Genomic DNA, 63523 nt, shown 5'->3' on the forward strand with positions numbered 1-63523 from the left:
GAATACCTACGACCCTGCCGCCTTTGCGAGGGAGCGACTTACCAGCCGCCGACGGAAAACATATACTGTACCAATTAAAATAAAACCGTCATTGAAAAGGATACAAGCCTATGCTGCCTCTCCTTCCATAGAATCCACCTTGTCACCATCGCCAGCACTAGTAACTCACTCTTCCAGTCAGGTGCCCTTACCCAACCCCTTACATCTGGTGTCAGAAGTGGGATCAGAAGATCAGTCCATCTGTACCCGCGAGATGGACGCCCTAATCCAGCATATCATCAAGGGCCAAGAGAAACTGGAATGGGCGGTGGAAAGGCAACTAACTTCAGCCCAGGCCGACAGAGACTTGTTTAAATCAACAATCTCCGCCCAGCTAGAGAGCCTGAAGAGTGGGCCGCCCCCTGCGTTGACCCCTACGAGCGAACCAAGGATCCATAGTCCACACCCCTCAGGTATTGCCCTACAGAAATATCTGCCGGGGGAAGACCCCGATGCGTTTCTGATGAATTTTGAAAGGGCAGCGAGGGCGTTGGGATGGCCCGAAGAAAAATGGCCCTTTTTTCTGGCCCCCTTGCTAACAGGGGAAGCCCAGTCTGCATACCAGGCCGCGAATCCCTTGGGGAACACACCCTATGTGTAAAAGGGGTGATATTGGATCACTTGGGTCTGGACCAGGAAGCCTACCGCGTTAAATTCAGGAAAGAGCGAGGCCTCCCGGGGGAAAACCCTAAGACCCTGTTCTACCGTCTCAAGATGGCCGCAGACAAGTGGCTCACCCCGGAGACCTGTACCAAAGAGGAAATCCTACACAAGGTGTACTTAGAACAGTTTATGGAAGCCCTCCCCTATGCCTCACAAAGGTGGCTGAGGCAACATTCAGGACTGGGGATAGACCAGGCCATCAACATGGCCGCCAACTTCGCTAGGGCCCAACCCAAGGCCCTCCCGTGGGACCACGAGAAAACCCTGAAACAACCCATGGCCGTGAAGACGGAGAAGAAACCCAAAACCGGTGGGGACTACGGACGGATGAAAACACCGGGGCCGATAGCCCCCATGATGAGAGGACCGCAGTGTTACGAGTGCGGTGAGTGGGGTCACATCGCTAGGCTGTGTCCCCGGATAAGAAGACCCCCCCCTGAGGAACCTATGGAGGTCGGGTACCTGCCACGAACGGTGCTCTATTCATCAGAGTTGGGCTCCTCCTTTTATGTGAGTATGTGGATGAATGGCATGCGAATAAGGGCCCTGTTAGACTCTGGGTGTAGACAGTCGGTAGTGCAGAAACATCTGGTCCCTCCTAGGCAGTACATCCCCGACTCATTAGTCCACATTAGGTGCGTTCACGGTGATGTCAAGCCCTACCCCCTTGCCGCCATCACCCTCACCCCCAAGGGGAAAGCCCCCTGCACAGTAAGGGTGGGAGTAGTGGACACCCTCCCCGAAGATGCGATTGTGGGAGTAGACAACCCCAAATTCCTCTCTATGTTCAGGGACTCTCTTAACCGCTCCCCGGGTTCAGGGACTACCCCCCTTTCTCATTACCTTGCTCCCGAGCCGTGGACCACTGACCACAGTTTCCGCTACGCACAGGCCGAAGACAGGTCACTGTTTAATGCATGGGAAAGCGCGCACTCATCCCAAAGCACATCCAGCCCAGAGTACCCGACTTTCCGTATACGGAACGGTCTTCTGTACAGGCATCCCCGGGAGGACTGCCAACCCCAGTTGGTCGTACCCCGATCCTTCCGGGAACAAGTACTTTTTTATGCCCACACCCACCTCACCGCAGGGCATGCCGGTAAGGAAAAAACCACCGAGACCATCCTGAGATATTTTTTTGGGCCGGGCATATACAAAGAGGTCCAAGACTACTGCGCCCACTGCGAGGTGTGTCAACGAAAGAACACCAACCGGCCGAGTGCCGCTCCCCTAAGACCATTGCCCATCATTGGCACTCCCTTCGAGCGAGTGGGCATGGACTTAATAGGGCCCCTGCCCAAAACCGCAAAAGGACACATATACGCTTTAGTCATAGTGGATTACGCCACTAGGTTCGTAGAGGTGTTTCCCCTACGGGCCCCTACCACAGCAGCCATTTCCGACCGATTCGTGGAACTATTTGCTAGAGTGGGTTTCCCGAAGGAGGTGCTGACAGATCAAGGGACTCCTTTTACCTCCAAGCTCATGAGGGAAGTATGCAAGACCTTGAACATAAAACACCTGAAAACGTCGGTTTATCACCCGCAGACGGACGGGCTGGTGGAGCGATATAACCAGTCCCTGAAGAATGTTCTGAAGAAAATGATGACAGCAGAAGGACCGGAATGGGATCGCCTGCTGCCCCTGGCCCTTTACGTTTTAAGGTCTCAAAAACAGAGTAGTCTGGGGTGCTCTTCGTTTGAACTTTTGTATGGAAGACACCCCAGGACCTTACTGGAGATCACGAAAGACCTATGGGAAGCCGAGGAAATACAGGAACAACAATCCGTCCACGATTACACCAGGCACCTCAAGAGCCGGCTGGGGAAACTACGAGGTCTCGCCACCTCGAATCTCGAACAGAAACAACAAGAGCAGAAAAAGAACTATGATCGTGGAAAGAGATTGAGACGGATCGCGGTGGGGAAATGGGCGCTGGTCCTGATACCCTCCACAACTGGGAAAACCAAGGGGGAGTGGCAGGGTCCCTACAGAGTAGTAGAAGCTATCGGAGATACCACGTACCGATTACAAATGACCCCCAGGAAGTCCCAGAGCTACCACATCAACATGCTGAAGGAGTGGTTGGGACCGGCTCCCCGGGGCGTACTCCATGCCGGTACTTCGACCATACCCCAACTGGTGGTAAATCCCATATTGACGAGGGAGGAGGAAGGCTCGTTGCGCCAAGCCCTGCAGTCCTATTCGGACATATTTTCGGACCTCCCCAGTAAAACGACACTGGTGGAACATCACATTAATACCGAATCCGGGAAGACCGTAAAACAGAGACCCTACAGGATCCCCGAGGCGCGAAGAACAGCGGTGAAAAAGGAAGTCCAAGACATGATGGACTTAGGTGTGATCAGACCTTCGACCAGTGAGTGGTCCTCGCCCATTGTCATGATACCCAAACCTGATGGGACGAAGAGGTTTTGTATGGACTTTCGGGCGTTGAACGCCATATCCACCTTTGACACCTACCCCATACCAAGGGTGGACGAACTGATTGAGAAGATCGGGGACGCCGTCTTCATAACCACCCTGGACCTCACGAAGGGGTATTGGCAGGTGCCGCTCCGTGAGGAAGACCGGAAGAAGACCGCGTTTGTAACAGATCAGGGTTTGTATGAGTTCACCGTCCTACCCTTCGGCCTCCACGGGGCCCCCGCCACCTTCCAGCGCCTGATGAACCAAGTCCTAAGGCCTCACCTTCGCTACAGTTCAGCCTACTTGGATGACATCGTGATTTTCAGTAGAAGTTGGGAGGAACACCTGGAACATCTAAGGTCCGTACTATCGGCGCTACAGAAAGCAGTCTAGAGTTGCTTTCACCAAGGTGAATTATCTGGGGTACGTGCTAGGAGACGGCCACATAGCCCCCCAAGAAGCCAAAGTAAAGGCCATTTCAGAGGTAACCTATCCAACCACCAAAAGAGAGCTGAGGGCGTTTCTAGGCCTTATCGGGTACTATAGACGATTCATCCCCAACTTCGCCGAGGTGGCCGCCCCGCTTACCGATTTGCTCCGAAAGGACGTCCGTCCCAGGGACCTTGTCTCTCCTTCCCCTGCGGCTCGACAGGCCTTCAACTTGCTCAAGCTTTCCATGACCATGGCCCCCCTATTGATATCCCCGAACTTCGAGAAACCATTTGCTTTGGCCACGGATGCCTCGAACACCGGAGTGGGAGCGGTGTTGTCACAAACGGGGTCCGACGGGAGGGAACATCCGGTGGTGTACATCAGCCGTAAGCTGTACCCAAGGGAAACCCGATATTCCACCATAGAACGGGAATGTCTCGCCATCAAGTGGGCGGTAGAGAAGTTAAGGTATTACCTTGAGGGCCGGCCATTCATCCTTCATACTAACCACGCCCCACTCCGTTGGATGCACCAACAGGGTAGCCACAATCCTAGGGTCCTGAGATGGTTCCTCTCCCTCCAGCCCTATGCATTCAAGGTGATCCACAGAAAAGGGTCAGACAATGGCAATGCGGACTTTTTGTCAAGGGTGCATCCTCTCCCCGATCGGGAGAGTCCAGGGGGGGAGGTGTGTCACGGGGTGGGTGTGCCAGACCCCGAGGCAGGTGATCGGAATAACCTATGGTGGGCAGCCGCCCCTGACTTACGTGCCTCCCTTGCCTCCATGCAGCCCCGGGACTGTCCTGACCCTGATGAGTGGATAAAGGGCGATCCGGAGTACTGGTGGCCAACGAACCAGGAGACGGAACACGTCTCCTTTAAGGACTGGGAGACCGGCGCGGTAGCCCCGCCCCCTTCCGGGAAAGCGACGACGTCAAAAGCACAGAGCGAGGAAGAAGAGGCGGACAACGGGAGCCCCGAGTGGAGTGGACGAGAGGTGCCTTCCAGACGTTGCCCCGGAGGAGAGGAATCACGGACGTGCCCAGCAGTCGACTTCCTGACGAGCCCACAAGAAGAGACCTCGAGGAGCCCAGGAGAAGAAAGACAGCGGCCAGGAGAGCCGAGGAGAAACGAACCGCCCCGCCACACGCCCACGGGAGGTGTGTGGCTCCAACAGGTACGGGGTCGTATGGCGGGTTGGTTGGGACAACGTACCCTGCCCCCATCTGATTAAGAGCCCCGCACGTGTGCCCGTACTCCTGCATTCCCCCTCCCCAGCCCTCACGAGCACCTTCTAGGCACTTACAAACCGTAAGTTGAAAAGACACTTGTGCACTGGTTTCCCTCACCCCCGGTCCCTGTGAAACGTTCGCTATCAGCACCTAACTTCCGGTTTCCATTCCTTCCTCGGTACTACTGGAGCCGACTGCGGGAGAAGACCGGACCCCCGGCCCTGACATCCTGGATACTTCCCGGAATACCTACGACCCTGCCGCCTTTGCGAGGGAGCGACTTACCAGCCGCCGACGGAAAACATATACTGTACCAATTAAAATAAAACCGTCATTGAAAAGGATACAGGCCTATGCTGCCTCTCCTTCCATAGAATCCACCTTGTCACCATCGCCAGCACTAGTAACTCACTCTTCCAGTCAGGTGCCCTTACCCAACCCCTTACAACAAGATAACACAATTTATCTAAATCTCATCCTAGCCTACGATTAACTTTGTTTCTGAAATTATGGTTATAGTTAACTGTGAGTTTCCAAATTAGAAGCCATTGTTTTACAGAGCATATAAATGTGGTTTTACTAACAGTTACAAAGCTTTGGGATGATGTATTGGGTATGATATGAATATTGTTTTTAAATAAAATTTGTAATTATTGTAATGAAATATTATATTTAGTATATTTTAAATATGGTTTGCATAAAACAGTGTTCAGTGTTAAGATAGTGGAGTATACACAAATAGCAGGGTGAATTTTTGGTTTATCCTATACAAGATACATAGAGGTGGATGGTATGAATGGCAAAGAGTGAGTGACACAAAAGTGATTCTTTTTTCGTTTTAATCTATTTTTGAACCTATCCCTTTTCATTAGAAGGGTACCTCTCCCAAATTGGTGAGTTCTGTGGGCGTCCACAGCCTCAAATAAGCCCTCGAGCAAACCGCCTTTTAATCCTTCATGGCGCTACACAAAGAATTCAGTCTCCCATCTCATTAGGCTTGGCGGTATTTGCAGTTACGCTATTGCCTCACCCATCGCCTAGGCAAGCAGCGCCGGGTTCTCTACCCCTCTCCTGTAGTCTCCTAGCTTAGAGCGTGGAGTCGCTTCTGGAAGGAGATATCTGGTTTCTATATCCTCTTGAGTTTACATCTCCTGAACAACCTCAGTATCAAATGGAAAACCAGACTTTCAAAATAGAGGACTGGGTGGACCTATTGGAGGCGCTGAACTGTGCGACCCGGGAGATATGGTTAAAGTTTTGTTTCCTTAAGTCATTACATGACTGGCACTGGACTCCTGTAAAACTACAGGCAGCAGGCATGCTAGCTCATGTAGATGGCGGTGTTGCGCAAACAACCTTTACGACCTGGTTGATACCATCTGTAATCGCCCCACTATATGATCTTTTTGGGAGGCGGTTGGCGCCACACTGAGTGAGATCCTACTAGTCATTACCCCCTTGTCCCGTCCCCTGATTTTCTACATGACCTCATGCTCTCTCCAGCCCCTTCCTGCCTTCAAAGCCACCTACTGCATATGGTGCTCTCCAAAGCAAAGATCTGCATTCTTTGTCACTGGTGCTCAACTCCCCACCACACCCCCCATGACGAATGGCTATCGGCAATGTATCAGACTGCCTCCTATTAACAAGTCATATACAACTTGCAGGACAAGACAGAGACATTTCTCCTTATCTGGGCACCTTTTCTCCGGGATGATGCCTGCTAGACCCTACTTGAGAATGCTCTTGACTCCTCATGAGGAGGCAAGATATTATACTGCGCTGTTGCTGCCCCGTGACATTGCCCTGGTCATGGCCCTTGACGGTATCAACCCACTTTTCACTCTTCACCCTCGCTTTCTCCACCCCTGCCTTTCCCTCTGCTTTTCATTATTCTATTTACTTTCCCTCTTCTTCCTTTTCTCCCACCCGTCCTCCTGATCCCCCTGCCCCATGGGCACACGCTTATAGGTGTGGGCTCCCTATTTGTTTGTTTCTTCTTTCTCTTTTCGTTTTTTGTCATATTCTGTTGTTTTATTCACAGCTACCTGTACCCCGTGTTAGACCTGGCACCATTGGCGTGGGTCTCCCTTACATTTTTGCTGTTGCCTCATGTGTTTTTGCTGGTATTAGATTGTTTGGGCACTGTGCCACTGCTACTCAGTGCCACAGTGCGAGTGCTCCCTATTGTAAATTGATGTATTAATCAGTGGTTCCATGTTTGGCTATTTGGTTTACTTGTCAGACCCTAGTCTAGTGCACGGAGTGTGCCCAAGGCATGTAAATCCAAATGCTGCTGGTGGGCATGCAGCACTGGTTGTGCCACCCACAGACGCAGCCTTGTAAAATGTGTTTAAGGTCTGCCACTGCAGAGCCTGTGTGCAGTCTGGTACTGTCACACTGACTGGGCAAGTGCACCCACTTGCCACTCCCTAAACCTTCCCTTTTCTTCATATCAGTCACCCCAATGGTAGGCCCAAGGGCAGGGTGCATTGTACATATAAGATAGGACAAGCCCTGATGTGTGTGGCATGTCCTGATAGTGAATTACAGCCTTTTTCGTTGTTCACTATTGCAAGGCTACCTGTTCTCCATAGGCCAGAATAGGCTGTTAGATTATTACATGTTTACAATCCTAACTGTCTCAGAGAACATGGTAGAAATTCGAGTTTAGTATGCCTGAACTCAGAATGGTGAAATACATCTTTTTGTGAAGTTGATTTTAACATTCTGTGTTTGAAAATACCACTTTTAGAAAGTAGGTATTTGCTTGTCCAACCATTCAGACCTGCCTCTGCTAGGTTGTTTATTCCTTTGTCTGGTTTTGTGAGTGACAGGGCTTGGGGATTCCAAGAGACAGGATGAGTCACCAAGTGGTGAATAGAGAGATCTGCATCTAGATGGAAGGGAGGACTTGCACTTGAACCTTGAATAGGGCTATGCCTGCCTTCCACAATGCTGGCTCCACCACCTGGGGAGTGGCTGATGTCTCTGCCCTGCACACTGAAAGAAGAGAAGGAGTCCAGTAAACGTAGTGCTCCATGACTGTACTTGCCTTCCACAGTGCTGGCTTCACCTGCACTGAGAAAGGAAAGGAGAAGTCTGGTAAACAGAGTGCTTCAGAACTGGTTTGGACTGGGCAAAGGCCCCTCTCCGCTCAGAGAACAAAGGATTTTGGGGTATAAATATTGGGACCCTGATCCCATGAAATTAGATCACTTTTGCACTACAAGAAGAAACCTTTACTGAGGAAGGGAACCTGAAGAAACTGAGGAGAGACTATTCCCAAGCTGATGTGCTGCTTGGGGGATTGGCCAGCAGTGGTTGCCTTACTGCCAAAGGAAGGACCTTCAACTTGTGAAGGATCTCCAAGGGCTAGGAAAAGAGATTGCTTCCTGCTGAAGTCTCAGGGACAACAGACTTCACCCCCAGCTCCCCAGAGTTCTTTTGGAAGTGCCTGCTGCTGTTTTGGGCCTTCTGACGAACTGCGTGTCGCAAGGAGCTGGAAGCGCAACTCAACGAGAAGAAGTGTGTCGCCATCGCTGTGCCTGCCGTCGCAACTCCGAAGGAGGGTGTCGCCGCTGGAACTGTCGCACTGCATCGCATTGGAGAGAAGTGCGCCGCAACGAAGAGGAAGCGCGTCGCCGTCGCTGCTGCTGACATTGCAATTCCAAAGGAGGGTGTCACCGCTGTAGCTGTCGCATTGCACCGCATCAAGAAAAGAATCTCGCAACGAGATCGGAGCGTGTTGCTGTCGCTGTTCCTGCCATCGCAACTCCAAGGGAGGGTGACGACGCTGGAACTGTCTCACTACATCGCATAGAAGAGGAGCACCTCGCATCCACGAGAAGCGCGCCGCCGTCAGAGCTGCTGCCACCGCATCGTGGTTGTCGCTGCTGTAGTTGTCGCATTAAGCGGAAGCTTCACGCATCGTGGGAGAAGACTATCGCCGCTGGAGCTGCTGCCGTCGCGTCGTCAGGGTGTCGGCGCTGCAGTCCACGCATCGAACCGAGAACTTATCGCATCCCCGAGAAGCGTGCCGCATCTGAAAGAACTTGTATCAACAAGGGGGAAGCAGGAAAAATAGGACAATTTTTAACGGGGTCCAATGTATGTGTCCCAGAAAGTACCAACAACAAAGAATCTACAGAGTTCCCCGGGAAGAGTCAACTAAATGACTAACGTTAACCTCTCTCTCATTGAGTTTCACAGAAAAAGTGAATGTTGTGAACCCTTTACGGAATTTGGGGATGCCTCACACAGGTCACCGGTTGGACGACTATTGTCATCCCACCCGGCGATCGTCCAGCGTCATCATCGGTATCCTGCCCCTGCGACAGACTGGCGGTGCAATGCCTGTCGGGCAGCAACGGATGCTGCACTTTGGCGGGGTTCTTTTATTCCTTAGCCAAAGGGTGTGTGAGTGTGAGGGGCCTAAAAAAGTGCAATAGTGAGCGTGAGTGTGGTCTAAAAAAAGTCAGTAGAGTCCATGGGGCAAAAAAATTTTAATGGTATGGCTCACTGCTTTATTAAAAGGAACGATAAGGGGTATTGAGGCGAGACAATTAAAGTAATCGGGCCTCATTCAACCCTTAGTGAACGTGTGGTCAACATGTTTCTTGCCACTAAGGCAATTCATCAGGACCAAAAAGAAGCTCATATAATTGCTATAGATCCCTCAGTGGTCAGAGGAATCAAGTATACGACCTGATGTGTGTCGTAGGGACAATCCTTCGTCCAGTCCCTCCCCAGAACCGTGATCCCAGGGTCGGAAAGCCCTCACGCTGACCTGGTGGGGCCAGAACCGGGTGAACGGAACCTGTTAGTTGCTGGCAGAGGGCGTCTAGTCACCTACCCCTCCCACATCGGTATTACCGCAGGACAGCCGGTGGAGCCGCGAAGAGCCGCTGCCTCAGATGAGACCTCTTAGGATGTCCTGAACGATAAAATATCTTATCCTGATGGCACCTTCATGGACTGGGAGTTTAAAATATCGGTGTTGTACGACATTGCCAAGGTAAGCAAAGACTTACACCTGGACGGCTGGCTCTTGCAGCAGGCATTGAAACCTCAGACATTATTTCTTTATTACTCTGTCAAACGTGCGATGATGTTTAGGGCTCCCCATTTATGTCAATTCATTCAAAACGTTTCTTCCATCACCTCTTCTCTCTGTTTCTTTCCTGTTGTTTGGGCTGCATCTCTCAGATTCCGCACTACTCCCTAGCCGACCGCAGGTGTCCCTGTTTGCGTGGAGGGAGACAGCATCTGAAAGAACTTCACGTCTTTATTTCTTTGCACCTGAACTTTGCCGCATGTCCTTCGCTGCGACATTGCTTGTCGTGGAAGCGCAACTCAACCTAAGGTACATTGACGCAAAGTGTCGCATCTAAGAACTGAACTGAACTAAGCTAAAATCTACCATCTTAAAGTAACAGTATTGTGTATTTTTGTTATTTATGGTCTTGTGGTAACTCTATATAAAGTATACTTCTTTTTTATATAAAACCTCGTGTGGTGTCCATCTGTAGTGTTGTCACTGGGTTACTGTATGTGGTCACAAATGCTTAACACACCGCCTCTGAGATAAGCCTGTCTGCTCGTGCCAAGCTACCAAGGGGGTGTGCAGGGGTTATTTTAGGAGTGTAATCCCCTTATCCTTACTAGAGGCATGGGTCCGTATTTGTCACAAGTACCTACCTGTGCCAACTAGAGACCCCCAAATCTAACACCTGCCAATCATCAAGTTCACAAATATGGACCCACGCATCATCCTTCGTATTACTTTTCCTTGATTTCCAAGAGACCCTGCTTTATGGGGCCACCACATGCTATATATTTAGTGCTATATCTAATTTTGCACTGTGCACATTTCATGTGTAAAGTATTGTTTCACACCCCACTCTCCTATCCAGTTTTGTCCCCAGCTTTTAATAAATAATTGTGAAGCTAAAAATATATATTCTTGCAACGCCCTATATATTTTTTTATGTAATAAGCATTTTGGTATTATTCCTGCAAACAATATGCTTTCCTACTTTTAAGACAGGCTCCTTTTTAGGTCGAGGCTACCGTCCCACAGCGAAGCAGTGGGGGGCGGAGCCGAAGATTTAATGACTTCAACAGAGTGGGGCTTTATCCTGCCTCTCTCTTCCATTGGCTAGCTTCGTAAATGGAGGCTAGCCATTGGAAGAGATGTGTGTCAATTACTATTTTCCCCGCCTTGATGCGATCTGTGGGCGTTTCTGTCTCTTTTTTTAAGTCCCACCCCCCACACCCTCCCTCTCGCCGAGGTCCCATACTCTTTTCCCCAGCTTGATGCGATCCGTGGGCGTTGCGTCTGTGTCTGTGCCTGTCTCTCGCCTTCAATTCTTTCTGAAGCTGCTCGGCTCCGCTCGCCCCCCTTCCCTCTGCCCGCAGCCCTCCTCCGTCCTGCTCTCGCTCCCTCTACCCGCAGCCCTCCTCCGTCCTGCTCTCGCCCCCACTGCCCCCTCTGCCCACAGCCCTCCTCCGTCCTGCTCTCGCCCCCCCTTCCCTCTGCCCGCATCCCTCCTCTGTCCCGCTCTCGCATTTTTTTTGCTTCACTCTTTTTTTGCAAAAAGCTTGCCTCTGACCCACTGGTGCGCGCGCGGCGCTGGCCACGAGTGGGTGGAGGACAGAGGTATTTCAGCCTTCCGAGAGTTAACAAACCAAGTCATTAGTATGCGGATGGCAGAGGGGGTGTGTGCCGGGGAAAGGTTGGTGCACTCGCCTCATGGGCTCGGTCTAATCAGAGCCACTTTCATTTGCACCCTCCTGACGCCCCCCCAGCAGATGGGGCTCAGTGCAGCTGCTGGCTCATTTGGTTTAAGGATGCGGCTGCTGCGTCGCGGCTGGTTGGGTTGGAAACCGGCGCGTGCCTATTCAGGTCCACTCCTTCAGCAGCCGTTTGGTAAATTCCTTGCCACTTGATATGGTAATACTCTGCCGTGAAGGCTTTATACCTTCTCCCTGCTTGTGGCTGCTGAGCTGCCGCTGTTCACTAGTTGCAGATAACCTGCTTGCCTTGTCTGCGTCATTAGAGCAGGGGGAAGAGAAGCAGATAGGAGGTGTTTGGGCCACCTGGGAGGAAAGTACGTTTGTGCGTGTCTGTTTCATAGGAAATTTGAGTCATCTGGTAACCTTTAAATTACTGTTGGTATGGATTCCACATCGCCAGGGTATATCATGGGGACAGGTTTGGACTTTAACTTGCTGATGCATTCTGGGAGTTACCGTCTCGGTTCACTTTCACCGAATCCGTTGCAGTAAAATATTCGATTGCACTTGGCTATAACAAAGTCGACAACTGCAAACGTTATGCCTTAATAATATTTGGTAATGGATTTACACCATACAAATTGGGAGCACAGGTTGTCCATGTAAGTGAACCAAGCGTAGTTTTACTCTTTCCATTCTGGTACTTGCACAGTGCTTGCACTAGGACTGCAGTAGTACAGGTACCCCGCACCCCCCCACTCCCCCACCACCCCCTCCAAAATATATGTGTCACTTTATTGCACTGCATTCTAACAGGAATTTCACACCTACAACAAACAGAACGCAAAAACGGACTACTAGAACGCAAAAACGGAACAGGCTTAAATAAGCAACACATAGATGCCATAGGACAACTGAAGTACTACGTATACAGATAATGAACAGTAAAATGCAAATACAATGCGTACCTACGACGTAATGGTGGTTTGGTTTCGTCCCCCCCCATCCGGTGCATTACATACATTCTAATGTAACATCGTCGAACTATTTATAGATAAATAAAAGTTCATGAAAGATCTGGGCCTATTAGCTACAGTGTAAACAGCGTCCTTTATTTGTACCCAGCTACCTTAAAAAAACAAGCATTTGCAATGCAATAGAGCTCGCATTTACACGAGTTCAAACTATTGGCATTGTAAATGACAATGCCTTTTATTTATGTTTTAAAAACGAAAATAAAAATAAAAAGGCATTGTCATTTACAATGCCAATAGCTCAAACTTGCGTAAATGCGAGACCTATTGCATTGCAAATGCTAGTTTATGTTGTTTTTTACTCTAGTTGTTGCCTCTATTGATGCTTTAATTACTTACACCCATGACTGTACTACTCTCCACCACTCACTCTAGGCAACTCCAGTCTATGCCATGCCAAACTACTCTATGCCACTCCACTCTACTCTGTGCTACTCATACTCTATGCCACTGCACTGATATAATGCCACTGTATGCCACTCCACTCTAAGCCTCTGTACTCTACACTACTCCACCCTTTTCCACACCACTCTACTCTAAACCAATCTACTCTATGCCACTATACTCCAAGCCAATCTATGCCACTCCACTCTACCCGACTCCATTCCACAGAATGCCACTCTACAGTACTGTACACCACTCCACTTTAAGCAACTTTACTTTACGCAACTCCATTTTACTTTACGCCACTCCTGTCCAAGACACACTACCCTCCACTCTCCTCTACACCACTCTACTCTGCACCACACCACTAACTTTTGCTGAACAGCAGCCACTCGCTACTGTACAATGTGGCTGAAAGATTTTGGAAAAGCCAATACGTCTCACATAAGCGAGACCTATTAGCCTTGAGTAGTTATGCAAATGGAACAGCACGGCATGGCACATTTTCATTCTACGTTTGTTCTTTGTATTATTTTCTAGATGTTCTAGTGCCATGTTTATTTTTGTATTGAATTCATGTTCTGGAATTGAGGAGTGGCTGAGGACTCAACTGTAACTTTAGTGAGCTGCAGTTGAGAACCAGAACTGACCAACCCGTCCAAGTCGTGGGCAACATTACTGAGAAAACAAAGCTACAATTTAAAATTCAGCTTCATCTGGGTGTTCTTCCTCATTATATATTGATGAATGGACACCAAGCTCATGTTGTTGCCCACCGACAGGGAGATTTTGCCACTCTTCTCCATTTGTGGCATCAGAGACCCTGGGATTCTTGGTTCAGTGTCTCCGGCTGGCCTGACAGACTTCGGATTGAAAAGAGGCTGGTGGCCTCCTCAGCCTGATTTGCCTGGGGTGCCCCTTTATAGATGAATTTGGGGTTACAGGGTGCACCTGTTTCCAGGGCTCCATTCGAGCTCCAGCTGGATTACACGAGCTGTACGTTAAGCCCCTCCTTGGAGGCTCCTGACATGTTCACATTCTGTGAGACGGACTATGTCAGCAAAACATCAGTCTCAAATTCAAAGACCAGTGACATATCTATGTTGGATCATCATCACGTTTGCGGCCATTTTGTATGTGCAATAATCGGATCCAATTATCTTGCATGTTCACTCGTGATTGCATTTGGCAGCCATCTTGGAAATATATCTTGCCACCTACACCCAGGCAAACTGCACTAGAAGACATCTCATGGACCCCTTGTAATCAGTTGACTATAGCCACACCTGGTCACATGCATGGCCTCCCCTTTACCAATGAGCTCCCGCAGGTGGTTACCACAGCGAACCAATTAACTGCCGCAATTCATGAACGCGAGCAGGACGTCTCAGTGCTTGACCCGATCATTAACCTATTGGATTATGACATGACATTGGCAGAAAGGAAGGTGTTGGGCAAAGGCTTGTCTTTTGTCCCTACTACTAAACTGGACTCCTTCACCATCAACCAGGAGATACAGAAATTCTTCCGTAAGATCAGACTGAAATACTACTTCAGTAAAAATGTGTACAACCCTCTGCTCATTGCGACGCCTTTCAGACCGACATCCACCTTTACAGCTGGAGCGTTCCTAATGAGCCAAAGGATATTGGCCTTCGAACATATCGTTCTCCAAGAAACAATGGAGCTGTTGGAGGAGCAGAAGTACATAAGACATAATATCAGTAAAGAAGAGAAGCTGGCATTGAACACCCTACACCAGAGCATTACCATCATTATCAAAGCTGCCGACAAGAGTGGAGCGGTGGTGGTTCAGAATACTGTTGACTATGTAGACGAAATTGAACAACAACTGGGAGTGAGAGAAAGCTATCTTCCCACGCCTAGAGATCAGATTATTGATTGAGAAGCTGACTGAGGAGGGACTCAAAGAAGGTTTTTTGAGTATACCCGAGAAAGATTTCTTGAATAACAAAGAACCAAGAATTCCCACAATATATACCCTCCCCAAGGTGCAAAAACGGTTGGAGAAACCACCTGGGAGGCCGATCGTTTCTGGCTGTGGTTCTGTTCTAGAATCCCTCAACAAATTCATTGATCATTTTTTGCAACCCACTCTACTCTGGGTGACAGAGAATAAATCGTATGTGTGAGACACGATGCACATTATTCAATTTCAGGAGGGCCAAGCTTTTGACTCCAAAACCCAACTACTCGTGACACTTGATGTTTCCTCTCTATATACGTCTGGCCAAGGCACTTGATGTGGTAAGTTCTACCATGGCTAAACGCCCAAGACCACACTGGATTCAAACAGACTTCTTCATTACCATGCCAGAAATTGCCATGAAAAAAAACTATTTCATATTTAGAAACCAGTACTATTTCCAATGCAAAGGTGTGGCAATGGGTGCCACTTATGCTCCAAGACTGGCTAACATCTTTATGGACAACTATGAGGAGGAACACCTTTACAGTGACAACAACCCATTCATTTACTCTATAGCAGTATGGAAACCACTACATAGATGATGTGGTGATGATTTGGACTTGTACAGAAGAAGAACTCAGTGGCTCAATTGCAGAAAACAAGATATCCAGTTCACCATGAACTTCAACAGTGAAGCCATTGACTTCCTGGACCTCACATTCCGAGTGGATGAAGGTCTACTGTACTGTGAACTATATCGCAAACTGGCAAAAAGGAATACACTCCTCAAATATGAGTCACATCATCCCCGCAATCTGAGAGATAATTTGCCATACGGGCAATACCTGCGACTGAGGAATTGTTCACGCAGGGAGGACTTCTTCAAGGAAACAGACAACCTTACCAAACGACTAAGAGGGCGTGGATACCCAACGGGACTGCTCAAGCGAGCAAGGAAGCGAGCATTGTAATGTCCCAGGGAGCAACTTTTACAGCCCAAGGAGAAAAAGACTGGAACAGAGAACATTGTCTGTGTCACCACGTTCAACTCAAAGAGCAATGACATAATAAAGATCATCAAGAAGTACTGGAATCTGGTGGCAAATGACCTCAAAACCACTGAGTATCCCCTTTTTGCCTTCAAAAGGGGCAGAAATATCAGAGACAATGTGGTCATGGCCTACCTTGAACCGCCAAAGCCACCTGGTTTGAGGAGCCAACTGGGACTTCCACCGATAATTGGACACCACAAATGTGGCTCTTGCAAAGCTTGTCCACTCACTATTGAAGGGGCCACTTTCACACACAATGATCGAGTACAAAAGCTGACAGTGTTCACTAACTGCAACAGCATCAATGTAGTGTATATCATTAAATGTCCGTGCAATACACTCTATGTAGGACAAACCACGCAAAAGGTGAAAACGCGCATTCTCCAGCATATGAGTAGAATCAGGTGCAAATTTCATACGTCAATGAGATAACAACAATAGCCCACCATGGGTATTCTTTGTCCGGTGTAGGTGACTGGCCTCACATCCATGGGGCGCAGTTCTTCCTGTACTTTTGTCATGAATTTTTCTTCCCACACCTGCCTTTGAACAATCGTGATGGGGGCTCCTGAGTCTGCTATTATGTCAATCTGTACCCCACCGATGTGCATGTTGAGCTTTGGTTTGTCTGACTCCTTGCATCCCACATCCAGGATCTGGACGTCGATGTAGAGGACCTCCACGAGGTATTCCTCCTCTGCCTGCGTTTCTTCTTCTAGATCCCCTTGGTCAATGTATTTGACGGTGGCACCCTTGGGTTTCCGACGGCACACCTTCTCATAATGACCAAACACGCCACAGAACGCACACTTCGCCCTAAACGCTGGACATGCTTTGTCGTTGCTCAGGTGTGATGTGCTTCTACATCTATAGCAGCTTGGTCTTCCTCCCCTTCCTGACTTTGTGGTAGCTCCCGTTGTCTGTTGGCCTCTCCCGATGTCTTGGTTCCTGGGTGGTTCCCGTTGCCTGGGTTTGTCTCCTTTGCTGTGCATCATGACTTTACAGACCGTTTGCGTGCCTCCCGTGTCCTTCCGGGCTGCTTGTGCACATCGTTTGGACATCTCTGCCTTCTTCACTAAGGCCCAGACCTCCTTAAGGGGAGCGTCGCCGTTCACCCATAGTTTCTCTTGAATGTGCGTGCTCGACGTGTGCATTATGATTTGATCCCTTACCAGATCGTCGTGGGGGGTACCGAATTTACACGTGAGTGCCAGCTTCTGCAGGGCCGCCACGTACTCATCGACGGTCTCTCCGCTTTCCTGTTTTCTCTGGAAAAAATTTTATCTGTCTATGGCCACACATACCACAGGCCTGTAGTGCGCATCCAGGTCCTCTATGGCATGTCTGAATACATCCGTATCTGTCGCATCCCGTGGACTTTTGACAATGGTGTCGAACACTCTCAGCCCTTCAGGTCCCAGATTATGGAGTAGTATCTTCCTTCTTCTCGGGCCAGTGTACGCGGTCTCACTTTCGTCCTCCAGTGCCTCCAGGTAATTTAGGAAATATCGCTTCCAATCCTCCCAAGGCATCGTGGGTTCTCCCCTTTTTGGAAGAAAAGGCACCATGTGGGTGAGGGAAGTGGACGGCGTCGCCATCCTTTCGTTGCCCCTTGGTCCTGCCTGGGCGGGAACAGTAGGGTTGGGCGGGCTGCCAGGTGCTTGCTTGGCGTCTCCGTCCTCCCCTTTGTTCTCCCCGCTGTCTGCGCCTTCTGCAGCCCCTTCAGTTGCTGGGTCCGCTTGTAGTCTACCTCTGTTCACCTTGCTAGGCCCCTTACCCCGCTCCTGCTGATACGCCAGCGTGCGGTGGCTGGGGGGGCGGGTGCTGGACAGTGTTTCCTCCCCTTACCGCTTATGGTGCGGGGCCTGCCGCGTTGCTCCAGTTCTGCGCGCTGTGCGCACTCGTCCCACGCATTTCCCTTGGGGCCGCCCCGTCGCTGGGTGGAAGCCCTTGTGTCGTAACCGGTGTAGTGTAGAACCCTTTGGTAATACGGGGCGTGGCCGACACCATTGCGTGTTATTCCGATGGCCCTCAGATCGCCCTCTGCCGCGCTCCAGGTTATGCACTTGAAGGCTCCGGTGCAGGTGTGTTCCGAATGCCTTTTTTTTTTCGTTTTGGTTATTGCAGGCTCTGATCCCGCCTCGTCGCCATTGTAGGAACCCTCTTCGCACCTAAGATTACTCAGAGCCAAGGAGTAGTTTGTTATGTACTTTAATCCCCGGAGTGCCGGGACTACGTGACTCTCACTACGAGCCCGGCTCACGCCACACAAAATGGCCGCCTTCCGGTTCCGGCTCACCTCTTCCGGTTCCGGCTCTGGTTGGAACAACTAGAGCGTCACCACAAGTGTCATTCATAAGTACACTGAAACCATGGAAATGTCGCACATAAGCATTTTGAAAACTTGGTAGCTATGCGCAGGGCCGGCGCTAGGCATGGGCAGTATGGGCAGCTGCCCAGGGCCTCGCGCTCAGGTCAAAAACATAGGGCCACCACATAGGGCCTCCATTCTACATGAAAGGCTTCATTAAATACAGGCCATCTGCTCCTGCGGGGCCCCCTCCCCTCCGATCACGGCAATTTTACATTTTGCTAATGAGGTGCTAAACCTCAGCAGTTGTAAAGGCGTGGTGCAGTCCTGGGATTACGGGCATGGGGGATGGAAAGAATGGCATGGGGTCTTGGGACAGCAGGGGAGACTATTGTGTGTGAGCAGGTCAAGGGTAGGGCTGTGTCTGTTGAAAAGGTGCCATTTGCGTTTCCACGCAACAAATGGCCCTTTTGTTTTCAGGATCGGCTGAACAGTAAGTAATAGGTGTGGAGCGGCGGCACAGTAGAGGAGGGAGAAGCCGTGGCTGGGCAATGTTTATTGGCACCTCTCGCTTCTAAGTCAGGGGAGGTGGCCCGGCCCCTTTCCCGGTGCTTCGATGCGCTGGATCAGGGCCCAAGTGTGGGGCCCCCTTCTCTTGGCCTCACATCCCTTATCCAGCGCTGTGAGCCCCAGGGTGGCAGAGGCCCCTCTCTTGTGCCATGCAGCAATGGATCAGACCGTAAGGCCCAAGTGTGGGCCCCCCTGCCCTGGGACATACAGTCATTATTCAGAACTGTGAGGCCCAGGGTAGGGCCCCCACCCCATCTCCTGAACTTCGTAGCACTGAAGTATGGCTCTGAAGCCCATGGGATGAAACACTTTCCCCTGGGCTTTGTGTGCATCGAGCAGCTTAATAGAACTGAGAACTGAGTAAGTAGGTTAGATTCCCAGCGTCTGCTGCACATCCTGTGATCGTGGGCATATCACTATTTCCACATGCCCCTAAAAAATGAAAATATCATTTTGTAATGTAACTGGTGATCATGTACAGCTCTCTACTGCCTTAGAGCTGAGTTCACATCATATAAAACTGCAAATCCCCTCACGTTATGGACTGTGAGTCATGCGTGACTTTACTGCCACAGACCATGTAACACAGCAGAGTTTTACCCTTGTGGGTGCATTTGCTGTGTTGGCAGTCCAGAGAATTTTCACATGCTCTGGAAATAGGGGTGAGTGGGGTGCTACAGCACCCCCTAAATAACCCTGCTGTTGTTCCAAAATTAAAGGAGCAATGAAGATGCTTTTGAATTATTGCTTTTATGTTGTCCCATTTGTTGTGTGTGTTGACATCTGGGTCTGTGGTGTACCCTGCCTTAAGGAGATAAGTGGATGGGAGCGTGTGGAGTGAAAGTGTGAAGATAAAATATATCAATAGAGGAGAAATGGGAAGACTTCTAACGTGGGACAGTATGTGATCTAGAGACAAGACGTTGGACGGAGGCTAAGAGAGGAAATCAAAGGGGATAATTGAGAGAAGTGAATAACAGCAACACACTGACTGTGGGGAAACAGTGTGCCTAGACCAGGAGGAGGCAAGGAAAAGTGTAAAGAAATAAGGTACATGCCGTATAGAAGGCAAAGAAGGATATAGGTGATGGAAGTAGGAGTGCGGCGGGGGGTGGGGGGTCAACTGCAGAACCCCCATCTTTAAAATGCTGGAGTTTGGAAGGTGAATGAGCAATAAAGATGGCTGTAAATTTCAAAGACAGACATCAAATGTCAGGGGATGTGTTCTGACAAATTGCTGCTTATTCTTTTAACATATAGATTGTTTTATTTTCTTTGTGTGCAAACTGAGAGGACTTTACAAATTGATCTATGTGACAATCTTGCTGATGTAAAAGGAAAGGCTATAGGATGTCATTTTTTTCGGGCAAGAACAGGCTGGCTTGGATGTTGGTTGTATGTCACCAAGGGGCCACCTGCCAAATTTCCCTGGTCCATGCAAGATGTGCTACTACAGCCCACGTTTTTATTTTGATTTTTGGTACTTGTAGTTGTGTTTACGTCATTTTAAAGCAAGACAACGAGCCCCAGAAATCAAAGAAAAAACCTGGACTGGAACACCACATCATGCATGGGCCTGGGAAAAATGGCAGCTATGAGGGCAGGGAAAAGGTTCATGGGTGTTAGGAGAAAGCATCTTAAGAGCTTTGAGGGTTGTACAAAATAATTCACGATCGACTACCAGGGAGTCCTCTGGGCCATAGCCACATGAAGTTTAACCATTAACTCAGTCTGGGAAATGCTGGTTTGCTTCACTATATTTTTGTGGGGCAGGTCTCCCGTTGATCTAGGACAGCTTCTTTGCAGGGGTTTTTATAATATGTACATATTTCCATTAGAGCTTTGACCTGTAAAGGACATCAATACAGAGCAATAGGCCCTTCTTTCAAAGTCAGATTTTAATTATTATGTGGCATGAAATCCAGAGGGACCTGAAAGCCCTGACCCTGGGTTTATGCTGTTTACTTTGGTTTTGTACAGCCCTTCGTGTTACTGAATGCCTGGGCTCATAAAATTGAACTCACACTTACCAATTGTAGATCCCTGTACCATCATAAGTTTCCGCTACTAACACTAATGGATGATGAACAACTGGGTGTCTTGTTCCTAACAGAAATGTGGCTACATGATATCTCTAGACTAGACATCCCCAGGGATATTATGTATGTAGGAAAAACTGAGTGCACAAAAGCTGTGGGGGTATCACTATCATGCTAAAAGACACACATAGATGTATATTTTCATTCCTTGTCCATCCCAGACTCTGAGAATTTCTCTTTTACTATAAACTTGTCACCCACTGCTTCCTTCTCAGGATTATTCATGTATAGTCCTCCAGGTCCATGTACTAAGTTTGCAGAAGCCTTACCTGAGATAGTAGCTAGCATTCCCATCGAAAAACCAAATGTACACTTTTCTAGGGGATCTCAACGTTCATGTGCATATAATCAACAACCCTACGGTGTCAGGCAGCTTACATGACCTACGCTGTCCGCAGCTCACTCAAAGAGTAGCAGGTCCCACCCATGACAAAGGACATCTTCTACATCCAGTGTTTAGAAATGACACTAATGTAAAAATTGTAAACCTATGTACGATGACTATGCCCTGATCTCATTCACACTGGAGGGTATCCCATCCCCTTTGGAAAATAAGACATGGGAAGCTCCTCCGCTATGGGGGAGGAGCACCGACCCCTGAAATAAAATTAAAATGACAATAACCCAGCGTTTATTATAGTTTTATTTTGTTTACATGAGTCTGGGGACCGGGGCCAGGGGGGCCAAGGGGAGTGGTGTGCACTATTTTTATTTATTTATCTTTTTTAATGTAACAAGATGTTAAACACATCTTACATTACAGTTGTTAAAAACATGACCAAGGATTATTACAGTGAGTCATAGGGTAGCCTTTGCTAATCAACTTCTGGCCTCAACATTATTCGCACTCACATAATCTTGTAGTACTTTCAGAGTGGTGTGCACTGTTATCAGTGAGCAGGACTATTTGACTGGCTGTCTCAGGCCAGCCAAACTACATGAGCATTAATGAGCTCTGCACCCTAGCTGCTTTGCTGGGTTTGAGACAGCAAAGCACAGGCTCCCAGTCCCCCTGGGAGCGCAAATCATCATTGCTCAGGCCTATCCTGAAGCTGCTCCCCTGGGTGAGAGCAGCTTCAGGATTGGGTGCAGGAGAGTCTGGGAGAAGCTGCCTGCAGTGGAGGTCTGAGTGTAGCAAAAGATGGCGATGTGGTGGGCAGCAGGTAAGTTCTTTGTTTTATCCTTTTTTTATTGTTTGTTGTCTCTCCCCCTGGCCCTTCCCCTCTACTCTGACACCAGCCGCTACTGCAATAAGAACATAATCAGCCTATGACGACGCTGGTCAAAACTCAATAAAGAAATATGAATGAACTCCATAGCCTCAAAAGAGCCGGCCATAGGTAAACATCCCTCAGCAGCAAATTCCATAATTGAAGACTGGATTAAGGTCTCACTAAATGAAATGATTCCTATCACTATTATAAAGAATGGAAATAAATAGAAATCAGCACCTTTCTTCACCGCCCACCTGGTCCCCCTAAAAAAACCTAAAACTCTCCTACCTGATGACTTTCGGACATTTCCATCAGGAAATTAAAAAGGCACAGGCAGCATACTACAAAGCTGTAATGATGAATATAGTCAATGTCCTGAGGGAACTTTTCTGTAGTGTTAAGTCACTCACTACTCCAAAAGATAAAAATACGCTACCTACCCCTACAGTATCACCCTGCAACAAACTTGCAGTGTACTTCCAAGATAAAGTTGATGTTATCTACAGTAACCTACAACAGACAAAAAGCCTTGTCTATTCAGCCGGAGACACATGTTCTACATGAGGAGATGACATGTATCTCAAACACCCCCCTACTACAGGGGAGTCACTCTCAGCAATATTTAGCAAAGTTGAATCGGGATCCCCTGTGTACATGGCACCACCTCACATTCTGCTACAAGGAGCACAAGATATTCTCACGACACTTCTTGATCTCCATTTATCCCTTTCCACTGGAGTAGTTCCCTGAACCTGGAAACAAGCAGTGGTTAAACCTCTGCTAACAAAACCCAACCTTGAACCCTCATGTCCCGGGAACTACAGACCTATCTCCTTGCTTCCAGCCATGGGGAAGCTACTACAAAAACATACTAATCAAAACCTCTCCCTGTTCCAGCAGGAGAACTCTCTTCTTTACTCAACTCAGACTGGTTTCCCTCCACAACATAGCATGGAAACCACATTATTAGCAATAACAGAGAAGCTGAAAATATTACTGTACAAAGCAGGTTCCCTACCATTATCCTTCTCTACCTGTGGATAGCATTCAACAACGTTGACCACAAGACTCTGGTACTCAGGATGAGTGAAAAAGGAATAGAAAATGATGCGATGACCTGACTTTCCTCGTTCCTAAAAGAAAAGTCCTTTCAAATTTGCGATCCTCCCTACTATTCAGATGTCTTCCCTTTGAAGTGTGGGGTTCCGCAGGGCTTTGCATTGAGACCTACACCTTTCCACATTTATTTAAGTCCATTGGAAGACATTGTCAAGGAATTTTAGGTGTTGATGGTCTCCTTTGCTGACGACCCCCAACTGGCAGTCTCCCTTTACCCAGGAACAAGTTTACAACAACAACTAGCCCCTTTTCTAGAGAAAGTTGCATGATGGATGGCTAACTGCGCACTTAAATTGAAGGGAAATAAAGCCAAGCTGCTGATTTTAAGAAACAAGCCAACACCACAAACAACCCTTGGATGGCTAGAGTGTCTGGGGGCACTGCCAATCTCTCTTCCTCCCCCATTACGATCATAGGTATGTGGTTGGATAGCGCTCTATCTATGGAGGCCCAAGTAAAAATGTTTACAGCATCTTGCTTTGGCCTTATCAGAACCCTATAGAAAATCCTAAACCTCCTACCAAAACAATCTAGGAGAATAGTGGTCCAGTGCTGATTCTTCCCTGCTTGGACTATGGAAATTCCCTGTATATGGGCTCAGCCAAATATATCACCAAGAGACTCCAGTTAGTCCAAAGTGTGGCAGCAAGGACTATCCTCAAGCTTCCCAAACATACCTCAGCAAAAATTGCACTGGCTTCCAGTGGAGGAAAGGGTAGAATTCAAGGCACTTTACTTCGCACATAGGGGAATGAACTATAGTGGACCCTCCTCGATAGTGGCTCTTCTGGTACCTTACACTCCTAGCAGTACCTCAACATCCTCCAATGCTTGATTGCTGAAGGTCCAAAGGATCAGATTGGGGGGCGGGGGGGGCGTGTATCCTTCTTGCATTTGACCCCCAAGCTTTGGAATGCTATGCCCGCTGAGCTCAGAAACTAAATGAACAAGACCCGATTAAAAAAAATGCTTAAAACATGGCTTTACTCTCACTTGCTCTAGACATGTACCGCCTCAGAATCCTGCTAGTTTACACGGTGATCAACTCACGTAGCACTGGGAAGCCCTCAGGCGGCTATGTGCTTTATAAATCTGCATAGAATAAATCTACATAGCATAACTTGAGGAGCACTGTTACAGGGTGGAAGTGAAGAAATTCATAGCCAAGGAGCTCATTGGCAAGGCGCCAACAAACATTGTCGCACCGAGGGCCACCAGCACTGACGCCGGCACTGGATGTCGCAAATTAGAGGGGCCTCACATCTTCCCTTTCGCCCAGGGCCCCAAAAGTCCTAGGACCGGCCCTGGCTATGCGGAGTGGGTGGCTGAGGACTCAACTGTAACTTTGGCGAGTTGCAATTGAGACCCTGAGCTGACCAGTCAGTCTAGGACGTTGGCAACATTACTGAGGAAATAAAGCTACCATTTATGTTTCAGCTTTCACTGCGAGTTATTTCTCACTACACTTTTGCCAATGCTTGTTTCTACATCTTCCTCTATCAGTTTCACAGTTATGCCTTTTTTTCTGCAAAAGTTTGGAACGCAATCTATACTATTGCCGCTTGATGGCGATATGACTTCACGAATGAAAAGAATACGCACCTTAATTAAAATCGTTAACTTTTCTAAACATCTTCGCACAATCAATATGTACCATTGCTTACACGTCAGCCATGCTTGAAACGTTAACACCATCACGTCTCCAGAAAAAGAAACAAAATTGAATGTGCACGAATTATTTTTGCAATGCACACACTCCAATGTCGATTACATTAAAAATACCACCGAATTCAGTAAAGATAAGATCCGGTAGTTTAGGTATTGGGTTTGTCGAACACTGACCTTTTAAGCGTTCTATCTAAAAATAGAAAAGCAGTTGTCATTGACAAACTGAAAGAAAAAAAACGCCAAGCGTGTTCTCGTTTCAATGTACGAGATCACGCTTTCCTTTCCTAAAATGGCCGCCACACTCGTGGCGCTTCTCTTTCTGAAATACGTTCTAATTTTACCAACGAGCTGTCACTCTAGAATTTAGTGAGAGTCGCCTGTAACTCGATGAACGCGAGCGTAACAGAAATAACAGAGCGCTGTAGCGTGAGTTAATACATTTCAGTATGACCTCTAAACGTACACATTAAGTTCACATCACTACAAACATACCTACTTCATTGTTGAAGGCGGAGACAACCGTCAACGGGCTCCGCCTTTCCCTAAAAATTCGGCTATGGGATTAGAAACTGAAAGAGCATTAAATTGGCCGTTTAGCCCCATTTTTGCAAGTCTATAGTGGAAAATGGCCTTGTTCACCAAAGGCGATCAAACCTTTTAAGATGTTGATGGTGTTTATCCAGAACCGTAACGAAATTATGGATTTCCAGAGATTTCGTGACGATTCCTGCAAAAATATATTATTATTTAAGCGACATTTTAAATGTTATCACTTGAACAATATGTATGCGAGGTTGATATCTGTTACCAGTGAATGCCTATTTTTTGTTACTTTGAATTTGCTAAACCCGATTTTTGCTCGAGCTTTCTCTTTTAAGATGGCCTCGTTACCGGAGCCGTATAGAGGGCGGGCCCGCCACTAGGCCAATAAGTCCTTCTTCTGTTGTTATCGCTGCTGCCTATGGTGAGAGGGCAGGGCCTCGATTCAATCAGTTGCTCGCTGCTGCGCCATAATCGACGGGACTATACATGTGCCTGCCTAAAGCAGTCTTAGTAGGGCTTTTATTATCCTCCTCCGCTTCCTAAACGGCCCGTGGAGTCCACTGTAAGTCTAGGCCGAGCCCGCAGTCAGTTGTTGACGGTCTTTGACCGCGAGGGATAGAGGATCGGCCAAGAACATAAATATGGCGGAAAGCCCTGTCGACGGGGGACTGTTGGCCAGCGAAGCCGACAAGACATCGACGAAGAACTTTAGAGTAAGCGACGGGGACTGGATCTGCCCGGATAAAAAGTGAGTGCGGTGAGGCTGCGAACCTCCCATTACCGATCTTGCTCACATTTACTGTTGCCGAAGTTTAGGCCTAGGGGCCTGAATCCTACCGGTACCCCGGGATCGTAATCTCATTGAGTTGTCAACTATCAAGCGCCTGTTTTTGTGTGTGTTTTTTATATTAAGATAGTGTCCGTTTGATCCTGCTCATGAAAAACGTAAACATTTACTTGGTAATTAAAGCGGAATGAGTGGTTTCCTCGCCACTGCCGTCCAAACAATTTTGACATAACTCGCTTGCACTACCAAGCGCTCTTTAGCCATTGATGCTTCTGTCTTTTTCATGGTCTGTTCTAGATGGAGGGTGACTTGTGGCCTTTTGAAAGACCCGGCTATTTGGTGTTATACTAAAGCGTTAATGTGGTCTGTCTCAGCAGAGCAGCTGGTCCTCTCGGGGCAACTTTAAATAAGTGTATATTCAATTCCCGCTCAGACTAAAATGAACGGCCCCATTCTAGGGTTTCCGAATATCCCGTTTTCTCGGTACCTCTTTCTCTACCGCACATATTACTACTCCCCAACGACATAATGCATCAATTTAAGTTTTTAAACATTTTTATTAAGGTGAAATACAATTGTACAGAATAGTCTGTTACATTATCTGGATCCAGCGAATTCTCTCGGTTGCAAAGCTTCAACAATGCATCGAACATGTTATGGGATGGAGCACGTATAGATATTGTGCAGATTTCCTATATCATGCCAGGCGTTGATCGTGAGCAGTTTAGTAACCCCAGTACGTTATCTCCTATGCTTGATGCAGGTGGTTTTGAACCTATTCATCTTAGAGCAAAGAGCCAGTCAGTGCTGTTAACTCCCATAATTAGCTCTTGGTCCCATAGAGGAAGTTATATTGTGTTTGTTAGCTGGCAGATTTAGGGTTCTTTTGGGCTGCGTTTGAAGTAGGGGATATCCATGCAGTGCAAGTAATTGTGTACTGGGCACACTAAGATTAAAATGCCTTCCACGGACTTGGCAGTTATTTTTAGGTTACTTCAAACAATATTTTATGAGGTGCGTTTTTTCACATTTTAATGCTTGAGCCGCATTCCTGCTCTACGTTAATTGTTCTATTTACCCGAGAGAGTCATACACGCTTGTTAGTGACTATTTTTTTTATGATCTGTCCTTACGACGTGGTTTAGAGGTGAGCTGGTCATTCTATCGATATGCCATGTTCTAATTTGACAGTCATGTGTCTGGTTCTTTATTCTCCATTGCAATGAGAGCATTATTATTATCAACACTTTCACCCTTCGGGTACCCTGGCGCCATGATGTGTGCCCAGCTAATCGCAGATGGAAGTTGAGCAAAATTGGCAGAAGAAAGATTAGGAGAGTGGTAGAAGACAGGCTCTAGGATATAGCCATGTCTTTATCCTTTTTCTGAACTGGTAAAGATCATCCACTTGTCTAATCTCAAGTGTGAGTTTGTTCCAAAGTTGCGGTGCTGAAGGCCCTGTCTCCTGACATAGTTCTTCTAACTCTGGCACCTTCACCAGTTTGGCAGAAGAAGAACGTAGACTTTGAGTGGGGGGATACCATCCAAATTTGTTCTGCATTGGTTTGGGTCCAGCACCGTGCAGAGCTTTAAGCCCTATGCAAAGCGACTTGAATTGTATCCTTTGCAATACTGGAAGCCAGTGCAGCTTCTGAAAGTGCCTGAGAGGCAGAATAATGTTGTGGTCTCATGAGTGCCAACTTAGCCACCATAGTCTGTATTCTCTGGAGTCTCATAGTCAAATATCTTGGGAGACTCCCGCAGCAAGGCATTACAGAAATCCAGCCTACTCATGATAGTACTTCTTACGATCGATACTGTGGCCTGTGTTGATAGCAACAGAAGAATCTTCCAGAGTACTCTAATAAGGGAAACAACAGCTCCCAACTGTTTTATTCACCTGAGTTTCAAGAGTCTGTGTACTATCAAACATAACTCCCAGGTTGCGCACCATCTCAGTAGAAACAAGTGGGGTGGCTGTGGGAATGGGCCAAAAGTCTGTAGGGAGTATGGGGGGAATCCTCCCACCTGCACAGTGCAGGACCTATGTCTTATCAGCATTAAATTGAAGAGCATTTTCTCTCTGCCAATGTGTCCTGCATACTGGCATGGAAGTCTTCCAGAGATATGGACTGGTCTCCCTCTAGGGACAGGGTAAGCTGTGTCATCTGCGTAGTTCACAAGATTATTATGAACCCGTATGTCAGTAATTAAAGGGCTCACATAGATGTTGAACAATATTGGACTAATCGCAGAACCCCGAGGGACATTGTGCAAAATGTTGGTGAACTCTGATTGATAAGGGAGGGCCACTGCCTGTTACAATCGAAACCACTTCAGGGCAGTGCCCACCACCCCAACCTCTTCGAGTCTGGCCAGAAGGACCTCATGGTTAACTGTGTCGAATAGGCAGACGGGTCAAGCAAAATCAATAAAGCTGATTGTTCCTTGTGCAAAATCAATAAAGCTGATTGTCCCTTGTCTGCTCGCATTCGCATACCGTCCATCATGGTCACCAGAGCACTCTCCATTCCGTGTCCAGGGAGGAAACCAAATTGCACGTCTTCCAGTATGTTGTTGGTTTCTAGGAACTGGGAGAGTGACTTTCAAACCAGACGTTCAAGGATTTTAACCTGATAGGGTAGGAGAGAGATGGGTCTATATTTTTTAGGACACGCTAGATCAAGAGGTGCTCTTTTTTCAGAAGGTGTTACCAATGCTTGTTTCCAGCAAGTCAGCATTGATCCACTGGTCAAAGATTGAGTACAGATCTGCAGAAGTATTGGAAAGAGTTCTGGGGCCAATTACTTCCAGATTGTGTGATAGTGGGTCCATAGGGGATACTGAGGAGACACCCAGAGCCACTTTATTGAAGTCCTCCGCTGAGAGTATCTCAGTGGTCTAGGGAGTTAAATTTGTCCTCCCTGCCCAGCTCTTCCTCTTCGCTAGTGATGATTCCTCGGACATGTTACCCATTTTGAGTCCATCAATGATTAGGTTTCTGATCTTGTCTTCAAAAAAGTTTGCTAGGCTGATATATAGATCCTGGTTGGGCAGAATCTTGTTTTATAGGTTTCCAATAACAGTTGAGTTTCCAAGTGGTGCTTAGGCAGGGATCTAACATTGAGCAGACCGCATCTAAGGCTGTCCCTTCTGGCAAAATCCAACTCTGTCCTCAACCATGTACCTGCCCATCCTACCTCCAGTCTCCCCAATGTCACATAGTTGTTCGTTTGTGTAGCAGTACCTCTTATTTGCTGTTTAATACTCCCCCCCCCCCCCCCCCCCCCCCTAACGGGCAGCATGGCTGGCGCTGTGCGCAGACGTGCTTGCCTTTGGCGCGCCAGCAGCGCGCGTCCGTTGGGCGGCCACTCCAGCTTGGTTTTTTTTATAGCCGATTGCAGGGAAAGCTAGAATGCTGGACTCAAAGTATGTCGGGTCCGCTCTAACTGACAGTTACCGCGAGGTCAGGCAAACCAGTAAGAGCACCTCGTTTTAAGTCCACTGTTGAAAATATTGAACCCGCGTTAAAAACAATAAAAAAAAAAAAATTCATTAGGGGAATTAATGTGCAAATAAAGTGCTGCAGCAGCAGCCAACAAGATCCACACGTTAGGAAAAGCTAAACACCTTGTAACATGCAGTCTAGTCTTGCATTGATGCCATCCCTTACATACTAGCATGTGGCACAGAAGAGAGATTCTGGTTTTTGGTCGAACCCAGAGATCTAATGACTGATTCTTCCAAGATTATGGGCGCTGTGAACACAACCTCTACAATCCGCCCTCGGAACAATTTCAGTTAACATAATCTAGACCAAGTCACTTTGTGAGGAAATCTACTGCTTACCAAAAACGGTAAGCAGTAGATTTCCTCACAAAGTGACTTGGTCTGCAGCCATTGGGAGCCCAGGGAGAAACAGTGATTGAAGGTAAGTTAGCACGGTCCATGTGTATTCTGTACTAGGAAAAGAGCTTCGCCAAGTCAGTATGTCTAGTTTTAATGTGGTAACATATGCAAATATGGCCATACCCCAATGCTGTCTTAATGTTGGCACATTTTCTATGTACATGGCAGAAGCCAGTCTTGGTGTATTCATAGGGCGTAGCTAGAGCTTGTGGCGCCCGGGGCTATCCCTCAGATTGCCGCCCCTTAGGGGGAACGGGGGGGGGGATATGGGGTGCTTGGGGGAAAAAGGACGGTGAGCACTTTTGAAAGATGTCAGAGACACGTAGTATTGCTGCTAATAGTTACCTCGATCATGCGAGTTACATGCACATACATGACACGGTCCAAGGCTACACAGTTAAATACACCGGTGACCGGCAGTACAAAGGAGAGCACACAGACTGCCACCCTGCAGGATTTCAGGAAGGGCCTAAAAACATGGTTATTCGATTAACGTCCCTCAGCAGAAGCATTGCCCCCACCCCACAGTGCCTAGATAACCTCACAGGTGATATGTAGCGCTATGCGAATCCTGTTTGTTTGATGAATTGACACCTGATTTCCACACATCGTTTGTGCGCTATTTTAGTTTTATCTGTAAAAATGTATGTCTGTGCAAGTTAGAAATTACCAGCATTCACTGGGTTCTATACTTTATGGAATGTTCTCCGACACCCCACTATACAACAGACGGCAATGTCTACGTTTCTGCAGTTGCAGGGCAATGCCTGCAATGTTCAGCTCATGGTTTGTGCACGTGGAGGGGCGCAGCTGGCACTGGAAGTACAGCTAACAGCAGGCCGGACATAAAGGAAGCATAGCTGCCAAGGTTTCAGATTGCTAAGTGTGACATTTTGATAATGTCAGCGTAACTATGAGTGACATTTCAACAACTATGAGTGACACTTTTTTCGCAACTAAAATCAAGCAATAAAAACAACGGAAACATAAATATCTGAAATTACACCCATTTGAGCAATGAGAAACTGTAAGAAGATTGTTAAACGACTGCAAAGCACTGGAAATGGAAGGGTACACGCGTACCTTAGAGGTCACAACCCCTCTGCAGACTGTAATTTATCTCAAAAAGACACACTGGGCAATTTGATAAAAATGAATTAGCAGATAACAGCAAGGTGTGCGGTGCCGACCGTTATTTATTCACAACCTGAGGCTGAACTTGTATTGCTAGTCTAAGCAATTAACACTGAGACACAATAGAGTATGGGGGTGCATGAAAGCCTCAGGCAGGGCTTTAAGTGGACCGGGTCTCTCACAATCTTTTCTCCTTCTGTCCCTCCTGGATTCCTACATTTGCTTCGTACTTTTATTTTCACCCCTTTTTTCCCTCTTCGACCCTTACCCCTCCCCTATTCCTCTTGCCTGGTTCCCTTATTTACACAGACCCCCTCTCCATGATAGGACAGCCTCGGCCCCTATCCCTTTTCTCTAGCCCTTCCTCCCCTCCTTCTATTTTCCAGTTCCTTGCTTATTTCTCACCAAATCTTCCCCCTCTTGCCTCCCCTTCTGTTTCCCTCCCACTCACACGGTCATTCTTTTCTCACTTCTTTCCTAATTCTTTCCCTGTATCTCCACCCTACCCTTCCCTCTCACCCTTCCCTCTCTCACGTCCTCAGTCCTTCCCTTCTCGCCTCCTTCTCTCTTTCTTACTCTCGTTTTCTCACACTTCTGTCTGCAGTCATCATGTCCCCCGGACCAGGAAGACTCCCCTTGTCTCCTTTACACTCTCCTTCCCTCTTCATTCCATTGCTCTCCCCTTACATTCTTTTCGTCATTTTCTTTTACCCCAATCAGCCCCTCCTGCTTTACTTTTCATATTCTCCCCTACCCTTCATTTCCCAACTTCTTACATCACCAACCTTCCACTCACCACTGTCCCAAACCTGTGTCTTATTCCGATCTCCATTTCACGCTCTCCATGCCATTATGTTTCACCCTCTTCAATTATCTCACTCCCCCATCATCTTCCTTGTTGCTGCTGGTGCTTTCTTTCCCTCTTCCATGACTTATCATCTCTTGTGCCCCCTCTCTTCCTTCTGCTCGCAGCAGCCTCTCCCTGAAGGCCGCCTATTTCTTTACTTTCTTTTTCTATTTAGAGCCCTCTTTGGTACATCCCATCTTGCCAGTCACCAGTCTTCTGTTCTTATTTATTTATTTATGCATTTTTATATAGCGCGGACTTTACCCGAAGGCGTCAGAGCGCTTCACATTAGGAACAGAGATGAAACATGAGAAACATTATAAAAGAACAGATTGCAAAAACATGCGTTACTTACACAAGGTAATAGTGACAATTGTGAGCAACAAAATACATGAGGTAGTAAAAACTGTGAAATACATGAGGTAGTAAAGGTAGTATTCATTATTTTATCCCCCAAAGAGCGTGTGCCTCTGCAGACGGCACCGTTTTAAAAATCGTGTATTTCTGCAGCAGCATGGTGTTAATAGAAAGTCGGGTGGCTGGAACTTACTTCAAGTCAGTTTGCCACCCGCTTTCTTGGTCCAGGGCTGTCTGTGCTCAGAGTCTCGACTGTCCTGGTGTCCGCTGCTGGAACCGCCGGTCACGACTCCATGATGTGAGCTCAGCTCGCCTCGGTAATGAGACAGCACACGACGGCGGCCTTGCAGCTGTGAGCAGGAGGCAGGTGCTTCAAGCTCCATAATAGAGGTGGCGCCCGCAGAGCCAGGCCGAGCCGCTTCCTGCTCCAAAAACCAACTTCCCCGCCTTTGGAAGCAGGACGTGACGTGACGTCCGCCCACCGTGCCAGACTAATGGATGTGTCATTGCACTGCCTTAATGTCAGGATTTTATTTAATGCATTAAAGCGCGGACTTTACCCGAAGGTGTCAGAGCACTGTACAATAAAAAGGCCACCGCAACGGGGCACACCAGTGTCGCGCTGTTGCCACCCCCAAAACAGTGCTGCCTGGGGCGGTCCGCCCCCCTCGCTCCCCCCTAGCTACGCGGGTGTCAAGGGGCACAATGTTTTTAGAAGTTGTTCATGTTGTAATCACTAGATTATTTGCATTAATGCATTTCAAGCGATTGCCAATGTTTTCTATGAATATCGCAAACCTGTGTCTACGTGAAACTGTTTTGTTGTACAGCGATATGGGTACCAAGTCAGATGTTCAAGATGCCCACGGGTTTACAGTTTTAACAGAACTGGTCACAGAACAGTTTATAGTTGTGCATGATGCCTTTGTAACCCAAATGTTGCTAAGGAACATAATGGCAATGATGTATGGGCCACCTGTTACCTAAGCATTTTGCATGTTATTATTACATTGTATTTGTATTTGTGACTACTCATTTATTGCATCAAAAACTTAGAGGTGGCGGTGACCCTGCAGAAACTAGTAATTGCAAGTACCAAGGCCACGATACTCATAGAAAAAGTACGGCTTGGCGTGACCTCCCCCGGCTGCAGTTTTTACTTGACCTGGTACTGAGGTTAAGACGCTGTTTAACGGGCAAGTGTTTATTTACAGGTTAACCGAAGTTAAAAAAAAAACTAACAAGTGTCCTTTAACACTAATCTTTTGAAACGCCATTATTTAAAGAGATTGTGCTACAGACATGTAAAAATGCAAAAGACTACAAACTTCCAAAAAGGTCTTTCGTCAACAAGAGGTAGTGTTTCACCTTAGTGAATCCTAATGTATCCCTGCATTAAAGGCTTTTATTGTAAGGTATAGTTCTCAAATATGATTTTAGAGACATCCATGCCTGATAAGTGATCCACCCTCTGGTTTACTAATGGCATTGTTATGTGTGGTGTCTATGATTTAGGTTATTATACATGGAAGCAGTGGCGCTGGCACCTACTGAAGCAGGAGGCGGGCAAATAGGGAGAAAGAAAATGAAAATCACTTACCGATCAGCACAACAGCGTCTTTCTCTCCCTCCTCTGCAGCGACTGCTGTGCAGGCCCAACAACCTCCCTGAACCAATCCTGGCCTGCTAATAAGCTATTAACCAGCATACGACCAGTGTCCTGATTGGTGGGACTGGCCTCTGTCGGTGCTCCCGTGGAAACTGGATGCTTGCATTTGCTCTCAACCTAGCTGTTTTAAGACCGCTCATTTGAGAGGTTTACAGTTCTCCTGTGTCGCTGGTAGTCGCACGCAGGCCAACATGCACACTATAAACGGTGCAAAAGCAGCCCTTTGCCCACCACTTATCCCTGCTGTCACTCAGCAAGCCCCACTCGGTTCAGGACTGGAGGAAGCAAAATAAAATGGTAATGAATTGACATTTTATTTTTCATCTCTGGGGCTTTGCGAGGCACAAATGCAGACAAGGAGAGACTAACAAGCCCAATAACGACTGAAGCCAGCATTTACAAAGAACAGTGGCACAAGCCAATTAAAAATGTGGGGGGACTTTAGAGCAATACTCCACTACTGCATGCCTCGCAGCAGCGCATGCACTACCCAGCCTCAACCTAAACAAGCATTGTATAAACAAAAAACCCACAGCACACTGCATGTAAAGTAAAACACAACAGATGTCTCAATGGACATAAAAGTTCAAGTTTTCATGGATCAAAAAAGGGGAACACCAGTGTTTCGGCTCCTCTTTTAATGTTCATACATGGCCAGCCGACACGTGTTTCGTCGCAAGAAAACACTTTTTCCGCGACTCCTCAGGGCTGGGGAGGATACAAAAATACAGAATGGAGTGCATAGTATATATACAGTAATGTTGCACGTTGAGTTGTGACTGTATTTGGTGCAATTGTGAGGTGTAGGTGAAAAAGTGATCATACACAAGTACAAAAGTGGATGCACTCACATAACCAACCTTAATGCCGATGTGAGCGTCACATTTATGGAGGTGGGTCGACAGTGAATATATATGTGTGGTGTCCTGAGAGATGACATCTGCAAGTTCATTCACCCAAGTGTTTCTAAGGAGGGGGTAGGTGTTAGGGTTGGTTCAAAGTGTCACGGTGAGACAAGGTCAGTGGTTATCGCGATGTGAGGCGGGGGAAGGTTAAAGTGTCGGTATTTTGCTAAATCCCTAAAGTTTAAGAGTTGATGTGCATCCTACCTGTAGGCGGTCAGAGTAGAACCCCAGGTCTATAATGCCACAAGAAGGGAGAAAACAGAGAAGGAAAATACCATAAGGGTATATTCGAATGGTGGTTGAAATTTACACATTCAATTCAAGAATTTATCCGTGTATGGGGCACGGAGCAAAAGAAAATAGGTTCAAAAGAGAATCTCACCGCGGTGCCGGTGATAATTCCGACCCGGCTCCGCTCGAGACCGGGTTACGTCTTTGTACAGTTATAACTTTCGTAGTTATGAAGTATAGTTCTGCATCAAATATTCCTCGGAAGTCTACACAGTGTCTGCATTTCTTACACGTGGACGAGGACTCAAGTTCAATTTAACGATTGTGGATATTCCTAAACAAGCGTAACTACTAAATAAAGGTGAGCCTAACTAATAACCGAAATTCAAGTTTTGACAGATTCTTGAAAAATACGCTTTAACCCCAAAGTACCTGTTTTAAGCCTTACACGATTTTAATTCCTTTTCAGTATTTCCACATATATATTCACTGTCGACCCACCTCCATAAATGTGACGCTCACATCGGCATTAAGGTTGGTTATGTGAGTGCATCCACTTTTGTACTTTTGTGTATGATCACTTTTTCACCTACACCTCACAATTGCACCAAATACAGTCACAACTCAACGTGCAACATTACTGTATATATACTATGCACTCCATTCTGTATTTTTGTATCCTCCCCAGCCCTGAGGAGTCGCGGAAAGTGTTTTCTTGCGACGAAACACGTGTCGGCTGGCCATGTATGAACATTAAAAGAGGAGCCGAAACACTGGTGTTCCCCTTTTTTGATCCATGAAAACTTGAACTTTTATGTCCATTGAGACATCTGTTGTGTTTTACTTTACATGCAGTGTGCTGTGGGTTTTTTGTTTATATTGTATATGATGTGTCCTCCAACATATCTTTGAGAGGTTTTAGGGATTTGCCTCTCACCTGCATGCACCTTCTAATCTATACCATATCTCCTGCGTATGACCTTTGAGCTGTGCGCCCAGTATTTCCCTCAGCCCCTAAAAAACCCGGTTCGCATTGCTATAAACAAGCATTGTAAATGCAGTGGTCTCTGCATTATTTTTTTTAATTATTTTTTTTTTTTAATCTTATTTTTTTAAATAAGAAACAGATACATACATAAACAACGACCGGAGTGCATAGGGTGACCACAGTTGCAATAAATAGACACAGACTTCCATTCATTACAGTATGAATTAAGGAGAATAAAACAGGCCTAAGAGTCCTCCGAGTCCACACTGACAGGGTCTAATTCCGGTGGTTCACAAATGCTGCCTCGGTAAGCATTCCAAGCTCCCCAAATTTTGACCCATTTACGGGGCCGCCCCCTGGAGACATACACTGACTTCTCACGAAACATGCACCAATCAAGATCTTCCATCCATTTTCCAACCCTGGGCGCCCGTTCAGCACCCCAGAGCTGTGCAATATTACGTTTTGGCGACTGCACAAGCGAGAGCCACCCAAACCTTACCATGGCTCGGCAGGTCCGTGGGCTCCCACACATTGAACAGACCTCTCCTTGCCTCCGGGTCAACCCTCAACCCCCACACTTCACTCATTTTAGAATGTATCCGTGTCCAGAAAGCACAGACCCTCTCGCACTCCCACAGAATATGCATAAACGACCCTTGCAACCCACACCCCTGTCGACAATCAGCTGACACAGCTAGTCCCATCCTCTGCAGTCCCAGGCCCGTAATGTAAGAGCGATGCAAAATCCTAAGTTGAACCAAACGGAGCCTCATGGGGACTGCCACTTCCTTAGGGGATGCCACCGCCTCCCTCCAATCCTCATCGTCCAGAACAAGGCCATCAGCGACCCATTGGTCGCGCAAACGCACCAAGGGGTCCTCAGAGTGATTAATCAATTTGCGGTAGAAAGAGAGCTCGCCTTAGTGGGCACAAGGCCATCAAGTAGGCGATTTCCCCCCCCTCAGAGCGGCCAATCGCCGATCAGAATGGGACACTCCTCCAGCACCCCTGCCCTCTGATGCAACCCCCCTGCAAGCGAGCTGCTAGCAGTGCAAGGTGATTTCAGCAGCAGCACGAGCTGCAGATCAAGAAAAATGGCATTTGGGGCATGCCAGTGCTTCCAGCCGGACCGGTACGGGGCAGCCTGCTGACTTGGCACAAGACTGCCCCATCTCCCGTAAAATACATCACCCCCATAAACATGTTTTCCCGAAAGTGAACGTGCCAATCAAACTGTGCCAAGGACCCCATAAACGTCATCACCAAGTACAAACGCTTCTCTCTCCCCTAGCCAGCAGGTTAACAAATGGATATGAACACGTGCATCCCATCCTCTGGAGTGTCCCACCAAAAGCATAGCGGTGTCAAGTGCGAACGTGCCCCTCCAAAATAGACGACACACGCTAAAGTGTGAACCCAGAGCACAACCCCCACCCCTCCAGCGAAAATACCGCCTTCTAAACATATCTATTCGTAAGTACAAACATGATCATCTTATACAAACATGGCCCCCTTTCTGTAAAAAAAACTTCTAACATATTGTTCTCCACAGCAAACATGCCCCTCTCTGCAAAAGAAACGACCCGCGCTAACATGTGACCTCAAGTGCACACCCCTCGAATCTCCAACTCCTCTTCCAGTTCCTCAAAGCTGCGGGCCCCGAGCTCCTGAAAACGGCAGAGGCGAGATGGCCGGCGGGCAGAAATGGCTGCCGCAAAGCTCCGAAATTTTCGGAATCGGGGGCGTGTTTTTGGGTGAGTGACTGATGACGTCACAGATAGAAAGAACCTAAAAAAAACACGTCACCAAATCCGAAAAAGACTGGACTTAAAGGGAGTGACGCCCCTCTCCAATGGCTGGCCAGCATTTACGAGGCCAGCCAATGGAGAAGAGGGGCGGGTTCAAGCCCCCTACACTAAAACATAATCTCGGAGCTCCGCCCACTGCTTACGCAGTGCGACAGGAGTCTTCTACCTAAAAAGGAGATACAATGAAATAAAGCAATTGAGGATCACTCAGTTTGGTTGTGTGAGGAATCGAGGATTGATCTCAGGTTTCCTTGTTTCACATTGTGCTAGATGAGTATCTCTTACCCCCCCTCCCTTCCCCCCCCCCATTTCACTTTGCATAAAAAGTTAATGTTTCATTCTTAATTCTTGGCTCATGATGTTGGAGTGTGGCAGACCAAATACTATTTTTTTTAAAAAAAATTATTTATTTTTGCCGGGGATCCAAGAGAAACCTTGAGATGAGCCACAGACCGGCGTTTGAATTGGGCATAAAGTGTCTCTACCGCATGTACTGCATAAATGTAGTTATGGGAAATAAAGGCATATGAAGACATTAAATATAATCAAACAATTTGGTAAAGCTGGAGTTCCAGCTCCACTGTGCAGGGCTTCTTGTTTCATGAGTCCTAAGTACACCACCATTTAGGGAGTGGATTATGAGACTGGATGCTCGCTCCCATACGTTAAAGTAATTGTTGGGTAATCATGTTTTCTTATAGCATTACTACCAGTCTTTAGTTTGTAAGTGTCTCTTATCCATGCGTTTGTCCCTCTTTAAATTTTGTGTCTTGCATTGTTTGCTACAGACGTTAATTGGTTAGAAGGAATGACATGCAAGGCAAACGACGTACACAAATGATCATTAATGTCCATTTTTTTATATTGGGCATTAACTTTTCTTTTCTTCATTTATAGGTGTGCCAATGTTAACTTTGCAAGGAGAGCTAATTGCAACAGGTGTGGCCGAGGTAGGTGTTCGTTTTATTATGTTGCTAACATTGGTTGTGGTGTGCTGATTTCTTCTTTACACTAGTTCTGTTTTTACCATTCATGCAGAGAAATCAACCGATGCGAAGATGATGAAGGCCGGTGGGACAGAGATAGGAAAAACTTTAGCAGAAAAAAGTCGCGGTCTTTTCAGCGCCAATGATTGGCAATGTAAAACGTATGTATTTAACGCAAGTTATTACGCATTTGCTGCACTCTTATTACATTGAATATCAATAGAATTTTGCAATAGTGTTTAAACTGCATTATTAAATCTGATCTTGTTTGCTTTTTGTTTTTCCAAGTTGTGGTAATGTGAATTGGGCCAGGAGGTCTGAGTGTAATATGTGCAATACTCCAAAGTATGCAAAGTTAGAAGAAAGGACAGGTAAGGCTGACTATTTTTTAATGCAGTGAGAAAAACTAACATTGCTTTCTTAGTTTGCATGTCCTACCGCGTGCTTGCGCACCATTTTTGCCTTTTAGGAACTGAATTTTAACAATAAATTGCAAAGCTTTTCCATGTGATTGCATCAAAGTTCCAACTAGCTCCAGCAATTTCAAGCAATTAGTTAATTTAACACGTTCAAGGTTTTTCCCACTGTGTGTTTATGTTCTGGACATCTGAAGATATCCACATTGGAGAATTTAAACAGATGTGATTTTAGATGTAACAATTTTTCGATCTTTCAGTGTGCAAATTGTCATGGGATTGCAAGTAACTTGTACTTTGAAAATGTTTTTCTGGCTATCCTTGGTACACAAAGAGCCAGTGTAGTTCAAGCTATTGCACAGGTTACTTAAAGGTGGCCTGCATTTGGGCAACTCGTTAGACATTCGCCTGTGTTTACCTTCAGGGTGTCTTCATTTGCTGCCTAAGAAGCAACCTCACTGCTCAGTATATTGGAATTACATGATCTATCCCCAGAGAATATACTAGAGCAACTGAAATAATTATACTCTTAACTTTGTGTGTGAGGGTCTTAATACCTAGAAATGTCAAGCTCCTTTTAGCATAACACGTAGGAGCGCTTACCTCATTGCACCCCTATCAGCAACAGACCACCTTCTGGGGAGTGGTTCCAGTAACAAGCAAAGTTGGCTAGATACAAATCTTTCTTAACACCGTGGCTGCTTGAGGAGATCATCTGCTGTGCTGGGCCATAATGGAAATTGGTGTGGTCATGACGAGCTCAGCTAGTCATGAACACACGAGAGGTATACCTCATGATGAGCGGAGCTAGTCATGAGCATCGAAGGGGTTAGTTAAAGTCTGTTTTCGTACCCTCTATAACATTGGGGTAGTATTGTCACCCGAGCAGACCATGTGTTTAAGAAAAGGACCACGGGCAAGCACGAGTTTATTGGCCCAAGCATTGGTGTTGATGCCTTTTACTCCTAATGTTCGGGGGCTCACAAAGATATGATCCTGAGCAACTGGGCCAAGTATCCCTCCAGCACTTGACTCTGTGGTAGAGAGGGTCGAGCAGTTAAAGGCTTTGCAGGGGACAAGCAGGTTAGACAGAGGTGGGTAAACATATACTGATAACTCAAAATACCTTTGGCAACAATAAAGTACTGCCCTTTGAAATGCTAGCTTTTATGAAAAAATTAGTTTGTACAAACATACAACAAAATTACATTAACAAGCAATACACAGTTCCTGGTGTCAGCGCTGTAGTGTTCATAGGTGGGTCACTGTCCCACTCCCTAGCGGTAGTGGTTATTTCCCATTTATACTAAAGGCGGCATTCAGGTTAAGTTCCTCTACTAGTCAGTCTCAGGAGTCCTTCTCCGACTCTATTAATGTCAAGTGTTCCAGTGTCTAATCGCTATGTGACAGGAAAGCTGCTCCTGGCCCATAATCAGTCTTACACTAGCAGGATCTGAGCAGCTGAAGTCTCTCAACATGCCTCCTTTGCAGGTGCTGAAGCTGCGGCCTCGGATACATCTTTCACACATGTCCTGTGAGGGGCTGCGGTTGGGTGGCCTTTAATTTCTCCCGCAAACTCCTGCATCAGTAGGGTTTTTAGGTCTCGTGACCTACAATGCGCGCAAGCGCATTGAGGGATCGAGAATTCAAGTAGCCAAAAACACAGTCAAACCAAGGGCTTCGTTCCTGCGGTTTTCTTGAAGTTCACGTGAATCACGTGAGCAAACAAGCACGCGCATTCACGGCCAGCCCAGCACATCAAAGGGCTTCTCCTCCCCTAATTATTCATGGCCGGCCGCAGGCCGGCCGTACTTTCAGTTTCCCAAAGGGCTTCGCTTGCATTCCCCCCCCCCCCCCCCCCCCGCCCACCAGGCTCTCCCGCCCCCATCCGGCTACCCTCCGGCCATTTGGCACAACATTTGTAGCATTCGGTTTACCTCTCCCCACCGTCACTTAAGTGTGCAGAGAGTTGATCGTTAGACAATTTCCTCAGACAGGATTGTGCCGGCCCCAGAGCTACTTTAATATTTCAGCCATTCCTTTCGAATTCCTGGTGCAGTTTATTTATTTTACTTTCGGGCTCACGGCAGGCACATCACTTCTACAGAGCAACCCGGTCTATTACTACGCAGCAGACACGTACTTCGAGGGACGGCATTCTTTAGGGAAGGGCGGGAATGCATTATTTCCACAAGCACACATTGGAGGAACTTCCCCCAGCAATTTTTAGGCGTCCTCCTCCTTCCCCCCTCATCTTCATTTATTGATTAATTACAGCCAATTAATGATGTCGCCATACGATTACTCTGTGCACTCATTCCCCATGCATACACTCCAAGAATGCATTTTCCGGTTCCCGGTGAACTTCAGTGCTGCTCTTAAGTTTCTTCTGCCGAGTTTTTATATATTCGATGTTTCTGTGAACATGGGAGGAAAGCCTGTCATTAGTTGCCGGTTTTCCTGGCTCTGTGTTTCGCTCGTTATAGTGCTTCCTCGTAAAATGCTTCTGTGCGTGAACAAGGCGCTTAACTAGACGATAAAGCAGATTTCTTATAAGCCCAGCCCTAATGAATGTTCTCAGGAACAGAGTTATATCAGCTATGTCCATAGTGCCCTCCCAACGAGAGCTCACCAGGATTGACAACAGCAGCCTGTACTGTGCAAACAGATCTCCGCAGCACAACCCCAACCTACTCAGCTACCGTAACAACTTCACACCGACAGCTTGTGACTGCCAGCGACAAGCATGCAGCCCCCGCCTCAGCCCGCAGCCGCCTCCCAAAAACATGCAGGAATTCATGCTGAACACACACGGAGGGCTGTTCACAGCCAGTCACTTCTTGTAGGATAACAGCAACTTGTGTAACTGCAAAGTAAACCAGGCCGGCTTCAGGGGTCAGACAGACCCGCGCCTTCCTCAGCAACTTCTGTGGTGGCTGCCTGCGCTGAGAGCGGGCCCTGGCCCAGGCACTGCTGCCTGCTACAATCCAGCGTCGCACTCTGATACTGCAGAACTGCACAACACAACGCCAATGGGGTTCAAGTGCTTGAATGATGGGTGCTATGCATGCCCACTTCCAAAGCCACTCATCGCAGTGACATCAGAATGATGAACGGCTGAGAGCGGCACTGCAGCTTGCTACAATCCAGCGTCGCACTCTGATACTGCACAGCACAACGCCAATGGGGTTCAAGTGCTTGAATGATGGGTGCTATGCATGCCCACTTCCAAAGCCACTCATCGCAGTGAAACCAAATGAAATACCAGTATTTGTAAAGCACACAGCTACCTCCTAAATGGTGTCCCGGCGCTGGGGGCCCTCGTGAATATTAAGTGAGCTATTGCCCAGAGTCACATAGTGCTGGGCGAACTTACTGCCGGCACCGGAGATTGAACCATGAACCCCATAGTCAGGCACACTGGCCGCTGCGCCACACCTTCTACTCAGTGACTTCAGAATGATGAAAGGCCGAGTCATGCACTGCTGTTTTTAGCTGCTTAAACAGAGATGTCCACTTCAGACACATCAAGCATAAAGATGATTAAAAACTCCATCCAGCTATATTGTGTAGTGCTTATATGGGGCCACCGTGCAACAAAGCACTAAGCAGAGAACATTTGTAGCAGAGCTTTCTATCTCAGTAACCCCGTGGACGACGACAAATCAAAAGCAAACACAGTACAAATCTTATACCAAACCAATTAATACAAAAAAATGAATCGATGGAAAAACAAGCACTGGCGTTGCCAATAGGTCTCGCAGTAGGAAAGTTGGAGCTATTACAATTGCAAATAACAATGCCTTTTATTTTTGTTTTAATTTTAACAACATAAAGGGCTTTGTCATTTACAAAACCAATAGCTCCAACTTTCCTACTGCGAGACCTATTAGCAACGCCAGTGCTTGTTATGGTCTCTGATGCTGATTAGTTACTTGTGATCCTGTTCTATGGTTAGAGGGTGACGCTCCTGGTGCTGGTACAAGACACTATGACATCCTCCAGCAATGGTCAATTTGGCTGCCACTTGCATATGGGCCACCATTCTGCTTCTGTACATTGGCTTTGGCCCGATCAGCAGCAATGTTCATGGCGGCCCAGTCTCTCGCAGCAAGGGCAACTCCAAATCTCATAGCCATGGAATTGACCAAAGGTTCACAACTGAATGTCGACCACGGTCATGTGTATCAAAAGCTAAGCCCTAGCCCTACTCTCAAATATTCTTACTAGCCGTATCTCCTTTCTGAGATGTCCTGGCCCCTTCTCTATGACTTCTTTGAATCAAAGAGCACCCTTTGAAGTGCACACAAAAGCCTGGCTTTCTCTTCCTTCAGTGTACCTAACCCAGCTTAGAGGAATGCAGCAAGCCACAAATTAGTCTAGGGCGATTCCTCTACATTCTCGCGTTCCTCCAGTCTGCCATGGGTCTCCCACGATGGAACCCAGAATCATCATGTATTGTACCAGGCACATGCCCCCCTACACCCAACAAATGTATGCCACACATGCAATGTGCAGCACTACACACCAACCCAATGTAGGCCTAGGATGAGTTACGTGCACAGCAGCGGAACTTCAGATGAATTGGCCTGCAGGCTTCACTCCAGTGCTACATGTGAAAAGGACCTGTTCCCTCCTTATGATATCTGCATGGTATGGTACCATTACTACACTTGAGCTGCATAGCCCCTGGTAAAGGCAGTAGTCTTATCACCTCTGTGGGTAGTGCTTTGGGCATTCCTCTCGGTCCAAAAAGATCGTAATCTGTTAAACAGAACTATGTTGTGGCGTACACGCATGGTCTGTGGTCGCCCAAATCAGTATTTGGGATCTAAACATCCTTAGTTAGGCCACTAGGAGCGAGGTTGCACATCACCATGCAAGGGGCTTTTCCATCCCAACCCCACTTATTTTATAAGTGGCAAAGTTTAATGCTGGGGCTTGAGGATTTAACTAATTATGAATTGCCCTTGATGGCAAGTCGCTGCGGAAGCAGTGGTTTAATTCATTTACATTTAAGGCATATTGATATTTACCCTGATGGCTTGTTTAACAATTTATTTTCTTTGAAACCACAGTTCTTGTGGCATTTAGTGCATGCACTCCGCCTTGAAGCAACTGGTTACTACAAGGTTGTTTAGGGTATGTGTATTTAGATTTTTTTTTCAAATTTATTTGTGTATATTTCCACTGATTTTAGCTGGAGTTGGGAACATCGTGCCATTTCAGTTTTATCTTCAGCAATATGTGAGAGGGGGAAAACACTAGGCTCTGCATGCTTTTCTCTCAGCTTGATCAGAATTGGGATTCAAAATAAGATTTTTCAACCTCGTCCAAAGCTCCTATGTGGTGTATAATGGCATTTGTGTTCAAGCCACCAAGCATGGGTACCCATTTCTATCAAAAACCTGTAATGAGATCTGAATATTTTTCACTCGCCGCTTGATTATACAGCCTGACTCGTATTAAGTGATGAATTATGGCACATTCTACCTTGGCACTGATAACACTGATTTGCATCATTGACGTAGCTGAATTTCATTTGTGGTTTATCAACGAGGTGATTTATAGCTTGTCAACTTAAACTGAGTTGAAATGTGACATTTAACTTTCCTTAATTTAGATTAACTTGTACAGACGCTGCTGATTTGTTGCTTCGAACGGTGAAGATATAGGGTACACTGACATTGAAATTAATGTCTTTGTTTTCTCTTTGGCATGATTTTTTGTTTCTTGTGTGTAGGGTACGGAGGAGGATTTAACGAAAGGGAAAATGTAGAATATATAGAGCGAGAAGAATCCGACGGTGAATATGATGAGGTATTTCTTCCTTTTCTGTTCTTGAATTTCTGCAATAATCTCTAGTCTCATTTCAAATTTGTGTGTAGTTTATATTTATGTGCTGGTCCTATTGCCAGCTACCCCAGTGTATATTTATGTGCTGGTCCTTGTTCCAGCTACCCCTGCGACCGTTCTCCTGTCCATCTAGCCAGCAGTTCAGTACTCTGTTGCCTGTCTTCAAGCTACCCTATTTGTGCCACCTCCTCTCGTTTCTTCCTCTGTTTTGCCCTTTTCTGCTATTTTCCTCCCGCCACCCAGTTTCTTGCCCTCCCCAGGTTTTATGGAGCTGCAGCGTGACCCCCATTGAGCATGTCCTCTTGCCGGCTCCCGCTGAGACAGTTGTGCTGCCCAGCTTGCCTGAAGGCCGCTACCCCGGCTGCCTGTCTTCCTGCTGCCCTCTGTTTATACCTCCTCCTGCTCCTTTCTTGCACTGTTTTTTCCTTCTGCTCTTTTTCTGCTCTCTGTTTGGCCTTTTCTGCTTACTCGTGATTTCTGCCCTCAGTTTTGCCTTTTCTGCTAATTTCTTTCCTCGTCCTGTTTCCTCAAGACCTGGCTTTTTGATGGAGACCTCACACCCCAGCCCAAGATACCCCCAGGGGTGACAGTGCCTCCCTCTACAAATGCTGATTGATGGTTTGTACTGAATGAGTAGGCCAACATTTGCATAAAAAGTTAATAAGCGGCTCTGCCTGCTTCCCTAATGTTGTCGTCCCTCATGCTGGTATGCCCGGACCGTGTTTTTATGGGATTTCAGGTAACCAATAGAGACAATTGCTTGGGCTCTTAATGCCAGGTTTTCTTCTGTCTTCCACTTTAACGGGGCTTCGGTAGCCATGCCATCAAGAGCAGTCTCACCTTGGGACAGACACGTGCAGCTTCTGTTCTTGACATGCTCCTAACCCTTTCTGTTTTTTTGTTCATGCTGTTATTTAATCCAAACTGTAGCCATTGTGGTGGCTAGTTTCCAGTAATCTGATTTTTAGTGGTAAGTTTAGTGTTGGAGAGCCCTCTGGATTTCTGAATCCATTGAAATATGAGCTGTAGATCATATGCTTTAGCATAGATCACCATCTGGTGTTTGGTCTTGATGTTTGCACTTTGTTGTTGTTCAAAGAAGTCTTTTAGTCACAAGGTAGTTGACTCCTCCTTTCAGTAACTGCGCATGGCATAGTCTCCATCCCCCATATTGTTTTTATCCGCCATCTGGTTTGGATGTGTATTGCTGCGCTCTGGTTCAGTATCTTTTTGGAACCCCTTTGACGCATAGTCCTCTACCCTCGACTGTATTTATCGACACGGTTTCCATTCGACACGCATAGTCTAAAATCTGAAAACTTTCGATCTGGAACTTCGAGGCGGGCCATCTGGCCTACCCGTGCCAACCATGCCAGCAGTCGATCGAATGGACTCTATTCACGTTATGTCCCGGGTGTTGTGCTAAGTTTCCACGCACCGACTTGCACGAGGTCTGCAACCTCTGCCTAACCCCGGAACAGTGAAGCATGTTGATCATTCCGATCGAAGAAAGCCATTCATGACCGTCGGGCTCGATGCCTCGAGATGTACCGCAGCAGCGGTTCCGTACCAGACCTCTTCGGCGAAGATTCTGATTCTTACCAACCCATCCAGAAGCACAGTAAGAAGAACTGGTGTCCGAAGCAGATTCCGACATGGAAGAAGAACCGACCCTCACTCCAGGGTCAATGTACCGTGAGTACAGATTCCCCTGTGCCCACTCACCCAAATCCTGCGACTCAGGTATCATCTTTGCCTTCTGGCTCAGGTCAGCACCGAGACAAAGTTTCAGACGCCGTGCCCTATGGCTCGTCTACGAAACACAAGCCTTCAGGCTCGAGCCAGCCTCATTCTTGTGCCGAACCAACATCTAAGGCACTGAAACACAAGGCTTTGCCAGTCTCCACAAGTCGTCCTCGGAGCCGAAACCCGCCAAACACAAAGACCCAGAGCCGAAAGCTTCAGAGCCGAAACACGCATCTAAAGCCAAATCCACACCTAAAGACTGATCCGAAACACCCCACACCTAAAGGCTCAGAGCCAAAACCTGTCAAAAAGCACTCAGACTCCAAACACTTGGCGCCCAAAGATCCTCAACCTAAATTAACTCCATCCAAAGAACCTCTGCCCGAACAGCCACCTTTGGATCACAAACAAGAGACTCCGCATTGACCCTAAAAACTGGACACCTCCAGCTGATTCTTCCTAAAAAATGGAAGCTGGATCTCACAGACTATCATCCTATACCTCTGAAAAGGGACATGGGTACTAACCCTCCTCCCCTTTACATACCTCCCTCTCCTCCTCCCAACTTAATTTTGATAATTACACCTTCAAATTCACCATCACCTGACGAACAGGACGATTGGGATGAGGACCGTTATGTACCACATGACATACCACAGGACACTGATCCATGGGGCAATTATGATAAAGATCCATACCAAGATAACTATCCCCACCTGTATCCCTCCAGAGGCTCCCCACCTGATAACATTGGTTTTGCGCAGCTTATTAACCGGGCGGCTCAATATCACGGGGTGGAACTACACCCGCACCCTCTAGAAGGGGATTTCCTTGTGGAGGCAAGTCTACTAGCACTTTACCAATTGCTCAAGGGCTTACTGAAACACACTGACAAAGTATTCAAAGGCCCAGTTAGATCCAGAATACTAACACCTAGAGTGGATAAAAAAATACAAACCTGCTCCTTCATACCCGGCATATATAAAAGGCAAGTTGTCTTTAGGCTCTCGTTGTAACGAACGCCCGTAAAAGGTAATTCTCAAACCAAAGGCCACGCCCCTCTTCCTGACAAAGAGTCAACACTTATTGGTGCCTCGGACAAGAGTGGGTACCCAGGAGGCTAACCATTGGCGTATTGTCAATGCTCGGGCTCTGTTAGCAGGCTATGATATGGCTCACTATGAAGAGTTGCAAAAACTAATGCAACATCTGCCAGATGAGTATAAAACTAAAGCTAACAAACTCATCCAGGAAGGGTAGCTCATCACCAACACTTCCATAAAATGTGCACTAGATGCAGCAGACGCAGCATCCCGTGCAATCAACACTAGCAGTCTCTTACGCTTGGCGTCGAATTTCTGGATTCAAGCAGGAGGTATGATCCTCCATACTTAATCAGCCCTTTGATAAAGAGCATCTGTTTGGGCCATCAGTAGATACTTCATTAGAGACAATGAAGAAAGACACCGATCCATGGGGGGGGGGGGGGGGGGGGGGGGCTTACAATTGCCTTCTAACCGGGGTTCCTTTCGCCGCTCCTTTTTATAGGGGTGGCTCAAACAATGTCATCAGAAAATTCCTCCTCCTCGTATAAAGGTAACAACCACTCAAACTCCCCCTGAGGATATTTGAGAGGAAACTACAGAGGAAATAAGGGAAGAGGCAGAAGTAACTCCACCTGCACTTCCCCTGCCAATAAGCAGTGACTTCCCTCCAACCCCCCGGTCATCCCAGCCATGTCGGGGGACGTCTCTCACAGTTCCTACCTTGCTGGAATTCCATTACCTCAGACAAGTGGGTAAGACAAATTATCCAATATGGTTACTGCCTGGAACTTATTAGCACTCCCCCCAAATATTCTTCCAAAGCAATGTGAAATGTCACCAAAACATCACACTCCCAAAGCAAGAAGTTCTCTTACAAAAACATGTGATAGAACCAGTCCCATTCCATCATCAGTGAACAGGAGTGTACTCCCTATACTTTATAATTCCAAAAAAGGACTGCTCTCTAAGGCCTATACTAGACCTCAGACAGCTAAATCTTTACATTCAGTCTGACCATTTCCACATGGTCACTCTCAAACAGGTGCTTCCATTGCTTCAACACGGCGACTTTCTATCCACTGTTGATTTAAAGGACGTCTACTTCCATATTCCCATCCACCCAGCTCACAGAAAATATCTCCGGTTTGTGGTGGACGGACAACATTTTCAACTCCCAATTTCTCCCGTTGGGGGTAACTACGGCACCCAGAGGTGCCTTGCAGTGGTCGCACCTCATTTAAGAAGACCGCACATTCACGTCTTCCCTTACCTGGACGACTGGCTAATAAAAGACAAATCGCAACACATCTGCATTATCCACACTCACAAGACAGTACAGCTGCTTCACAGCTTGGGATTCTCAGTAAACCTCACCAAGTCTCAACCTTTAGCCGTCCAACATGCAAGCGTATCTAGGAGCTACAATAGACACTTGCAAAGCTCTAGCATTCCCCAACCCAATCAGGGTACGCAACATGCGAAATCTGATATTACAAATTGAGCCCCAACACTCACTACCAGCCAGAGTGTTCATGCAACTGATAAGCATGATGGCTTCTTGCATACTAATCGACCCTTACGCAAGGGCACAGATCCACAAATGGGAACTACATCCTCAAGTTCTGATCCCATTCTTTCATATGTTGGGCTATCCAGAAATCTGTTCGCAACACACCTTAAAACAAAATGCCCAAACTTTGCGTCCAGGTATCCTCACCCATCATCAAAAGGCAATGCGCTATGGATGAATTGGTCAGGCAGATTGGCTTACGCTTTTCCACCTTTCCCATTAATTCTATTAGTGGTTCGCAAGCTCAAGCAACAGTCCCTCACAATGATACTAGTGGCTCCCACATGGGTTCGACAACCCTGGTTCACAACCCTATTGGATCTATCGGTAGTTCCTCACCAAAAACTGCACCTCTCCCCCAAGCTTCTCACTCGGAACCATGGATAGATAAGACATCCAGATCCCAGTCAACTCAACCGTGCGATTGGGCACTTGAAATCATAGAGTTTAGCGCCCTTAATCTCCTGCCAGACTGCATGAACGTCATTAAAGAGGCTAGGTGCCCTACCATTAGAGCACGCTATGCTGCGAAGTGGAAGCGATTTTTTTAATTTACTGCACAATCAATCCACTAAATGTTTCAATCGAAAACATCATTTGCTGCCTATACCACGTACAGGGTTGTAATTTAGCCTATACATCTTTACGGTTACATCTTGTTGCAATAGCCACTTCTCTATAATACAGACATTTGTCTTTGTTTTTGCATGCCCGCTATCAAGGCATTTATGGAAGGACTTAAAAGAATCATCCCTCCTAGACTTTTACTTTCTCCAATGTGGAATCTTAATGTAGTCCTTACAAGACTTATGGGCCCATAATTTCAACCTCTGCACAAATGTGAGCTACAATTTCTCATTTGGAAAGTGGCTTTCCTTGTAGCCATCACATCTCTCAGAAGAGTTTGTGAGCTCCAGGCACTAACTGTAGAAGAACCATTTTTACAAAGTCATCAAAATAAAGTGGTTCTTAGGACCAATCCCAAAGTCGTTTCTACCTTTCATCTCAGCCAGTCTGAGCTACCTGTATTTTTTTTCTCAACCAGACTCGGTGGCAGAACGAGCTCTTCAAACATTAGATGTAAAAAGAGCAATACTAAATTACATTGAAAGAACTAAATCTTTTCGGAAAAGTCTTGCTTCTTGTCTTCTATCCGCCTAATTATTGAGAGAGGCAACATTGGGTAGAATTTAAAAGCGCTCACCGAATGCTAGGCATTGAAACGTTTTTCTGCATGCAAATGACAGTACTCGATGCTATTTCACTTTGTTGCTATTTCACAACCATATAAATGCTATCCCATATCTAAAGCAGGTATTGCACGGTGGATCATTAAATGCATCCAAACATGTTATATTAAAGCTAAGCGCACATTAACCGTTCCCCCTAGGGCGCGCTCTACACACAAACTAGGGGCTTCTATGGCATTCTAGGGAACATACCCTTAGATGACCTCTGCAAAGTAGCAACATGGTCTACGCCACACACATACGCAAAGCACTATTGTGTAGATGTGTTAGCAAAACAACAAGCTAGTGTGGGTCAGGCCGTTTTAAGAACACTATTTCAAACCACAGACACAGGTCAGTCACCGCTTGGGAGAACTGCTGAATAGTCTATGCTAAAACATATGGTCTACAGCTCATATGCCTTGAACGGAAAATGCAACTTACCCAGAATGCATTTGTTTTTGGCATATAGAGCTGTATATTCATATACGCCCACCCGCCTCCCTGGTTGCCTTTTCTGTTGGAGTATCTTAACTTAGATACAATATGCATGTACATCTACTCCTACTAACTCCATCACCCTTATAACCCATGCGCACTGTCACCGAAAAGAGGAGTCACCTACCTCGTGACTAAAAGACTTCTTCGAACAAAGTGCAAACATCCAGACCCAACACCAGGTGGCCATTAAAGCTAAAGCATGAATCTACAGCTCGATATGCCAAGAAGAGTTGCATACTGGATAAGTAGCATTTTCCTTATGGAATCGTATTAATGTGTGGCAAATGATGAGACGGTACACTGACATTTGAGTTCCTTTTTTCCATTCTGGCATACAAACAAATGATGGACGGAATGCTGAATGAATCATTCACCTCAGTCAAGCGATCTGGTTTAAATCCATCATTCTGTTGCTCACCACGCAACCCCAGTTGACACCCAGCCGTATGTAAATCAGTCCTGACCCATCTCCTCATGGGGACAGTCCAGCCAGACTGCCAAGCCAGGTCCTCGCTGCACCAGAAGCAAGCATCCTTTGACAGGTTGTGGGGTATCACCCCATCATCAGTCAGGCTAGCTTGAATCCAGTGGCACAGGGAGCATGGGACCCACAACTGATTTGCACACGGCTGGGTTGAAACTGGGGTGGCATAGTGAGCAAAAGAACAGTGGATTAAACCTAGATCTCTTGACTGGGGGGGGGTTGAAAGGTTTCAGCACTCAGACCATCTTTTTCCATTCTGGCACATAATATAACTGATCACTTTCGCTCCTCAAAGTTAATCTTGTGAAAATGTATATTGGTTTGTTGAAACTATCAAATGGAAAAATAAGGGACCATGATATTTTTTTATACAAGTATATGGCTTACTCTCAACTATAAGACTGCCACCAAGCATTAAAGTATGTAGTCCTCTTCCCATGTAATATATATTATGTTTAACTGCAAAGTTAATTTTTATTGGTAAAAATCAGGAAGTTCTTGATCTAGTTTAATTTGTCAGTGTTGTATTTATGCTACACTGAGCCTTTTAAGTTGATACCACTTTAATATGTTTAAAGACCATTTAAATGTGTTCTTGTGGGTGCTGAAAAAATTATTTTCTCTTCTTAGTTTGGTCGCAAAAAGAAAAAATATAGAGGCAAGCCAGTTGCCCCCAAGACAGTCATAAAGGTGGAAGAAAAGGAAACTGATGGGGAAGAAGAGGACGATGAAGAAGCAGATCTCTCCAAATATAAACTGGAAGATGTATACATTTAAAATTTCTCACTTGATTATATAGCAAATAATTAATGTTTTATTGAACAAGGGCAGCTTGTTAACTAATCTGCCATACAGTTCGCTTGCTTAAATCACATGCTATATTTGTTTAGTAAGTCGGATAACTGTACACCTCAAAAGTCTTGCTTGTCTCCTATCCGCCTAATTATTGAGAGAGGCAGCATTGGGTAGAATTTAAGAGCGCTCACCGAATGCTAGGCATTGAAACGTTTTTCTGCATGCAAATGACAGTACTCTATGCTATTTCAGTTACTTTTGTGAAATTACAAATGCCTGATGCGAGAGGATTGATTTCTAGCGGTGTGATGTGTATTGAATTGCATGAATGCTGCTGTTATATAATCAATGTTTATACACGTTGATTGGTGAGTAAAAATGACATTTAAATTGAGGGGGCAACAGTAGTTCTTAGGGAGAAGGGCGAAGGCAACACATTTAAAAATGGGACCGATATTTTTGAAGAGACTTATGTTCTGCTTTCATCACTTAGAAGGCTGTCTCCTGTATTCAGTGGTCGAATGGATGTTTTCTCTAGGTCTACCTCCCTTTAGTTGATCATTCTTTATAAACTACATTGTTTTGGATCTTCTCAGGATGAAGAGGAGGACGAGGACGAAGATGATGCTGATCTGTCAAAGTATAATCTTGATGCCAGTGACGAAGAAGATGAAAATAAGAATAAAAAGACCACCCAGCACAGTAGATCTAATTCCAGATCTTCTCATTCTCCGTCTTCGTCACACTCATCCTCCCATTCAAGCTCAAGGTCTAGGTCCAGGTAAACGGGTACAGGTCCAGGGTAACACCAGGCAAAATGTCAGTATCTACTTAACTTCTTTATTTACAAATTTATTTACAAATTTAGTTTATTACATTGAATTGTGTTTTTTTATTATTGTTCTACAAATTAAAATATGCTTAATGTATATTGCTTGCCATTTTCTTTTGCTATATGTATATAATAGAATTACCACTAAAAGTTAACAACCCACGCTTACAACGCAGTAATGCAATTTTACTTGTTCTGGTTGTACACTATGTGTTGACTTTTATTTAATACTGTCTTTATGGCTATTAAATTAAACATCGTAAATGCATGTACCCTTAACTCACATTAAAACGTCCATTTAACAATATCCGAATGTATGACTTATGTATGCTAAAGAATTCTTTTCCTGCCAGACAAAAATGCCATGGCCTTTGTCCCGATCTAGAAGGCTTGCTCAATACAAATGGGCAAAAAACTGCCCATTTGCTCTTGCAGCTTGTTCTTTGGACTCGTATACTGGCACATATAGGGCAGTCCATTAAGCAACGTATCAAAGGTCACAGTGAAAAGTGTTTCAATGTTTGCAGGTGACTTTAAAAAAAAAAAAAGATGCAACCAAAGAAGTGCTTTTCCTTTTCCTCGTTTTTAATCAGAATGTGAAATTCTATGAAGTCTTATTGAGACATTGTTATTGGGTGGAATTTGATTTCTATATTTAGTGCCTTCAGTTTGACGTACTTATGCCTTAGACCCCTGTCCTTACTCTGGGGAACCAAGTAATTGTCCTCTGTCACTGTTCCACTGTTTAGGAACTCTAAACAATGTAAATGAATTGTCAGTACATGTCCTAATGGTTGTACGGTGTGTTGGGCATGGGTATCTGACTTCCCCTCGCCCCTCCATGCACCATTGTATAGGTCGCCAGAATGGAAAAAGAAAACAAACCATGCATTATATTACGTTAAATATAAATATATTTGCATGTTATATACTAGTGCTTTTGTGATTTTAATTAAATAATGTAACTGTGGTTAAGTCCCATATTGGAAAGTTTCTGAAAATGGCCTGTGTGGTACTTGTCTGCTTCTTGAAGGCTGCCTGGTAAAGGAAACATAACCAATTCTATCCACCTAGTTTGTTCTCGTTTTCCTTCTCCTGCATGTGAAGGCTTGAGGCAACTGTCTGAGATCCATATTGTACTCTAGTGGCAAACATACCTAAGGTTCTTTCAGTACATCATGCTACGTATACTTCTAATTGCTACATCTATGGGAGACAAAAAAGTATGAAATTTACCGAATAGCAGTGCAGAATAGACCACACCCATGATTTAATACTTCACTGCTTTAACCAGTGGAGACCATGGTCTGAGCACTCTGTTGCTAATTAAGCTATCTAACCCATTTTGTCCACTCTTAATAGAAAAATAGTATAGAAGATTGGCCTTATTCGTTTCTACCTTCCTGAAGCTTATCTTGAAATTCTTCAACTCTGGATTGGTGGAATGTGCTAGATCTGCTTGTTATTTACAAGGCTAGCATTAAGTGTTGTGTCTCCAGTCACCTGCAGGCAGTCTTTGCCTTTCTTCTTTCTAAGGTTAATAAAGATAAAACTGATTTGGGTAGTTGCATTCATTTTGTCGGCAATTGTACAATGCAAATGAATTGCTGGTGACATTGTCTTTTTAGAAAGATTATGGCTACGAATTGTTGCAGTTAACCTCATGGCTGCTTCTGACGGCCAACTGCCGTCGCGCGCACTACCTTTGTAGTGTTGCGCACGACCGTTGGCCGTCGCGGCCCTGCCCGCTCAATAGAACGTTCCGCACTAGCGCGGAACGTTCGGTGCAGCTAAGGGGATAAAGATTGCCTACAATCCTTCTGATAAATTGTTTGTAAGCATTCACTGTTTATAAACACCAAAGCTTTTGACCACTGTATTAAAAGTCAAAATGTATTCTAAAACTAATCTAAGCTTTTCAACCCCGCCTTTAGGGTTGTCATGTGGAAGCATCCTAGAGTCACCCAAACTTAGCATGTTTCATTAGTGTTTGATGTGAAAGGATGGTGCACTTAGACTGAGCGCTGCTGTAAAAATTGCGCTTCAGCTGCAATAGTATTTATGAGGGTATCCAACTGTACTGCTATTTCCTGCAGTTTTCAAGATTGGACAATGCTGTCTTTATATCTGGTGATCTACATACAGGTCATTTAAGTTAACCCTTTGCTATTGGTTCGTGTTTTACACAGATTTCTTATGCCTACTACACCACACAGTATAAGGCAGTGGGTCAACCTGCTTTAGTCACAGAAAGCACACTGGCTCTCACCTTCAGCGCAAAGGCATACTATGAAAGTGTTTTTTGTTAAAACACATTTTTGCTTTTAGCTAGAATGTTCTTTTTAAGTCTTGACTAGGACCTGGAATCTCATTCGACCACAAAAAAACTGAACAAAACAAGCGCCGGAAAAGATAAAAGCTGGTTGTCAGTCAAGACCTACTGGATTTGCCAGATCTGGTTTAGCTACTCAGTCGACTATAAGCAAAGCAAGTGCTCCCCTTCAATTCAGCTGTCAATTGCTAATTTGGCACCTAGTAAATTGAGGTGTCACTATGACGATTTTTGTGGCCTAGATTTGGATTCCTAAAACCATTTTAGCTAATTAACTTTTTTTTTTTTGTACCACGTGCAAGAGCCCCGAAGGAGAGAACAGTAACTCGAGTTCTTAGGGCAGATACAGGTTTTACAGTGTATGCTATTTAGAGGGGCCCTTTCTGATTATTAGATTAAACTGCAGTGATAGTGACACTAGCCTTTAACTAGCAGTTTACAACTTCTGCACACTCTTTCCAGCACTTCTGGGGAGCAACATCCTACACAAATGAAGGCTAGCTCATGAGTAACTGTGTGCTGGAGGCTTGCCTTCAGTCCGTTTCCAGTTTTCTTATAAATCACAGGACTTAGTTCATTCTTTAGGTATAGTGTTACTCTGTCTTCTTTTGCACGATCAAGTGTATGTTTGAACAGCTGGCAGTAGAAGAAGTTTGCTAGTAGACACTTTTAATCTGTACACAAGCTGCTTTTCATGTTTTTAGATCTGAATTAAGTGTAATAATGTAAACAGACCAGTTCAATATCCTTAGGCCTGCTCTTTTGTAGGGTAATTAATAGATGACTTGTGACTTGGAACTCATTTGCATTTTAATTTTTTTCTTAGTGGCGCGTTACTTCATGGTTTTTAAATTAAAAAAAATATTTTTATTGTGACACGGTCTGTTGTGTATGGGAATTAGTTCTCCATGGTCTTGACTATCTGGCTAGTTTTGTCTGTATTGTAGTCTGCTAAAAATAATTAATATTTTTCCTGTCTTGTTAAAAGCAGAATTAGTGAGTTAGCCAATGTGTGTAGCTGGAACACAGTGAACTACTTTTTGATTGGTTGGAACTTTGAAAGCGGTTTCATGGTTGAGAAGATGGGTTTGTTCGTTTAGCTGTTCTTTTACTCTAGGCTTTTGTGCTCCTTAATATTTAGTTGCTTAACCATCTTTAAGAAGGTAATTCCTTTTGCATTAAGTACATCTTGTATGCTTTCTCTCCTTCAAAATATATTGATGGTGCTCTTTATGTAAATAGGCATGGGTTGAGGTGTGTTCTGAGTGGTGAAACTGTAGGCGTAACCTCGTTGGTTGAAGTGTACATACTCTGTTAGTGTAAATCAAATTGAAAGGTGACTACAGTTAAAAATTACGATGTGGGGTGAAGTCATTTGGAAAGGAGTGGGTTTGTCCCATTAGCATGTTGAAATGTAATGCAGTATTGTAGCATGGCATAGAAAACAAAAGTATCCATTCAAACTGTTTAGAAATAGATAGGCATTACTTTGATTAATCACACAAGGACTATTTTTGTGGTTGGCAATTTTATTCTAATTTATTTTATCCAACATCACAATTATGGCTTTGGCCTTTTGCTTTCCACCTTTTGATGCCTGCATTAAATTTAATTTCTCTTAAAGATCCAGCTCCAAGTCTCCAAAGAAAAGATCTTACTCAAGTTCTCCTTCGTCATCGTCCCCTGAGCGGGGCCGAAAAAGGAGTCGTTCTGGATCCGCTTCGTCTGGGGATCACAAAAAACGCAGATCAAGATCACGGTCAACAGAAAGGTTTGGTTTCTGTGGCATAACAACTGGGAATAAGCTTAAATTAGTTCAGTAACTTCATGTGGGTTCATCTGGGGGAATTCTTTTTGCTATAGTTTCGACTAGGTTTAGAAAGGAAATGTTATAGAATTGGTGGTGAGAGTAATTAACTGTCGCAATGGAAGGTTTGAGTTGTTAGTATTCCTTTTCTTCTGACTCCAATATTTTAATTTAGATGTTTTACTACCATGTATTCCTTTTCTTCTGACCCCAATATTTTAATTTAGATGTTTTACTACCATGTACTGTGTGTATATATATCTATATATTGAATAGGTCTAGTCTCGTATTGCTTTCTTCTGAACGTAATGATCAGCTCTTACAGTTGAATGTATCTTTTCATTCTGTATTCATTTTTGTATTTTACAGACGCCACGGATCATCTGGATCTTCTCATTCTGGTTCCAGTTCAAGTTCCAAAAAGAAATGACTCCTATTTAAACTTTTCAGTACAGTGCATGATGCATTCTAAAATAGTTTTATTTTGGTCAAAAGTGGTAAATCTGGTAGTTGAGGTGCGCGTGTGTCTGTTTTCTTGTAATCTGCAGCTTTGTGTTATTGACCTTCAAATTGCATTTTTAAGCCATAAAATGCTTCTGATAGGCATTCTTATTAATAATTCGTCAGTAATGCGTGTTGTCTAAAGAAAGAGGCGTTCGTTTCTTGTACCGCCATATTCCTTCTAACAAGTCCCATCAATTAACGCTGCCTGAAATCTCCTACAAGGCGATGTTCATTAAAGAAATATGAAGAATGGTCAACCTGAATATTTTACTTGATTCATTCAAAACCAGAACGTGCCCCCAAACGCTAGCCGCTTTTATGGCTTAAAATGCTTGGAGGGAGATGTATTTAATGTACAAGAGCAGAATGCGATCTCTTTTGATAATTTTTATTAAATCTTAATTTGGCTAAATCGTGATGTTCAAATGGCAGATGTAGGGAGCCTTCGACATTGCACACGGTAAGTATGTTGGGAAGGTTAAAGGGACATTGTCTAATTGTTAGCACTTTATGTGCTACATTTGCTTTTAGCATTTGTTTCCTTGCTGTCTTTATGTAACAGATGGTGAAGGTTAAAATAACTTCAATCATTTTGGACAGCTTTTACATTTTGCAGATTGCCTGTCAGTGTCCTTGTCAAACTTAGTAAACATATGGAAATTAAAACCCATTCTCGCTTGGTAATTCTGTATTAAACTGTCCATGATAATGTGTAGCTTGCACAGCGAAAACAATTCTAGAAATTGTGCCTCTAGTTTCTTGAAAGTCTTCCTTTGGATTGTAGAGATCTTTATTAAAGGCTACATGTGTACTAATATTGAACATTACCTACTAAAAATATTGTAATGTATAAGATAGCTTAGGCCTAGCAAATTTAGTACTAAATCAGTTTAAATTCAAATTTGTTTTTGTTCCAATGTAGCTTTTTGTTTTCATGCGGTGGACAAATGTAAATAAAACCAGAGGCAAGCATTTGAGTTCTAGTACCTTTTTTACCATTTGTACTATTTTTATTTTATTTTGCATGTACTAGTAGAATCCTATCCTGTTTCAAAGCCTGATATTACCATGTTACTGCAACTGTTTCCCTATGCTGTACTGATCATGTCAACTCATTTCACGGTGGTGGTTTTTCACTAGTCGCTGTCTCATCCCTGTCAATGTGGCTTTGTATGTGTTTGTATATGTTGGAAAGTTGATTATTGATTGGGGCAAATGCACATCTACCTCTGGCAGTATGGCCCCAAACTAGGGCTCATAATAGATCTCAAAGTTATTCCCATGCTGAACCCTTGGTAGCTTGGCTGCGAATCATGCAGGCTTAACTTCAGAGACCGGTATGTAAAGCATTTAAAAACGCCAATCAGTAAATAATTAAGACACAACACAATGAAAATCCAACACTAATTTATAAACGGGAGGGCACTCCTGTCCAATGAGGTGCAGGGCAGCACCCCAGAGCATGACCCCTTCCTCCAACGTGTGGCAAAAATGGTCTCTTAAAAAGCACCCTTTCTCCAAAATTCAGTGTCAGATTTTTCAGCAGAAGAGCAAAAGGTATTTAAACCAACCCACGGGAGAGTTCATCTCCATAGGCTCAATCCACATTGCATCTAGCTGGGTTCAAAAGGTAGGGCTGTAACTGGACTTAACTTGCACTGTCTGTCCTGACCTCTTAAAAGAGAATGTTTTAGGACTCCTGCCATAGCAGGGCATAGGACTCCTGCCATAGCAGAACCCTTCTCCACGTAGGTCTCTCTGACCCCCCCTCCCTCCCTCCCCCTGGATTATTCATCACCTTTTCACAGCAGCCTTGCTAATCCATCTAACTCTGGCCAATCAGGTCCGCGCACTGGTGGGCTGAATTTTTGCTTACAGAATCTTAACTTTTTGTCTGTACCTTCTAGGATTAATTCAACAATAGTATATTGCTGGATTGATCAATACCATTCTACAGAGTCCTTGAAAGAGATTTTTATGGCTTCCCGGTCTATAGTTATTAATCAATAACTTCTTGCCATGTTAACCTATTGGGCTGGGGATCTGTAATGGAAATAACTTAGCAGGGCAATTTCTCCAACACCAGGTCTTATAAAAACATGTCTTATGGACCCTGCTTATATCTACAGGCCACCCACCCCTTGAAAACACCTAGAGAAGATGTGAGTGGTTCTGAATGTCAAAATATTGCAGTCCTCGCTCCACAGTGCTTCTAGCACAAAAGTCTATTTTTGGAAGCACTTTACTACAATGTGGGGAGTGAAATGTGATATTTCACTAACCCCAGGGCATATACAAATCACTTTATAAGGATCGGTACCTGATTTTTCCCCTCCCCACCCCTGGGTCACCTGGGGGATACCCTTTGGTACCTAATATGCCCAAACATTGTAGCTTTTTAATTTTTAAGTGCCCCTAACACCAAAGTAGAGTTTATGCATAATTTACATTTTTAAAAGCAGTCTTGCAACACCGGTCTGCTTTTAAACTGACCCCATGCTTCAGCAGTACATACATGAAAGTGCAGAAAGGTTGCAGCCTTTAAACTGCGCTGCCTAATATATACTAGGGAATTAATAGGGCAGGGATCTTGAAACTACCTTTATGTACTAGGACCCTTAACCTCTTATGTATGTAGGTGTTTTCACTGTATTTTAAGTTTTCAGCAGGGCACTGGGCCTGGTTAGACAGAGCCCAGGGTCAAACAGTCAGTTATTACCAGTACCAGTCATCAGAGTTTGGGGGGGGGGGGTGCACAGGACACAGGATAACCTTTCAATAGTGTGTGTGCGTGTGTGTGTATGTATGTATATATGTAGATGTGTGTGTATGTGTATGTATGTATGTATATATATATATATATATATAGTATTTCCCAATCCCCACCTTGTGAGTACTACCAAGCGCCAGACTGGATCCAAAGGTCTTTCTCAGCACTGAGGGCTTGAGATGGGTTGTGGCAAGTACCACTTTTATATTTTGACTCTCCTTAATGCTCACCAACCCTGGCAAAGACTGATTTGTTCTGTGGCATAAAGCTCTATATTACAAGGACATTTTAGTCTTTCAAAGGTGATGAATTAAGCAGTGTTTGTTCTATTTGCCAAAAAGAGACTTTCAATTCCTCAGAGCGCTTTCCAAGAGAAATGTTTGTACGGTAAGCATTCCAGTATTGTGAAAGAGATGTGGATGTAAGCACAATTTTAGGAATTCCAATGCATCTTTCAAAACCTTGGGGGGGGGGGGGGGGGGGGAGGAGAAACATGCAGGCTGCTTAGGCACAATCAGTAGTTCACCTGGCACAATCTTTATGGCAAGTAGAGGTCCCCTAGATGCACAGGCTACTCTTCAACTTAGGATGTAGGTTAGCCGACTGTCTACATTGGTCCCAAAACTGGCCATATTTTGGTGTATAAGTCTCCCTCTCTCTGTCTCCCCTCTCTCTCTCTGTCTCCCCTCTCTCTCTGTCTCCCCTCTCTCTCTGTCACCCCTCTCTCTCTGTCTCCCCTCTCTCTCTGTCTCCCCTTTCTCTCTGTCTCCCCTTTCTCTCTGTCTCCCCTCTCTTTGTCTCCCCTCTCTTTCTCTGTCTCCCCTCTCTTTCTCTGTCTCCCCTCTCTTTCTCTGTCTCCCCTCTCTTTCTCTGTCTCCCCTCTCTCTCTCTGTCTCCCCTCTCTCTCTCTGTCTCCCCTCTCTCTCTCTGTCTCCCCTCTCTCTCTCTGTCTCCCCTCTCTCTCTCTGTCTCCCCTCTCTCTCTCTGTCTCCCCTCTCTCTCTCTGTCTCCCCTCTCTCTCTCTGTCTCCCCTCTCTCTCTCTGTCTCCCCTCTCTCTCTCTGTCTCCCCTCTCTCTCTCTGTCTCCCCTCTCTCTCTCTGTCTCCCCTCTCTCTCTCTGTCTCCCCTCTCTCTCTCCCCTCTGTCTCTCTCTGTCTCCCCTCTCTCTCTTGTCTCCCCCCTCTCTCTCTCTTGTCTCCCCTCTCTCTCTCTGTTGTCTCCCCTCTCTCTCTCTGTTGTCTCCCCTCTCTCTCTCTGTTGTCTCCCCTCTCTCTCTCTGTTGTCTCCCCTCTCTCTCTGTTGTCTCCCCTCTCTCTCTGTTGTCTCCCCTCTCTCTCTCTCTGTTGTCTCCCCTCTCTCTCTCTCTGTTGTCTCCCCTCTCTCTCTCTCTTGTCTCCCCTCTCTCTCTCTGTTGTCTCCCCTCTCTCTCTCTGTTGTCTCCCCTCTCTCTCTCTGTTGTCTCCCCTCTCTCTCTCTGTTGTCTCCCCTCTCTCTCTCTGTTGTCTCCCCTCTCTCTCTGTTGTCTCCCATCTCTCTCTGTTGTCTCCCCTCTCTCTCTCTGTTGTCTCCCCTCTCTCTCTCTGTTGTCTCCCCTCTCTCTCTCTGTTGTCTCCCCTCTCTCTCTCTGTTGTCTCCCCTCTCTCTCTCTGTTGTCTCCCCTCTCTCTCTCTGTTGTCTCCCCTCTCTCTCTCTGTTGTCTCCCCTCTCTCTCTCTGTTGTCTCCCCTCTCTCTCTCTGTTGTCTCCCCTCTCTCTCTCTGTTGTCTCCCCTCTCTCTCTCTGTTGTCTCCCCTCTCTCTCTCTGTTGTCTCCCCTCTCTCTCTCTGTTGTCTCCCCTCTCTCTCTCTGTTGTCTCCCCTCTCTCTCTCTGTTGTCTCCCCTCTCTCTCTCTGTTGTCTCCCCTCTCTCTCTCTGTTGTCTCCCCTCTCTCTCTCTGTTGTCTCCCCTCTCTCTCTCTGTTGTCTCCCCTCTCTCTCTCTGTTGTCTCCCCTCTCTCTCTCTGTTGTCTCCCCTCTCTCTCTCTGTTGTCTCCCCTCTCTCTCTCTCTGTTGTCTCCCCTCTCTCTCTCTCTGTTGTCTCCCCTCTCTCTCTCTCTGTTGTCTCCCCTCTCTCTCTCTCTGTTGTCTCCCCTCTCTCTCTCTCTGTTGTCTCCCCTCTCTCTCTCTCTGTTGTCTCCCCTCTCTCTCTCTGTTGTCTCCCCTCTCTCTCTCTGTTGTCTTCCCCCCCCCCCCCTCTCTGTCTGTCGCGCTCTCGCTGGCAGGTCTTTAAAAGACCATTTACGTCCGAACCATTTTACTATAAGCAGAGCAGTCCTTATCATATGCAAGACAATGAGGTTGATGGTAACGTTCTTCAGTCACAATGGGCACAGAACGTTTGTCTAAACCCCCATTTCCTAGCCTGGACAATCTGATGCCAAGCGGATTTCCTTTGGGAAGAAACAGCAACCTTTGTGAATCGACTGGACATCCTTTCAGTTGCTCCAGCAGTGGCAGGAAATCCATCCCTTCATACATTTAATGCACCAGAAAAACGAGTTACAAGATTGGAAATG

At 45.9% G+C, this 63523-nt stretch overlaps 1 protein-coding gene across 1 annotated transcript; it reads left to right on the forward strand.

Moving 5' to 3' along the window:
* The first annotated feature begins 25860 nt into the window (after positions 1-25860).
* ZRANB2 (zinc finger RANBP2-type containing 2) lies at positions 25861-59172 on the forward strand. Its single transcript, XM_078668710.1, has 9 exons — positions 25861-26206; positions 38994-39046; positions 39135-39243; positions 39371-39453; positions 45242-45318; positions 52561-52695; positions 53322-53506; positions 57514-57660; positions 58066-59172. Exons 1-9 carry the CDS (start codon positions 26100-26102, stop codon positions 58124-58126), a joined length of 957 nt encoding a protein of 318 aa, XP_078524836.1. The 5' UTR covers positions 25861-26099; the 3' UTR covers positions 58127-59172.
* The last annotated feature ends 4351 nt before the right edge of the window (positions 59173-63523 follow it).

This window comes from Lissotriton helveticus, chromosome 1_2 (assembly GCF_964261635.1).
Source record: "Lissotriton helveticus chromosome 1_2, aLisHel1.1, whole genome shotgun sequence".
NCBI lineage: Eukaryota > Metazoa > Chordata > Amphibia > Caudata > Salamandridae > Lissotriton > Lissotriton helveticus.

Excerpts from the sequence above, each read along its gene's own strand:
- ZRANB2 (XM_078668710.1), top strand. The coding sequence starts at position 26,100 with ATGGCGGAAAGCCCTGTCGACGGGGGACTGTTGGCCAGCGAAGCCGAC. Across the intron at positions 52,696-53,321 it reads CCAAATATAAACTGGAAGAT|GATGAAGAGGAGGACGAGGA; the intron begins GTATACATTTAA and ends GGATCTTCTCAG. Across the intron at positions 57,661-58,065 it reads AGATCACGGTCAACAGAAAG|ACGCCACGGATCATCTGGAT; the intron begins GTTTGGTTTCTG and ends TGTATTTTACAG.